Raw genomic sequence first — 52955 nt, forward strand, 5'->3', positions numbered from 1 at the left:
TCTTTATGCTCATTTTCTATAGTGCAATTCAATTTTGATCTTGTGTTCAATGACCATGCCAGAACGATGAGAACATGGACTATTTTCATAGGAATTGCAAGGAAAAGTATAATACTAACTTTTTTACAATGAAGTTAAGAGTTTTGTAACTTAACTAATTGATACCTTCTGGTATTTTCAACGGGGACACTAGAGTTCAAAAAAGATGAAAGCATGAATTAGAAGAAATTGTGTGTTTGGGCTAGAATTGTTAAAAAAAAGTTTTGTTTTTGTTTTTGTTTTTGTTTTTTTTTTTGTATGCGCAAATAATCTAGCTATTTAAAAAAAAAAACAAACTAGTTTTTAGCTTTTCGTAACACATTAACATAAAAGTTACTAAAAATCAATGTTATGAATACTGTTTCGAACCTTTGTTCGGTTTGTCTATTGGAATGAAATATTTCATTACCGACCTGTTTTCACATACACACACAGACACACACACAATATTTCCAAAAGATAATTACTAATTACTAAAGCATATACAAATAAGTAAATGATAGGGTCATTATTCCTTTAAAAAATATTATTTATCTATACTCTTATACTACCATTGATTGGGTGCCTTTTTTTTAATTTTATTCTTCAAGGTTTAGTACCATTTGAAAGTTTTTAACTGCTAGCTCATGTAATAGGTTGATTGGTGGATCACGGGGCACTATTTGCTATAAATACAAAAAACGTGGAACTCTTCCCTTGATAAAATAATGATGACACATTTATAGTTTCATCTACCCCGCTCTATTTGCTATAAATGCAAAAAACGTGGAACTGTTTTGATTACACATTTATATCTACCGCACCCAACTCCATTTCCTCTATCCGAATACAGCTACTGGTCTCCGCGTTTTAAAATTCTTATTACACTCTCCCTGCCTCTTTTTTGCTGCAAAAAGCAAATATGCGAAGGTTGAAGTTTCATGAGTAATTCACCTCAGACACAGAATCATCAAAGGTCACCTTCAGTTTTTACCCCCTCTCTCTTCATTGTCGTAGAATTTTTGGTTATAATTGATGCCGTGAGTTAGAATAGAATCAGTGTTACTCAGAAGAGTCAGTACACTGCTACATGTAATGCTAAAAAAGAACAAATTTCATTCCGGTATATGCTACCTTGTTGTGAGTCTTGTAGGAACGAACCCATGATTTCTTATTGTTACTCACCCACAGCGCAAAAAACATTGTTAGATCATAACAGGCGGAGAATTTATCTAAAAATGACTTATATTAGATTGTGTATAATTGTGTAAATTTAAATGTTTGTTACAATAATTGTGTAAATTTACACTGATACTATTTATTTCATATTTTTTATGGTTATTCTTTCTTTATCTCAAGATGTATATCGAGATAAAGAAAAAGAGTGGATGATAATTATCGTAAGTGAAAAAAGAGAATCAGCTAAAAAAAAAAAATTGATATTTTAATGAAATGTAATGTAAAATAGATAATCTGATGTGGAGTGTTTTGATAATTAAATATATAAATAGAAAAGGTAGGTTCTTATACTAAAATAAAAAAAAAAAAAAAAATTGTAAGAGTCGATTTGAATGTTCTTGCCTACCCATTACCAACATTCAGTAGTGGCTCTAGGATTTTTTATTTATTTTTTTTTTCTAGGGGGTCAATAAGAAAATAAATCTTAGATAGAAAATGAATCTTTTGGTCTACAATATTTCTTTATTACAATTTTGTTCATAGTATTAACAAGAAAATAAAATATAAACTATTAGTTCATTTGACATACAGTTTCTGTTATTACATTTTAAATTAAATATGTTGAAACTCAAAATAATTGAAGATGAGTAAAGAGATGAGTTATAATTTGTTAAAGAAAGAGTTACTTGTATTTAGATTAAATAAATTAAGAGAATTTTCTAAATTAATAAATAACATGTAGGTTATGTGAAGGGTTGGAAGACTATATATATGGCTATGCTATGGACTAATTTCATATCAAGAGTGAATAAAAAAAAATAGTTAAAAGCAAAGAATACTGTGTGAGAGAGTAAATTCAATAAAATTTCTAAATACTTGAGATATTTCAGGCCAAAGAAAAGTGTTCTTCTGGTGGAGTTTTGGGCTTGAACACTTTGTGCAGAAGCTGTTCTAGCCATACAATATTTGTTGGACTGTTGTATCCTGGGGGAGATAAGTCAGAGAAGGTCTGCACCGGTTACAAAGATTAGCCAACCAAGAGCTTGAATCTCCTTAAAGAGAGCGAGTGTCGCGTCTTAGTCCAAATAGTGTTGTGTTCATATCTTCAAATTAATAATATTCAACGTATTATTCAATTTGTCTTTGTGTTATTTCTATTATTATTGTGTTTACACCAATAGTTTTATAATACAATAAATATACTAATTATTATTGCTAAGGTGAAATCTTGAAAATCATTCATAGTTTTCAAATATAGTTTTCAAATACAATAAAAATATTAATTATTATTACTAAGTGAACTTTAATTATTATTGCTCAGAATTCTTCCATCTATTAGTTTGTTTTAACTCTTTACAATTCTTATATTTAACAATTCAACTCAAATTTGACAACTATTGTTCTTTGTAATTGTATTAAGTGTGTCTAGGTCTTGATTATAAGTCAACTTATTACTTCAACTTTTGTCCTATTATTTGCGGGTTTCATGTGAATTTCTACTTATTTTATACTTTAAGAAAAACAGTTAAATAAACTATTCCCCAATGGATCTTAAGAAAATTTTTGTTGTGTTAACATTTATTTTTATCTTCACTCAATCACTCTTGGCTTCTCCCACGCCCTAGTCACCACTCAACAAATAACAAATTAAAAGTACTTCAAATTTAGTAACTAATTTTTATTTTCAAGGTTTCAGATTAAATTGGCTTGTTGTTGAGTTCTTTTTTTGGTTTAAAAATGCCAAAATATTAATAAGAGGATTATATTGAAGATTATTTTAGTTGTGATTAAAAAAAATTAAGATTAAAGTGTTCAAATTTTTATTTTAGAGGGTCAAACAAAATAAGCATTTTATATATTATATATTATATACTCTTTTTTGCCAAGTTGTTCATTTGAACCCACGGAACGAGGCTAGCACCGCCCATGCTGACATTTTATGAATTTATAATGTACTACTAGCACACTTTTGTTTACCTTGCAAATTTTTTTCCCTGAATCATTGCGCTCTAGTCTGTCGTGCATGTTCCTTGTTGTTTCCCCACTTCCAACGAACAGTCAAAACAGATAAACACTATTTTATCAAACAGTCAAACAGATAAACAAAATTTTATCGAACTGTCAAACTAATAAAACTGTCTGTACACTCGAAGGCGTCCTGCCAATACTCCTGTAACTTTGGTTTGATAATGTTAATTTTCCTTTTAACAAAAAAAAAAAAAAAAAAAAAATAGTATTTTATATTCTTTACCGCACCAAAAAAAAAAAAAAAAAAAAAACTAGTATTTTATATTCTTTACCGCACCCTCCCGTTTATATATAATATAGCTTTACTCACGAGTCACAGTAAAAATAATTTAGCTAAAATGCAAAATTCACTTTTTAAGTTTCACAATTTTTCATTTCATTCCTTTAAGTTTGCATTTTGTCATTTCAGTCTTCTAAGTTTCAATCTTTCTCAATTTAGTCTTCCGTCAATATTCTGTCCATCACTACCGTTTATCACCTTATTTTATTTTTTCTTAAATTTAGAGAAAATCGTTAATTTAAAATTAAAAAAAAAAAATAGAGGAACCCAGTAAAGCTCTAATACCAGCAGAACTTGAGGAAGAAAGTGAGAGATTGACGCTCATTTAACCCCAGTAGAAAGACTCTTCCTCCAACCTAAAATAAACCAAAGAATCCACTGTGAAATCGAGTTAAAGAACCCATAAACCCAGACTAAACCCATGTACTCAACTCAGTGATGCTCAAGCACCCAAGGTTCTCTAGCCTCATGGTCTGTGACTCCAGTGGCTGAGAACACAGGCACTGCATTGAGAGACCGAGAGGGAGGGGAGGTATTTTGGCTGGAGTCAAGTACATCTCCAGGAGAGGAGCACCGAGGATTGGCCTGAGGCGAGCTGCCGAGTAGCTTCTCTCCCTCTCGATCTCTTGACCTCTCAGTCTGTCGATCTCTTTTTCTCCCTTTGGATCTCACTTTCTCCCTTTAGATCTCAATTATTGATGGGTTAGACAGTTAGGCAGGAGTGGGTAGTGGGGTTTCTCCTTATTCTTCAGATGGTTTGTGTTCTTTAGATGGGGGATGGATTGGGTTTTTTTGTTGTTGTTTTTTTTTTTGTTTTTTCATTAACATTTTTTAATTAAGAAATAAATAATTAAATATAAATTAAATATTCAATAAGGGAAAAATGAAATCGTTTTTGGAAAAATTAACGGTAGTGATGGACAGAATATTAACGGAAGACTAAATTAAGAATGACTGAAATTTAGAGGACTTAAGTGATAAAATGCAAACTTAGAGAACTGAAATGAAAAATGGTGAAACTTAGCGTGCGAACGCTTCCCAAATGCACGTTTTGTGTTTCAGGTATTTTTTTTTTTTTTTACTTTTTGAGCTGGAAAGTTTGACTTTTCTCATGAACAGTGCATAGTGTGCATTGTTCACAGACTCACAAATTTTATTTTTCAGCAACTTTTTCATTAAAAATAGGTTCTACGGTATTATTCATAAATTTAAAAATTATTTTGTTATAGTATTTTTTAGTTTTTAATTTTTAGCTATATTTAAACGGACTCTTAGAGGATGAATTTTTCATTTTAACCAAATAATTTTTATTCTTTGAGATAGGCTCATATACGCGGGGGAGTGTTGCATGTGGGGTCCATCGCTTGTGAGGGGAGGACGCTGAATTTTCTCTACAAACACAATCACATCTGTCAACTGACGGATCGATTATTCATATATTCCATTCGGTGTCTGTCAAGCTAATAGTGACGGAAGGAAAAGTCAACAAGCTTTTACAATGAGGATTTGAAGATGGCCAACGAGAGTGAATCTATATTTATTATTATAGAGAGAATTACAAAAGATCAACTCAAACACACAGTGCTTGAAATACTCCAAAGCGAAAAGGTTCAAATTTATTCTGATAATTAAGAAGGTTGGAACTAATTTGCCTGACAACCAAATTGGTCTGCATGTGTGAGATCTGGGTTAATCCATATTAAGGGTCCATATACTACCGTCGTTTAAACAACAATGGTTAGGGTACATTTTTTTTACACTTAGGCTGTGTTTGTTTTGGGTGAAAAGCATTTTCGGAAATGCTTTTCTGAATTTACGGGTGTTTGGTTGCACTGAAAAATCGATTTTCCGGAAATTAATTTCCGTTGACTGCCGGTCAAAGGTGAAAATGGATTCCGTTCCTATTTTCACTTCAAATCATATTTTCCACGGAAATGCTTTTCTGAATTTACGGGTGTTTGGTTGCACTGAAAAATCGATTTTCCGGAAATTAATTTCCGTTGACTGCCGGTCAAAGGTGAAAATGGATTCCGTTCCTATTTTCACTTCAAATCATATTTTCCGGAAAACAAAAAAACGGAGAGCACGAAGAGGGAGAGGGAGAAAGAAACAGAGAGCACGAAGAGGGAGAGGGAGAAAGAAAGAGAGAGCCCAGCGCTCATCGCCGGCGGCCACGAACCGCCGATCCAAGCCGAGAGACCATCACCGACGACCACGAACCCACGATCGCGCCTTCGATACAGTCGCACCTTCGATCGCGCCTTCGATCCAGTCGCACCTTCGATCGCGCCTTCGATCCAGTCGCACCTTCCATCGCGCCGCGCCGTCGCCGTCGATCGTCGATCCCAGCGCTCTTCGCACCGGCGAGTCGCACCGCGCCGTGCCGTCGATCGTCGTCTTCCTCGATCTCTCCGTTTTTTTTTTTTAAGTTTGATTGTTGTTTTTGTTTTTTTTTTTTATGAACTGATTGTTGTTGTGTTGTGGTTGTTGTGTTGTTGTTGCCGGAATTTGGTGTTGTTGTTGTTGTTATTGTTGCGTTGTTGCCGGAATTTGTTGTGTTGTTGAGAAAATGTGAAAAATTTTCCGGAAAATAGCATTTTTAGAATACATCCAAACACATGAAAATATTTTCCACAACAATTTTCATAATTCAACCAAACGCTTAAAAATATTTTTCTTTTTCGGAAAATAACATTTCCGGAAAATATGTATTTTCCGGAAAACGTTTTACACGAAACAAACACAGCCTTAATATTATTTAAATAACACCTATTTATTTTCAGACACCACCAATAAATTATTGGACTTCCCTAAATATTTTTTACTATTATTATTAACCATTCTTCATTCCATCACAAAATTGGACTACAAATATAAAACACTATAAGACCCAATATTTTTTGTAAAGCCTAATCCCAAATTATTTATTTTATTGAGCATAAAATCCCATTCTTTTCTAAAGCTCAAGAATTTTTATACTTAACAATATTTGAAAAGCCCATGATTCAAATACATGGCAAAACAATTTTATCAATGCATGGAATTCAAATCCATAATCAAAGCCTATGATTCAAACATATGGCAAAAAATTTTTATCAATGTAATTCAAATCCATGATCAAAGCCCATGATTCAATCTCATGGCAAATCAGTTATCAAAAAACCTAATTCTCACTAGTAATATTAGAAAAAAAAAAGCCCTGTTCTCACTGGCAATATTAGAAAAAAGCTTCGTTCTCACTGACAATATCAAAAAAGCCTAGTTCTTACTAGTAACATTTAAAAGCCCATTTCTCACTGGCAATATCAAAAGCTCAATTTACATTGGTACTATTTTATCAAAAGCCTAAGATTATTAACACTTGGCAAAAAATATTGTCATAATTAATTCACTTAAAAATCCAATGATGAACAATTTTTCAATTTCTTAAACATTACTATAATCTATGACAATCATCTTAAGAGCTCATGGAAAGTTATTTATCCTAAAACTATGATATTTATCTCATACCACATTATAAACCCATGGAATTTATATCAAGGAAGCTGATACCGTACCGTACCGGCCAGTATGGCCGGAATTTTTTGTACCGGTCGATGAACTGGTACCGAAACACCTTCAAAATATACCGCTCAAGATACCGGCCTATATCGGACAATACCGGCCGTACCGGAGTATACCGGATGTTTCGGCCGGAAAAGAGAAATTCGGCCAGTACAAAAACTAAAAGGAAAATTAAAAGAAATGCATGATTTGAACAAACCCTAGTGCAGCAAGTTGCCACCACATTGACATTGCCGATTAGATCTTCTTCTTCCTTTTTTTTTTTTTCTTCTTCTCATCTGTTTTCCTTCTCCGTTGCTCTGACTTCTTCTCTTTTTGGCTGAACAAAAATAATGCTATGTGGTTTCTCTTTCATTGTTTTGTGTCTTATTTGAAATTTCCTAAGTCCTTTCCTTTCTTTTCAATTTTGAGCCCCACGTTATGTGATGCATTAATTGCATCACATCAATAGAACTTTTTTTTTTTTTTTTTTAAGTGGCAACTTTTTAATTTTGTTTGTATGAATATGCAATGAGTAATTAAGTTTTTTGTTTTTTATATTGTGTTTTTCTTTTTATACAATGAACAATTGAACTGATATTTTATAGTAAATAGAGATTTTTGAAGTAATATTTTATGGTAAATAGAGATTTTGTGTGTGTGTGTGTATATATATATATGTTAAATATATAAAATAGCGGTAAATCCGAAACGGTACACCGGTATTGACCGGTATCCGAAATATATCGTACCGCTGGCCAAACCGGTACAGCCTCCGGTATGGTATTGACTTGCTTGATTTATATAGAATCCATGGTCACTATTTATATCACAACATTCATAAAATTTATTTTCAAAGCTCATGGTAACCATTCATCCTACAAGCTCATCATTTAAATTATGACGTGATTATCAGGAACCATAAACGTTACTTATGATATGAAATTCATCATTTCAAAAAATAGTAAGTGTTATTTACAAAAGTATTTTGAAATAATTAAGCTTATGTTGTTATTTTAAATGTTACAACTCATTGCCCAAAGTCTCACTACAAATATCTATCTAAACCAAAATATTTACTAATAATAAGAGTCCATGAAGGATGAAAACCCATGGCAATATGTGTCATTGATGTTTATTTTGTAGGTCCAAATATGCTATAAAAAAGAGAACAAGCCCAAGTAAGAAATGGGATGAACATAGCCCAGCCCAAAGGGTCCAGCCCACGTGAGCAAACTCGATCCAAAGAACTCTAGAAAAGGCAGATGACTAAAAATAGACAATCAACTTGGTTCATCCTTGATCAAGGTCCAGCTAGAGGCCTCTACAAGAGAACCAAGTCTTTGAGGATGAACTAGGGGCTGTCCCATCAACTTTTTGTCACCCTCTACCCAACGTGAACAATGCCTAGAGGTTGTAACAACAGCTGAAGTTTAATGGGTGATGGAACTTTATCATTTTCCTCAACGGCTATATCTCTAGCGAAAGGGGAGTTGTAACCAAGTTACCCAAATCTCAACAAATAAATGCTACGAATGTCAAAAACGTTTAAGAAATGGTTCATGTGCCAAGCCTATGAATCCTAAAAGGGAAAATTTGGGAACATGTAGTTTGGAGGGCGTGAAAGGATCTCTAGCAAAACTCTCTAAAATAGGCTTAAACTTTGACACCTGGCTTAAGGTGTTAAAATCTTACTTCATAGGGTCCAAATCTTAGTTGCAGCACTAGCATCATTCCTTAATGCCTATCTTAATCTCATTGGTTGAATATAACCTTAGAGATCCAAGCATTTAATGCAAGATTATGCTGATTTTACTAAAACATAAAAAATGAAGGAAAAAAAGTCGATCAATTACCACGATGAAGAATTGAAGATGGCCAACGAGAGTGAATCACATTTATTATTATTATTAAGAGAACTACAAAACATCAATTCAAAGAGAACTAGGCTGTTTTAGCATCAACTCAAACCTCAGTGCTTGGAATTCTCCAAAGCGAAAAAGTTCAAATTTATTCTGATAATTAAGAAGGTTGGAACTTGGAACTAAATGTCAGACAACCAAATTGGTCTGCATATGAGATCTGGGTTAATCCATATTAAGTTTAACGTCCCACAAAGGACTTGAGCCAGTTTGTAGACTTCTTAGGGATTCTGTTCAAGTTATTAAGGTAATCTGTGTAAGTAAGCCCAAATCTCACGTTGTAGCCTGACCCCATTTCCATGCAGTCCATTAATGCCCACATGAAGTATCCATTTACATTTACCCCCTTCCTGCAGTCAAACAACAAATAATCTTTATGATGACTTTGTTTTATGGAACAAACTTGTTTAATGGTCCTTTTTATGCATAATATTGCTATCATCGAAAGGTAATTGTTAGTACTTAGCACTTTGAACTTACTTCATGGCTTCTGAAATAGCAAAAAGATGGCTAAGAATATGTTGAATTTGCGCATTATCATCTAATGCAGTCTCAACTAGGATAGTATCATCTCATTTATCTGGATATCCTGTTTTAAAGTATATATAACTTGATTATATGTCAAGATAAATATAATATTTTGTAATGTGTCTTTTTTATTTAATACGGAAAAAAATTAAGGAACCATTTTAAGTTACTAACCATTTTCAGTAATGTAAAACTTGGGATTGTTGTATTCATGCTTCATATAAATCAATGCATCCCTTAACCCTTGTGGATAAACATAAATTTCACTGCTACCTGGTGTCTAGTTTAACAATGAAATAACATGTTCTTAGATGATGTCTTCAAGTCATTGAGTTTAATTAATGTGTAAACAATTTAAAACAAAACAATCTTACCGGATCACCAATGGGTTTCCCATTTCTATCAACTATGACAAATGCAACAAACAGGAAAGAAGAATTAGATAATACTAGCTATCAAAATCATATCTATGCCAAATTCAATTACAAGCTAAATTAAGTTGTTTTGCAAAGGAAACCACAAAGTTTACCTTTCAGCTCAGCATATTGCTATTGAGTATTGCTAGTATAGGTATCATCTTTATCAAATTGTTGGGAAATCGCGTATTTGGAAGTATAGTAATTGTACCAATAAAGTCAAAAGACCCTTTAATTAAATCCTTCTCCACTTCTGTGAATTTTAGAAGTCCATCTCTTATCAAAGCCTTCATGATGAATGGGTAATCTCCAAACACTAATGGTTCCATAAACCTATACATATAATGGGGAAAAAAAAGTAATTAGACATGATTTTTTTGTCAAAATGATTTGATTTTACATATGTGTGTGTTTTATTGACTGGTAAATGTTCTAACCATCCAACCAAGAAGTCAAATGCTCTCTCAGCTGCATCTTTATCATGACGTGTATCTCCATGTGGCTCAAACCATTGCGTCACTATCGAAATTCCAACTTCTCCTCCTTGGGTTTGCTATGAATAAACAAAACTTTATATTATATATATATATATATATATTTTTTTTTACAGAAATAAAAATGCGAAATTAGTCATTCTAAAACAAAATGGGTGTCAGCTTTTGACTGGCTTGGCGGAAATGCTGCAGAATGAAAGTGGAAAAAGAAAAAAAGGATTTAATTAGATATTAGCTGGTATTTTTCTTTGTAGAGCTTAGCAGCTGCGGCATGGGATAATAGAATGTTATGGGTAGCAAGGTATGGATCTGTTGCTGGTTTTGGATTTGGGTTAGTCATCCCAATTTTATAACCGTACTGCCCAAAGACTTGAGGCTCATTGATAGTAGTCCAGTGCTTCATTCGGTCACCAAAATATTGGTAACAAATGTCGGCATAGGCTTTAAAATCATCCCTATTATTAATAGTAAGGCAGCAACCATGTACATTGATTAATATCTTAGGAAATTTTGATAGTTGAAGCGATTAAATAAGAAGTCTGATCATCAACTAGAAGAACGTGAACCTACACAATCGGACTGCTGAAGAAGCCTTTGTATTTGTCTTGCAGTGCTTGAGGCAAGTCAAAGTGGAACAGTGTCACAAATGGGATTATCCCCGCATGGGGAATTCAGAGTCTCATTTTTTGAGCAGTTGGAATGGTAAAAACTGGTTTGAAAATTTAGGAACAAAAAATGGTCCTTGCATATATGAAACACAAGCGGCTACTAGCTAGGGTTGAAAAGTTAAATATTGGTTCATACCATTTTTTATCAGTTCATTAATGTTAGAGATATATTAACCCATTAGCATAAGTCCAAACTTAATTCTACTTTGTGTGCAAGACAAGTCTCCTACTTGTACTGGAAGTCTATTAGTTTAAGGTTTAGTCTACTATATATACACATGTTATGATTCATTGTAACACAAGATTTGTACTACACTATAATATATTATTGATGTAGCCCTTCTGAGTTTTCTTTGTGGATGTAGGCTGTTAGGTTTATGTTTTTGCTTCCACATCCATACTAGCATATTCAACATGGTGTATTAATGCTAATATTTAACAATTAATAAAACTGTTGTAGAAATTGATTCCCTCTTGGTTTACTCCACCAGCTACGGTCCCATCTGCATGCAAGTTGATTATATAAACAGAACATAGATTTTCTTTAATTTCTTTTCATCTCTTTTAATTTGAAATATTTGGTTGATTTGAGGGTGGCATATTTCGAAGAAGAAAGTACCAGGAAGGATTCTTGACCAAGAAATGGAGAATCTGTAAGTGTCTGCCCCCATTTTTTTCAGCAATTGCACGTCCTCCTGTGATGCCAACCAATTAGAGAAAGAAAAAAAAAATACACTATAAGCTACAAATTAGTGACTAGAAAATGAAAACATTTTACACAAGCTTATTTTCTGAATTTAGGTTAGTGCAAAAACTTGTTCTACTTATAAAGCTTTCATTATTGTTATAAAGCAGATAAAGAATCCGAGCTACATATTAGCAACATTTCCTAATTGGAACTTCATGATTCAATAATGTATGTGTATAGTGTGACATGTTATTTAAAATTTTAAATAATGTAACGATAATATTTTTTTAGATTTATAATATATCTAATTTGATTCATAAAATAGTTCCATTCTAAATAAGTATAATCATTTTTCATTCTGATAATAAACAACAAATATTTTCTTTTGGTCGAACTTAGGAAATGAGATGTGATGAGCATATAAGATCTAAAAAAGGTCAAACTTTTTTAGGTAAAAAAAAAGTCACTTTTGAAATACATGGGTAGTGCTTAAGTGCTTTAATTATATTCTATCTTTAGTTTTCTTGCTTTGATCATTTGTAGAGTAGACTTGTTTTTATCATTTATTGATAACTATGTAACAATATTCATGTATACTTTGTAACGATTGTATGAATCAACTGCAATGTCCTTATCGCCAACTCCATTTTGGATAAAACGATCCCAGGTGCTTGGTCCTCTCCCTCCTTCATCACCTGCTCCTTCTGTCTGCACCATGTCATTACATGTCAACTATATATGCAACACAAGAATTCTATAATATGGATGTATGTGTATTTCTAAGAGAGAGAGACACCTGAAGAGCAGAAGTGGAGCAACCAAACTTGAAATCAGCGGGGAAGTCCTTTCTTGTTACTTTCTTGGGTTTAGGAATTACTGTAGGCTGGACTGCTTGGACTCCATTGAGAACTTCATCAACAATTGTAGTTGGTGGAAAAACATGTCCTTTCCAACTTCTAATGGTAAACCTCAAATTCTTGTTCTCATTTCTCTGAGATGGGACTCTACGAGTTGCTCCAAAAATAGTAGTTTCTGATTTCTTTAGAGAACCCATATTGGCCATAGATAGCCTCATTGGCAATGCAAGGTTAAGTGCCATATTGAGAGAGAGAGAGAGGACTTTGAAGGATGGTTAAAGATGTAGAGCTGAGCGCTATTTATAGATTTGAAGTCATGAAAGAGTTCGAAAATTTTGCTTGTCTTCATTAGCTTTGTCTCATACACATAGTTATTGAGTGCATCTATGCAAGTTGAAAATTAAGAACTGCAAGGGATCAATGAGATTTGAAAGATTGATATAATTTTTTAAATAGATTTGGTCATAAAAAAAAAAAAGGGCAGATTATAGAGATGCTCAACCTGTAACATTCAATAATTAAAGATAATGATAAACTTAACATGTAAAATATCTAATAACTTTTTATTAACTTAATATTTTAAAATTTTAACTATTGAACTATATGTTTTTTATGTTCTTAATATGCATATCAAATTTTGCGTAGATATCATTTACTATTTGATTTAAATTTATCTTACGCATAATTTTAAGATAAAACCTTTTTTTTTTTTTTTTTTTTTTTTTTTTAAAAAAAAAACACCCTTCATATTTAAACATTTTATAGATAACAACTTCATGAAGTAATTATTGATTTTTGATCATATTGAAATTATGCAAATATGAAAGGTATTAGAAAAAAAGAAAGTTATCCAATTGTAAATTTATCAAAATACCCTTTTAATAAAAAAAACATTAAGTGATATAATATTGTTAAAAGTTATGGTATTATAACTTTATGTGATGTTATACAACTTTATAATTTGTCACTAGAAGAATATTTTGACCAATCAACCATTTGATTACATATTTTTATGCTTTTAATACCTTGCCTTGAATAAATACTCCCATTTTACATTACAATTCATTGCAAACCAAAGAAAAAAAAAGTATACATAATTACATTACACTTGACAAATGGGTGTGGGTAGGTTGTCAAAAAAGGAGAGAGATAACTTAGAAAAGAGACAAACTCATTGGAGAAATATTGATCAAGTTCCAATGAGTTACAGGGTTTTCAATATCGAATTGGTGATAATGAGTTGACCAAATCTGCAAAACGTATCTGGCTGGGGATAGCTCTGCCAATTCTAAAACGAGCTGTGTTCACATTTGGCATATACGCCATCTAGATATTCATATTTAAATTGTCTAATACATGACAATGTAGCATTTAAAAAATAGCATATTATATTCACATGATTCACATTGTACCCCTATAAGATTTGGTTGTGAGTTTTGTGACGTTACTTCTCAAGCTGTTTTGAAGGGCAAGAGAACTTGGTTACCATCATAATATTATTCTCAAAGGGAGAAGAAATTTGGAACTGGATTACAATGGCAAGAAAAGCCCAAATTGGCAGGCGAAGACAATGATAACAGACCTGTACTATCTCACCCAACAGGGGATGAGATTCACCACTATTTTGGTCCCTAGGGTTATCTTATAAAATGCCAATGATTTGGCCTCAGCGGCTGTTAAGGTGCCTCTCCATCATTACTGGGTTTTTTTCAGCATTTTTCTAATGATCTTCCAACAGCCCTTTGCTTTTTTAGACTCTTCTTTTGTTTATTAATGTTAACATCAGTAAATAAAAAAAAAAAAAAAATTTGCGGTGAATAAAACTTAAAAACAAGAAACTAATATAAAATTTTTCAAATTAACTTTGTCCAAATAATACATATATTATATATAAGCTTTCATATTACTGGTGCTAAGATGATTCCCTCAAGATCGCCAATATGATTAAATCAAAGGGAAACAACATTTTAACTCATATAGTATCATACCGTATACTACTATAATAAAATTTAGATCTTAAAAAAATTGTAATCTTATTAGTATCTAATGTGGGACTTCACTACTTAATTATCAACACCACTCACATGTAAATATCACAAAAAAGCTTCCCCTTCACGTGTGAGCCTTCCATCAAGTATCAAGTCATTTGTAGCACCTTAGTTAGATTCTCCCTTGAATGGAAGCACATTTTCTATATAATTCAAGTGTCATGCATCACTATCATCAATAGTGTGCCCTTTACCAAGTCATGCATCACCATTAGCAGCATGCACCTAGTAGAATCTTTACCATGGATCAGGTGACCATGAGAGACTTCCTTGCACAACTTTCTTGTCACTAATTTTTAACAAATACTGCTTTTTTTTTTTTTTCTTTCTTTCTTTAACTGGTTGGCATCATAGGAGGACGTGCAACTACTAAAAAAGATGGAGGTAGACACTCACGGATTCTCCATTTCCTGGTCAAGAATTCTCGCTGAGTCTCTAGTATTTTCTTCTTCAACATAACCCAACCTCAAACAAGCCAAATATTTCAAAATATATATAATTTATGTACATTTTAAATACTTTTTTTTTTATAAATACTCTGCAATTAAATAAACTACAAAAAATCAACAATTTCCGAACGTACACACGATAACACTTCTCAAATAATATGCTATAGCTTTATTGATAAAATTAAAAACAATGTTTACATACATAAACATTTAAAGAGCAATGCATGGGGAAGTTTGTGACCCCTCAAACAAATAGTTATCGATTATAAAACATAAAAAGTGAAGGAAAAAAAGTCGATAATTTTTACAATGAAGAATTGAAGATGGCCAGCGAGAGTGAATCACACTAATTTATTATTATTATTATTATTATTATTAAGAGAATTACAAAAGATCGATCCAAAGAGAACTAGGCTGTTTTAGCCTCAACTCAAACCTCAGTGTTTGGAATACTCCAAAGGGAAAATGTTCAAATTTATTTTGATAATTAAGAAGGTTGGAACTAAGCGTGCGTTTGGATTAGGATTATAAATGAAAATTATTTCACTATTCAGCTTATTTTTGTTACTATTCATGGGTCTCACTGCACTTTTTGGCGCTATTCATGAGCCCTACTATACTATTTCAAATAACTTTTACCTTTATCTAGAGTACTTTCAACAATAATTTTTTAATTTCAGCAAAATAAATAATATCCAAACACACCTTAATTGTCAGACAACCAATTGATGCATATGAGATCTGGGCTGATCCATATTAAGGTCAACGTCCCACAAAGGACTTGAGCCATTTTGCAGACTTCTTGGGGATTCTGTTCAAGTTGTTAAGGTAATCTGTGTAAGCAAGCCCAAATCGAGCAGTGTAGCCTGACCCCATTTCCATACAGTCCATTAAAGCCCACATGAAGTATCCATTGACATTTACCCCCTTCCTGCACTCAAACATTAACAAATAATCTTTATGATGACTTTGTTTCATGGGACAAACTTATTTTATGGTCCTATTTATGAATAATATTGCTATCATTGAAAGATAGTTGTTAGCACTTAGCACTTTGAACTTACTTCATCGCTTCTGAAATAGCAAAAAGGTGGCTAATAATATATTTAATTCGCGCATTATCTTTCAATGCAGTCTTTATTGGGATAGTATCGTTTCGTTTCTCTGGATATCCTATTTCAAAAAGCATGTATAACTTAATTATATATCAAGATAATAAAAAAAAAATTTGTGATTTTTTTTTTCTCTTGATTAATGTGGAAAAAAAAAATTAAGGAACTATTTTAAGTTAATTACTAACCATTTTCAGTAACGTAGAACTTGGGATTGTTGTACTCTTGCTTCATATAAATCAATGCATCCCTTAACCCTTGTGGATAGATATACATTTGAGTGCTACCTGGTGTCTGGTTTAACAAATGAAATAACATGTTCTTAGATGATGTCTTCAAGTCATTGAGTTTAATCAATGTGTAAACAATTTAAAATGAAACAATCTTACCCGAGCACCAATGGGTTTCCCATTTCTATCAACTATGACAAATGCAACAAACAGGAAAGATGGATTAGATAATACTAGCTAACAAAATCATATCTATGCCAAATTCAATTACAAGCTAAATTAAGATGTTTTGCAAAGGAAACCACAAAGTTTACCTTTGAGCTCAGCATACTGGTATTGACTAAAGGTAGAATAGTTATCATCTTTATTAAATTGTTGGGAAAGTGCGTATCTGGATGTATAATAATTGACTCCAATGAAATCAAAGGAACCTTTAACTAAATCCTTCTCTGCTTCTGTGAATTCTGGAAGTCCATCCCTTATCAAAGCCTTCATGATGAATGGGTAATCTCCAAACACTAATGGTTCCATAAACCTATACATATAATAGGGGGAAAAAATTTAGACATGATTTTTTTATATAAAGGATTTGATTATATGTGTGTGTGTTTTATTGACTGTGACAAATGTTCTTACCATCCAACCGAGAAGTCAAATGCTCTCTTGGCTGCATCTTTATCATGAAGTGTATCTCCATATGGCTCAAACCATTGTACCGTTGGCGAAACTCCGATTTCTCCCACTTGAGTTGGCTATGAATAATTTAAAACAAAAAAAAACTTAAATTATATAAATAACGTTGTATAGAAACAAAATTGGTTTCAGCTTAAGATTGTCCTAGTGGAAATTAATTCTGCGAAACGAAAAAAGAAGAAGATTTATATAGATTTTACCTGGTATTTTTCTCTGTAGAGTTTTACAGCTGCGGCATGGGCTAATATAATGTTATGGGTAGCAAGGTATGGATCTGTTGCAGGTTTTGGATTTGGGTTCCTGGTTTCATAACCGTACGGCCCAAAGATTTGTGGCTCATTGATAGTAGTCCAGTACTTCACTCGATCACCAAAATTGTGGTAACAAATATCGGCATAGGCTTTAAAATCATCCCTATTATTAATAGTAAGGTAGCATCCAAGTACACATACACTGATTAATAATTATCATCTTAGGAAATATTGATAGTTGAAACAAGAAGTTTGATCAACTGGATCGCATGAACCTACACAATCTGCCTGCTCAAGAATCCCTCGTATTTGTCTTGCAGTGCTTGAGGTAAGTCAAAGTGGAAGAGTGTCACAAATGGGGTTATCCCTGCATGGGGAATTAGTCTCATTTTTTGAGCAGTTGAAAAGTAAACAGGTTTGAAAATTTAGGAACAAAAACTGATCCTTGCATATATGAAGCATGGGCAGCTACTAGGGTTGTAAAGTCAAATATTGGTTCATACCATTTTTTATCAGTTCATTAATAAAACTGTTGTAGAAATTGATTCCCTCTTGGTTTACTCCACCAGCCACGGTCCCATCTGCATGGAAGTTGATTATATAAATAGAACATAAATTTTCGTTTTCTTTTCTTTTGAAATATTTGGTTGGTTTGAGGGTGGCATATTTCGAAGAAGAAAGTACCAGGGAGGATTCTTGACCAAGAAATGGAGAATCTGTACGTGTCTGCTCCCATATTTTTCAGCAGTTGCACGTCCTCCTGTGATGCCAACTGATTAGAGAAAGAAAGAAAAACGCACTACAAGCCACAAATTGGTGACTAGAAAATGACTATTTTACACAAGCTTATTTTCTGAATTTAGGTTAGTGCAAAAACTTGATCTACTAATAAAGCTTTTATTATGGTCATAAAGTAGATTAAGAATCCGGGCTACACATTAGCGACATTTCCTAATTGGAACTTCATGATTCAATAATGTATGTGTTTAGTGTGACGTGTTATTTAAAATTTTAAATAATGTGATAATAGATATATTTTTAGATTTATAATATATCTAATTTGATTCATAAAGTAGATCCATTCTAAATAAGTATGATCATTTTTCATTCTGATAATAAACAACAAATATTTTCTTTTGGTCGAACTTAGGAAATGAGATGTGATGACTGATGAGCATGAAATCTAAAAAAGGTCAAAATTTTGAAATACATGGGTAGTGCTTAAGTGCTTTAATTTTCTATCTTTATTTTTCTTGTTTTGATCATTTGTAGAGTAGAGTTGTTTTTATAATTTATTGATAACTATGTAACAATATTCATATATACTTTATGATGATTGTATGAATCAACTGCAATGTCCTTATCTCCAACTCCATCTTGGATAAAACGGTCCCAGGTGCTTGGTCCTCTCCCTCCTTCATCACCTGCTCCTTCTGTCTGCACCATGTCATTACATGTCAACTATTTATACAACACAAGTACTATATTTATATTTATAGATCCTGATTTATAGAATTAACTAGTTTTAAAGTCAAGTTGTTAGTTAGATCTATTATGAATATTACTTGGTTAAACCAACAAACATCAATATCATGTACAACGAAATAGTAAATAACACAAGATATGATGTCTTAGGAAAACCAATTAAACAAACTAGTTTTACAATAAATAAATAAAAACCTAGGGAGAAACCTTGCCAAAAGGCAATCAACTATAGTAAAGAAAAGTTTAAGATCTAATACAAAACCTTTGTCTCAAGGCTCAACAATCTCAGTAGATGATCTTACAATAAAAACCTTCTATTGCATTGTATTACATCAAAACCTCTTAATTTTTCAATATATTAATATTCTACGAATGACGCACTCACAATCACAATTGGAACCTTCGACCGACCCCAAAAACTTCTTGAAGGTTTTTTTCACAGCAATAAGTCTATAGTGGTTGCTGTGGCTTCAGATTCCTCACCAAACAAACTTCAAATTTATTTTGAATCTCTTCAGTATGGTGAAATTGAGAAAACTTAGTTGCAAAAACCCTAGCCGCACAAACAGAATGTTTTTTTCTCTAAAAAAAAAAAAAAAAACCTTCTTATATATGGACTTATAACGTACTTTAATTACCGGTTCACATGGATCTCGAATCTAGCTTCAAACGGACAAGTTATTGGTTTTTTTGTGTTGCTGATTTTTGCTGAAACTCAAATCTTAATAGATTGAGAGATATTGAGACAACTATTGAGAAGTATCAAGCCAGTGATCAAGGAGGCAGAAGGTGACCTAGAAGGGCTAGATAGATCGAGATGTATCGAGGAGGTATTGAGAGGTATTAAGCCAGCCATTGTGGTTCATTCTGAAATTCACTTTGCTTGAGCTTTTCTTTAGCAAACTTTGTGTCTTCAACTTAATTAATCTTCAATTACAACTTTAAAACATATAAAAACTCAATAGAAGGACATAATTTGACAATACCAAAACACATAAACCTTAGAATCTCCCCCTTTGTGAATCCATGACAAAACCCCAGTTACAAAAATAACCCAATTACAAGGAATGAATCCATATTCAACTAAACTAGCCTAATCTAACAACCTGTCACCAGAAATCATAGCATGAATTAAGATTGATTGTTTTGATTGGCTTCATATCTGTCTTTTCTTAAAGCACTTAACAAACACATTATGCGCACAATGTGGAAAACAATGATAGATAATACACAAGTAAAGCTCAAGAATATGTATACCAATAAAAAATTGGCACAACACCCCAAAGTACATAATGCTCCCCCTAAGTAAATAAAACACATCTTCCCCTTACAAAAACATGTATTGTTGCCATTAACATGTACACTCCAAATACCAATTTTCTCCCCCTTCTTGTCATGATTAGTAGAAAGCTACAAAGTTTTACTCAGGAAATATAAATGGGATCAAAGGGGCACAAAGAATCCATAAACAAACATGGATATAATGAAAACACGGATGCTATGGATACTAAGGGGACAACATATTGAAAATAAGAATGACACACTCATGGAATGCTAACAGATAAAACTCCCACTATAAAGAGCAAGGGTGGTAAGAACAACTTTTTCCCATTTAAAAAAAAAATATATAGAACAACTGTTAGAGAAAAAAAAAATTGAGAAGAAAAATGAATCACAAAAAAAATGAGATAGCACATAGAATACCAATATTCCCTCTTTCATTTTATGCAAATCTTGACACTATGTGACCCATGAACAAAGGTATGCAGAAACTTCTAAGCATAATCACTTAAGACGATACCGTATTTCTTAATGAAATAAAAATTCACGCATGCAAGGGTTTTCATGTGCTCAAGTGTCTTGTAAACTCATATCAACCTCAAAAGTAGAGAAAAGGTTATGAAAATAAGCATTTAAAAATTTCCAAGGATTTCAAATCAATCAAATAGTATTGACCTAGGAAAACCAATAAAACAAACTAGTTTCACAAAAAAAACCTGGGAAAACCTTCCCAAAAAGCAATCTGCTAGTAAAGATAAGTTTAATATTTAGTACAAAACTTTTATCCCTAAACTTTATAATCCCAATAGATGAACTTACAATAGAAATCTTCTACAGCATCAAAACCTCTAAACTCTTCAATATATTAACCATTAATGGATGATGCGCCCAACAGTCACAATCGGAACCTTTGACTGACTCCAAGAATTTCTTGAGGGTTTTCTTCATAGCAGTAAGTCTGTGATGGTTGCTATACCTTTAGCTTCTTCACCAAACAAACTTCAAATTTACTTTGAAACTTCGGTATGGTGAAATTGAGAAAACTCGGTTACAAAAACCTAGCCATAAAAACAAAGTGTTTCTCTCTCTCTCTCTCTCTAAAAACCCTTCTAATAGATAACTTAAAACGTCCTTTAAATAACAGTTCAAATAAATCTCAAATCAAGTTTCAAACAAACAAGTTATGGACTTTTTTGCATTGATAATTTTTGCTAAAACATGAATCTTGATAGATTGATGAGGTATCGAGATAGCTATCGAGAGATATCATGCTAGATATTGAGGAGGCATCATGTTGGCCATCGAGGAGGCAGAAGGTGGCTTAAAAGGGCTCGATAGATCAAGAGGTATCGAGAAGGTGTTGAGATAGTTATTGAGAGATATTAGGCCAACTATTGAGGTACATGCTGAAAATAGTTTTTTTTTTTTTTTTTTTTTTGGAGCTTTTTTTTAGCAAAAAAAAAAAAAAAAAAAAATTACAGCTTTAATAAGACACATCAAAACTCGATAAAAGAATATAGGGTAAAATGCAAAATATACTTTGAAATTTGATGGTGATTGGATTTTACAACTTGAAATTTCAGAATTTTGATTTTACACCCTAAAATTTCATACTATTTGTATCAATAGCCACTTCACTAGTTTTTTTTTGCTGATGTTTGACACATCAACTTGACATGTATGCCAATTGATCAAATAAAAATATGACATGTGTATAACACTATTCCAAGTAATTAAAAAAAAATTGAAAATATTAAAACAATTCTTTAAAATGTGTTATTATTATTATTTTCCTTTTTAGCATTTTTTCGATGAACAGTAGAAACCCAAATGTTGGAAGTCAAAAATATCAGATCAAGAATTAGACAAAACCTAAACAACGTCAACGACCAAAGTTACAAAAACCGAGTATCTCACCCAAAAACTCAACCTTTCAAGCCCAGAAAACCTCTTTATCAACTCACAGCCTCTCACCTAGATCCATACCAACAAAATCTCTCAAATCTCTCAGACAAAGTCACCCTGTGCTCCTTAAGCTACTCGGCTGCGGTCATTAGAGAAACAACAAAATGAAACTTTGATGGAGAATAGCGTGGAGTTTTTGAGCTGGTAGTTTGGAAGACGATGAGTCACTGGAGAATCAAAATCTACAATGGGCTTAAGGGAAAGCAGGGGAGGATAGAGTACTCTTCATCGTTTCAGAGGAGCATGGGTGGATTTTTGTTGGGATTTACGATGGGTTCAACGGTGCACAAAGAGCTCAGGGGTTTGTTGTGGGATTATGGGTTTGAATCAGCTACACCTATCAATAGTTCAATGCTAGTACCGGATTTGATGGGTTTGTTCTATGAGTTTGCTTTGATGGGTTGGTGGGTTTGAAGGATTTTGGGTTTGATGGTGTTTACTGTTTACGGAGTTAACAGTTCCAATTGCATTGCCTTGATGATTCGGTTTTTTGGGTTCGATTTTTTTTTTTTTTGGGAAAATCGATATGTTGCTAGTTCGAAATTTTAAATTTTTTGGGTCTAATTAATGATTTAATTCTTTGTATGAGTTTTCAAATCTACTTTTGGGTTCCAATTCATTGGAACACAATTTTGCTGGATTGATAATGGAATTTTTTCACATAGAACAATCAGGGGTTTTGTAACTTTTGTTGCTAGTTTTTTCTAATTCTTGATCTGATATTTTGATATTTTTGTGTTCTATCAGTTGGGTTTTGAATGTTCAAATGTTGATCCAAGGGAAACAATTTTTAGCATGTTTTGACCATACCAAAAAACATGAACTTACATATGTGTGTATTTAAGAGAGAGAGAGAGAGCATCACATCCAAAGAAAAAAAAAAAAAAAAAGAAAAGAAAAGAAAGAGAGATAGAGACCTGAAGAGCAGAAGTGGCGCAACCAAACTTGAAATCAGCAGGGAAGTCCTTTCTATGTACTTTCTTGGGTTTAGGATTTACTGTAGGTTGGACTACTTGGACTCCGTTGAGAACTCCATCAAGAATTGTAGTTGCTGGAACATGTCCTTCCCAACTTCTAACGGTAGTTTCTGATTTCTTTAAAGAACCCACATCAGCCATAGATCGCCTCGTGGGCATTGCAAGGTAAAGTGCGATATAAAGAAACAGATAGAGAGAGAGATCAAGCAATGCAATGTTAAGTGCCATATTGAGAGAAATAGAGGGAAAGATTGGACTTTGAAGGGTGGTTAGGAATCTAGAGCTGAGGGCCATTTATAGATTTGAGGTTGAAAGAGTTCGGAAAATTTGTTTGGCGTCGTAAGCTTTGTCTCATGTGTGCGTGTGTATATATATATATATATATAAAATATGAAACTATTTATTATTGTTATCCTTCTATTGAACTACATTAAGAGCCGCGTCATCCAGCAACGGCTCTAAGAATTTTTTTAGGATAGTCACTAAAAAATTTAAATCATACAAAATTTAATAAAGTGATAACTTGAATATTTGCTACAATTACAAGTCAAGTCACTAAGAAGAGCAAAATTGTTGCATTGCAAAGCCAAAAAAAGTATAATTATCGTCACAATCAAAGAGAACTCATAACCACAATATTTTTCTTAATACTATTTTTTAAGGAAAAATGAAATTAGAGATTATTTTATTGAATAAATTGAACAATCTATAAATTTAAATGATTAGCTATTTTTATCTTTTTGTTTTATAATAGGCTTCTTGTTGAACAATTTGTTCACTTGTTATTGTTTGGTCTTGTCTTATTTTTGTTTAGTTTATATTTGTTGTTATTTGGACTAATATTTATTATTGTTATTTAAGATTTTTTTTTAATTTATAAAAGGGATTAAGGATTATTTTGGGGAGGGTTAATTTTGGAGTAATGCCATGTCCACAACATTTTTACAATAAATATTATGCAAAAATCTATTATTGGTGGGTAAAAAAATAATATCAATATTTGGGTCAAATTAGAATTAGTTACAGCTTATTACATTGAATTTATTGTAAAACTATTGTAAAAATGTTGTGAATTTAACATTACTCTTATTTTTGTTAAACTCAAATTTTTGTAATTTTCAAGTCAGGGTGTTCAAAATTTTTATTAGGGTAGTCACAATAGGATAGTTTAGCATATAATATTTTTTTTGCAAGTCAAGTGCAAGTCAGGGTGGTCTTGTGACCACCTTGCCTTGCATGTGGAGCCGCTAGTGACATCATCCACCTATTTTTTTTTTTACTCTCTTTCTTATTTTTAACTCTCAACTTCTTGTTACCCTTTCTCTAACATTTCTCCTCCTTTTTACTTTTTCAACTTCCCAACACTATCTACCTTAATATCACTATTCATCTATAATTTTATCCTCCTTTATTTTTTACTCTTTTTATTCACATCCTTTTACCATAAATTTGCAATTCTCTCTCCCATTCTACGCATATATTTCCCATACAAAAATGTTATCTCTCTCTCTCTCTCTCTCTCAATTTTATTTATTTTTTTATTTTTTTAATATTGCATCTCTACTTTAGGTTAATTAATTTTAGTGTTCTTTAAAACTCTACTTTAGGTTGATGTGGTTAATTTAGTTTTGTGTTTTTAAGTTTTTTTTTTTTTTTTCCTTTTTTTGATTTCATAGATGTTATCATATTGCATTATAAATGTAAAGTTGAAATTATTCAACTATGTGTTGACTTTATTCCGTGTATTTCTCTCCCTAACATGTAGAATCTTAAAAAGAAACCACATGTCTCATCACATTTTCTCCCCTTTTTGTCATGATTGACAAAAGGTACAAGAAACTAAAAAGTTTCACCCAAGAAACATAAAGATGATCAAGGATGATCAAGGGGTTACCAAAATCCATAAAAATGAATGAATGTAATGAAACAAGATGCTATGGATGACAAGATAAAAGAAAGATGCAAAACATGTGAAAAATAAATCTCTCAATAAGAAAAATGTTAAGCACATAGATCCCAAAACACACACACACACACACACACACACTAAACAAGTCTAACTAATTTTTATATTTCAAAAACAAGTTAAGACAGTTTAGTGAGCATACGTGAACATATGTAAATCTTGTGATGGTCAAATCACATTGTACTTGCACATGTATCAAGAGTAGCAAAAGATATTGCGTGTTGTATGTGAAAAATATCGCAAGATTGCATAAGTGTATACATGTTATGACGATTTGAGATATGAGAAAATCACTTTAACTCACACACAATCATAACTGTTTGATAGGAACTATCACCTTCGAGGTACATCCTATAACTCTCACATCTCCTAAAATACACGCTTACAATCATATATAAATCATTTTTATTCTTTTTGCTTTTTATTTTTCTTTGCATATTTTTCTTTTTAAGCAAATCATGCATAGGCATATAAGAGCTAGAAAAGAAATACCCGATTATGTTAAGTATTTGACATTCCAATTTTGCTATGCTGAAGCACACAAATGTCATTGACATTGCACTTTTGCTATGCCAAAGCATACAAATTTCATTCATGATTGGCGGGCAATAGTGGTAAGATGGTTATTTATGCCTTTCTCTTAGGATTTTCTAGTTATTCCCATAAAAAAGAGTGATATGAGTGTTAAGTATAAGAGATAACTTAATCTTACTCATTACAAACAAGAGCCACAAAGCTCACTTGCTTAGTTGTGCATAGAGGTACTCATCTAAGCTACAAAAGATACAAAGTTTAGAAAATTTTGTTTCAATGGTCATCCAAGGTACACAAGTACCAATGTACACAAAACACACACTGTTTTTGTATTTTTCTAATTTTTCCTTTTTATTTTTATTTTGAAAAAAAAAACAAAATAAAAACTAAACAACCAAACAAAAACAGACAAACAACATAAAAGCATGAAAGAAAGATGCATATGCATGAAAGCATGATAGAAAGGTGCATATGCAAGAAGGCATGATAGAAAGGTGCAAATGTATGAAAGCATGATTTCAAAAATAGATAAGAAATCAAGCAAAGAGATTCCTTCTTTAGATAGAAAGAATTAAAGCAGAGGACAAACAGAAAAGACAATTAAGTTTTCGGCTCCTTTCTCACCCACACAGCATGGGTCTTTGGCTGTGGAGATGAAAAAGCACGTATCTTAGTCTGTCTACTAAAGGACATAGAAGAATTAAAATTCTCCTGAAATTGAGTTAAAAAGCTCAAGACTTTTAATAACTCTCCAAACAAAGGTGTAGATCCTTGAAAGGAAACCTGTGACTATTTGGATAATTGCTTATAAGGATACAACTTAAAGCAATTAGGACGAATGTGTCCAGAAACACTACAATGGTGGCAAACATGATGTCTAACAAAGGATTTAGAATTAGTCAGATCAGTTTTGGATTTCATACATTTATTACCTTTTTCAGATTGGGGCACAAAGACAGTCCTTGATCTAGAAGCCGTGGAAGGGGAGGGGCCGGAGGAAAAAGCATATCCTAAGCCAGTCTTATCAGAACTAGGTTTTTGAGCACTCAATACCTCATCAAAATTTGCACTAGACATCATTTCTATTTGAGTTCTAGCTTGACTAAGCTCAACCTCAAGATTCTTGACATTCTCTTCTAATGAGGTGTTTTCCACAATAAGAGTCTTAACTAACCTTGTAGTCTCATCCAGTTTAACTAATAGATTAGTTTTTTCAGTTTTTACCTCATTAAGCTCTTTTCTACAAAGATGAGAAGTCTTTTCAGATTTTATAAATTCAGTACATAACTTATCATAGGCTTCCTAAATGGTCAACTTCTTGGGTACTTCATTATTAGAAGAATCCTCATTGTCACTAGTACTCTCCACAATCACCTTATCAATTGAGGCGGAAAAGGCCATAACATGACTATATTCATCTGCATACTCATCAGAAGAGTCATTCTTAGTATCACTTAAAGTAGCAACCAACCATCTTTTGACTCCTTGGTCTTTTCCTTCATGAGATAGTTTGGACACTCTATCCTCATATGACCAAAACCTTTGCACTCATGGCACTGGATAAAAGGTTTCTCATTCTTGCCCTTATCCTTTTTCCTAAATTGAAGAAGCTTGATAATTTCATCAGTTATGAATGTTAGATCCTCATCCTCATCTTCATCTTTATCATCATCTTCACTTTCATCTTCATCTTTAGAGTCCTCAATCTCTTCCTCTATACCCTTGAGAGCCAAGTTTTTACTCTTTCCACCTTTTTCCATTGAGCCTAATCCCATCTCATAGGTTTGAAGGTTCCTTACAAGCTTAATCAAAGGAAGTTGATCAATGTCCTTTACTTTTTCCATGGAAATGATCTTAGCATGGAATCTTTCAGGTAAGGACCTAAGGATTTTCCTAACAATTTTGGATTCTACTATAAATTCTCCAAGGTTGAAAGCAAAGTTCACAATATTCTTGAGTTTAGCATAGAACTCATCAAAGGTCTCATCCTTCTCCATCCTTATTTCTTCAAAACTACTAGTGAGTCTTTGAAGTTTCACAGTCTTTACTGCCTTGGTACCTTTATTGGTGGTCTCAAGAATGGTCCATGCTTTCTTGGCAACTTCCGTGGATGATATTTTCTTGAATTTCCCATTGGTCACCCCACAAAACAAAGCATTCAAGGCCCTACTATTGAAATTTGTCGTTATGATTATTGTATCATCCTAATCCACCGATGCTTCCTTTGGCTTAATCTAGCCAACTTCAACAGTTTGCCATACCTGTTCACCTAGAGCTTGCAAAAAAACTCTCATACGAACTTTCTAGTATGCATAATTAGTTTCATCAAATAAAGGAGGAATCAAAAGAGAATGTCCACGATCTATGACAATGGAGGTCAAGGATCACACTCAGGAAATTAATCCAATCAGAGAAAACCCGCTCTGATACCACTTGGTGGTCTCAAGAATGATCCATTCTTCCTTGGCAACTTCCGTGGATAATATTTTCTTAAATTTCTCATTGGTCACCCCACAAAACAAAGCATTTAAGGCCCTACTATTGAAATTTGCCGTTATGATTATTGCATCATCCCAATCCATCGGCGCTTCCTTTGGCTTAATCCAGCCAACTTCAACAGCTTGCCACACCGTTCACCTAGAGCCTGCAAAAAAACTCTCACACGAGCTTTCCAATACGCATAATTAGTTTCATCAAATAAAGGAGAAATCAAAAGAGATTTTCCATGATCCATGACAATGGGGGTCAAGGATCACACTCAAAAAATTAATCCAATCAGAGAAAACCCATTCTGATACCACTTGTTGAAAAATTTAGACTTCGGTTGATAGAATTAACAAGTTTTAAATCTAAGTTGTTAATTATGTTTATTATAAATAAAATTTGTTCAAACAAACAAACATCAATATCATGTCAAAATCATGCAACAGAAAAATAAATAATATGAGATATGATGACCCAGGAAAACCAATGAAACACACTAGTTTCACAGTAAAAACCCTGGGGGGAAACCTTCCTGAAAAGCAATCCATTATAGTAAAGAAAAGTTTCAGATCTAGTACAAAACTTTTGTCCTTAGACTTTACAATCCCTGTAGATGAACTTACAGCAGAAACCTTCTACCGCTTTAGAACCTCTGAACTCTTCAATATATGAATGCTACCCTTTTGATGCACGAATCCCAATACGTGACTAACTGAAGATGCACGGCTCCCAGTACGTGACTAACACACCAACTTGAAGAAGATTGTTGGCTGTAAGGTTTTTTACTTCATCAACAATGAAGATCAAGAAGCACTTGGTTACAAAACCCTAATACGCAAAGACGAAGTAGATTCTTTTAGAGAGAATAAGACATCGGTCACCTTTTACATATGTTCTTCTTGTATTCTCTTATGTGACGGCCTCTAAAATAAGCCTTATACAGGTCTAGGGTTGTGAGAAAAAAAACCTACACATACATGTCAGCATAGGTCGAAAATCAGATCTGAAAATCTGAATTTCATAATGCTCAGTAATTCTCGATCGATCGAGGAGATGTCAAGCCTATTTGTTGCGAGCTATCGAGAGCTATCAAGGAGCTATCGAGGGGACAAAAAATTGCTCAATCGATCGACCTAGCTATCAAGAGGTGTCGAGATTGTGATAACAATCAACTGAAGAGCTCAATAGATAGCCTAACTGTCGAGAGGTGTCGAGCAGCTATCGAGTTTTAAAAATCAACACTTTCTCACTTAATTCTTGGACAGACTTGCATGGCTTTAACACTTGATCTTAAAACAAAATTTCTTGAAGTATTAAACACATCCTAGATCTACCCAAATATAAATAAAGTGCATTTTGTCAAAAGATTAGCTAATTACATAAAGTAGTGACATATGTTCCTAACAAGTGAATCGCATATGTCTTAACAATTTGGGTATTGCTTATAATTCATATTCTGTACATACATTATTTGAATATAAGCTTGTATTGGAAAATTTGTATTTGAGGGTCTAAACATTCACAAGTGTTTTATACACTAAGTGAGATTTCACTTGGTATTAGAGCGAGTACACTTTGATGGATTTCTGTATCCTTAATGTGATCCTTGACCCCTAGGATTGATAGGTCTCAATCCCTCAATGCAAATATACAAATATAATGTTAGTCTATTACATAACATGACTTAGAGATAATTTGGTATTTATTACTATAACTTTTATTTTTACTTTTTTTCTTCTCATCTTATTTGCAATAAATTTGTTAGGACAAAATTTAGTTACAAAATTTGTTGTAACCTAAGACTACAACCTTACTCAATAAAATAAATATAACTATATATTTTGAAAATCTAACCGTTAAATTGCATGTTTTTTACATTCTTTATATATATGTCAAATTTTGTGTTAATCAAATATTATTTACTATATGATCTATAAGCTTATTGTAGGGACTGGATCTGAGCGGTTCTTTTGCTGGAAGAGTGGACTTAGATCCAACTGGCCCAATATAATGAATTTGTAGAGAATAGGTTTAAGAACTAGGCCTTAATGCGCGGACAATGCCCAATATGATGTTCACCCCCATCGAACGTAGACGAATTGAGGTTATCTTAGAAAGTCTGTCCTCAGCTCAATCCGAGGAGCTTGGTAGTAGTTATCTCCTGAGCATGGTTCTCCCTTCTCTTTTGATCTGTTTCTTCCCATTATATAGTCCTCCTCCAACGATCCTTTTCTTCCACTTGTTGATCATCCATGCCTCCCTCTGACAACCCGTCCCATCAGCAACTTTACCAAACCTCTTGTGAGTTGCAGCAACCGACGCAGCATTGCTCAGAGGTCATTTCTCCATTAATGCTGCTAGAACATTAGTTGTGCACATTTAATGTGGAGGTGATAGCTCCTCCTTAAATTACTCCTCCACTATGCTTCCACAGATGGCCCCTCCTACTTGTCTTTTTCCTGTAGTGCTTAGGGAGGCCGCTTTTGGAGGCCTGCTACCCTTCCTTTCTGTGGTCTCGAATGTCCGAGAACAGGATCGTCCTCGACGATATCCCTCGGCCACTTGGGCTTTTTACTCTCATTCTTGGGCGATTCTTTATCCTCGGCGTGGGCCTTGGGCTTACTATGAAGTGGGCTGGGATCGTCGAATTCTCAGGCCCCATAATAGCCCCTAAAAATCCTGCTGTCTGGTTCCTTGGATGGGGATGAGGATTTTGATGTCCTCGGGCCTTTACCATGGCTTGTCCAGTCCGGTCCTAAGTTAATGCTTAGAGTCTTTTCACCTGTCTAATGCACGTTTTTGGCGCTTCGATATACGGTACATACCCATATTAAATTTTGGCGGCTCCATGCTCCCTACGTTCAACGGTGTAATGGTAATCCAACGGTAGGGATCTTTCGCCATTATGGGCAGGAAGCCTTGCATAGTTGTCTTTAGTGAAGGGGTAAATACCATTTGAACCGATTTGCCTCTTCACTTTTGCATTCAAGAGTTCTTATGCACACACCCCGAATCCAGTCAAGTCTCCAACCCAACTCACGTCTCTTTGCAGCCTAAAAAGCCGGTCCTGAGTGCTTTCCCTCATTTCTGTAAGTTTTCTTCTTAACCTATCTTGTGCTTTTCCCTTTCTGATTTTCTTCTCCCTTTATTCCTCTCTTCCTTTCGCTTTTCCCTGAGTCTCTTAGCCTTTCTTTAGGATGGGTAGGTTTAAGAAGTTGATTGAGTTTGAGGAGGCGATGGAGGAATTCATCGCCACTCATAGTATACCCAGCAACGTAGGTCTAAGGTACTGTGAAGAAGGGGATTGGTATATTAGGAGGGAGGTTAGTGAGGTAGTGATTCCCATAATCGCCTTCCTTGAAGGTGGTATGAGGATCCCTATGGGGCCAGTGATGAGGGGCTACCTTAGGCACTTTCGATTAGCCCCTACCCAGTGTGTCATTAATGTGTTCAGGATCTTGAGTTGTATGGATGCCTTGAACGAGAAGATGGGGTTGAGGTTAACCTATCACGACATGAATTGGTGCTACAACCTCCAGCACCTAACGGGTAAGTCCTACTACATGAAGACAAGGGATGATAGAGTTAGACTCATCCAGTGTCTTCGCGAGTCTAGCAAGGGGTTGAAAAAGGATTTTCTCAATGTGTCCGGGGAATGGTACGACGGCCTTCACTGTCCGACAGAAGAGGGGAGCCAGGTAGGGTACTCGGAATATGGGAGGGTTGATCTGCTATGTTTTCACGGTTTGCATTGTTTGGTTGTTAACAAGAACTAGCTTTTCTTTTGTAGATTCACACGCCTTTGAACGACACTTTCATTTGGTCAACAAGAAAGACTTGGAAACTGTACTTAGGGCAGAAGTCTTTGTGAACGAGGCTGACAACTAGGTTAGAGCCACATACAAGATTCTCAGGTACAAATCGATCTAGAAGTCTTTCTCGGCTCCCAGATACGTGATCAGAGTCAGGGACCCTAGGCTTCACCAAATCACTGTGGTAGAGCACAGGTTCTCGTTTTCTGAAGGATCTTCCATCCCAGAGGGCGTCCCACTGGCAGGCTCTTCCTCGTCCCACCAAGCTGCGGAGGCTGAGGGAGGAAGTTTGGAAAGAGAGGAAGAAGTAGCTGATCTAGGTCCATCCGAGGACGAATTTGGTGCATTCGACCAAGTCCATCTATCCGAGGATCCTTCTGGTGACTTAGGTGACCCCCATTAATTTGAAGCAGACCTTCTGTCATCAGGGACTAGTACTCAAGCTGAGATGGGTTTCAAGAGACAACCTCAAACCAGCCTATTTGACTTGATCGAGGGCCAGCCGGGGAAGGATGCACTGCAAAAGCAGCAATCCAAGCTTCCTTCTCCTCCACCCAAGCTTCCTCCTTCCCCACCTAAGTCTTTGCCTGCGCAGACTAGGTCGTCTTCCACTCTGCCGACCTCGGACCCTCAGCTCGAGTCCATCGATTCGAAAAGGAAGAGGCTCTCTAAGGGCAAAAACCCAATGGATGAGGGGAGATCTTGTTCCTCTAAAGAGGAAGATGAAGCCCACCGACCTTCCAAGCAACTGAGGATTGGTGGTCAGGGTAAGGAAAAGGAGGTCACCCAGCAGTCTGAGCCCCAGGCTTGGCTGCCTGCCTCCATGCTTTGTGGGAAGCCTTTGATGGATGACGCCACCCTTAGGGACTTTCGAGGGGGCGAGGGTGCTTACGTGGCCGATGCCCTGGAGAGGTCCCTACTTCTCCCCACTGACATGGCTGAGCTGGGTGGCTTGAGGAGGCAGTAAGTTGCCCTTAACCTTAAGAGGTACTTGGGTATGGTAAGACTTCTGATACTTGTGCCTATGTTGAATTTTATTTCTTAGTTCTCAACTTACGGTGTACTTGTTTTGATTGGCAGGCTGTCTATACCACTTTTAAGTTGGAAGAGGAGGCCAATAACCAGAGTAGGGCCCTGGATCAGGAGTGTGACAAGTACTTGGATGCCACGAATACCCTCAAGAAATCCGAGGCTGATCTCAAGAAGGCAAGGGAGGAACTGAAGGAGATAATGAGGGCTAGAGACAGCGCGGTATCTGGCCTAGCTGGCGCTAAAAAACAGGCGGAGGACCAGACAAGGCGTCTACTAGAGGTTGAGGGTCAGCTGCAGATTGCCAATGAGCATATCGCTAACCTAAAAAAGAAATTGGCTGAGCCAGAGGGAGCCAGAGGTGTTGCCAAGTATGCCAGGGACGAGGTCTTGAGGGCTAAAGTAGAGGCTAAGTTTGCCAGGACAGAGGTTGAGACTCTAAAGAGCAAGCGGAGGAAGAGGCCTTTGCTGAGGGAGTGGCTAAGACCGAGGCTAGTCTCAAGGCTCAAGTACCCGAGGTATGCAGACGCTACTACTCTCAGACTTGGAATGAGGCCCTCAACCAAGCTTGGGTTGAGGCTTCGTCTGAGCTTAGGAAGGCTGAGAGGGTGTATTATCCACTCGCCATTCGTGAGGCTGCCTCCACTAACCCCGAAGCTGGCACCGCCTCTAAAGCAACAGACGAAGGCCAGGCCAGTGCTGCCAGCAATCCAATTTCAACTGATAAGCCTGCTGAGGAGACTGAGCACCAAGGGACATTGGAGAAAGAAGAAATCAGTAACCCAGCAACACCCCAAGACGTGGTGAAGCCTCCTGCTGACTCTCAAGCCACCCTTGTTGACTCCCAGACTCCTCCTGCCGAAAAGGAGTCCTCTGAAGTTGCCCCTCCAAGCCAGGATCCCGAGGCATCAGATGAAGCTTCTCGACAAACCCCCAAGGACAAGCTGCCTATCAAGTTGAAGAAATAGGCCATCTTGACGGGCTATCTTATTTTGTCGACTAGGTCCATTATGGTCTCTTTTTCTTTCCGTTCCATTTTTTTTGTCTTGGTGATATTGTAATGAAACTTTTTTTTTGGTGTAATATATCCAATCGTCTGTGTTTATTTCTTTGAATGACGCATCCCTTTATTTATCTTCCTTTAATGCTTTGCTCAATAATCGGTTGATCCTAGCGGCGTGCCAGTAGTGCTTGGATAATTGAAAACGATGGACCCGCGACGTAAATTTTGTCTCAGGCTTTAACTGAAAATTGAACTGTCTCAGTAATGCAACTTGTTTCCCCTTTGGATGAGTCACAAAGGATTCTGGTCCACGATGTATACGTTATACAATCATACGTCCTTCGTAAGCTTGCCGAGCCTAAGAGAGCGTTTTAGCACTTAAAGTGCTTTAAGTGATGCTCATGGGCTTGCTTTCGTTTTGCATCTTTATCGAAGTAGGCAAGGGCAAGTGATCCAAGGCACTAGACTCCCCTCTAGCTACGTTCGCTGAAAGCTCTCGCTCCGTTTTGTTGAAGGTAGCTAGTTTAGCATTTAGTCTTGTGAAGTAACTAATTTCCCTATAGGTTTGAGTCCGAGGACCATGCATGATCTTGGTTATGTCTAATACTTAGTCTTGTGAAGTAACTAGTTTCCCCATAGGTTTGAGTCCGAGAACCATGCAAGACCTTGGTTCTGTCTAGTACTTCATTGTTATTGTTCGGAGTGAAGGAACTTGTCCTCAATGTTGGGATATTTGCCTCTAGAGCAATAACGGCCTTGGCCTTGCCTTGCCAAGGAGAGTTTCCTTCTCCTTTACGCGTAATTAGCCCAACATTGACATGGACGAGTTCAGCTTGCCCCCTTGCCCTTAAATGCGATAGTAGCCCCATTGTGCCAATCTTTTGCCACTTCTAATTACGAGGCGTCTTTTGGCTGATCGAGTTGTGTGCCTGACGTTTCGGTGCGCGAGGCGCGCCTTCATTAATATCTTCATGGGTTAATGCAGATCCAGCGGTTGGTGGCCTTTTTGGAAATTAGTCAAGATTAGTGTCGCTGGTAATTCTTTCTTCGAGTTCCGTGCGGATTAATTCCCACCAACCCTCACCTTCTATATAAGGCCTTCTAAGGGAATAGTCCTTCTATATTTCACGAATCTTTGAGTTCAACAGGAGCTCTGAGTTCCCAATCCTCTAGGCATTTCCAAGAATTTTTCCAGGATCGCGGTCAAGGTTTAGAGGAATGGGATGGCCCTAGATGAGGGCAAGGGCAAGGAGGCCAAGCCTCTTTCGGAAACCAAAGATGCCGCCTAGACCCTAGATGACGCAGTTGAGGCGAAGGGGGCGGGGGTCAAAGATGTCCTTACCTTTCAACTGAGCAAGAAGGAAGGTCCTCCCTCTTCAATCGAGAGCTGTAGCGGTCATAGATCGTGTCAGATTTTCGGTGCGGCAAAGTTTGGGTGCCATCCTGATGGTAATGCGTCTGGCAATTAGGAGGGAGGTCCGTGAGGAACATAATATTTTTCTCCAGTATACGTCCATGCCTACCCTTCAAGCTGGTAGTGATCCACGCCCAACTTACTCGCCGATGGAGGTTTGCAAGATTACGTTATGATCGGTGCTCGGGTGTTGCTGCCTCCAATGCTTAATTATCCTGAAGCTGGGAAAGCGTCAAGGGAACACCCTGGGATGGGGCCAACAAGCGCTTCCGTTTCCTCTCCTTTCCTGTCGCTGGTTCCATCTATACGGGCTCGGGAGTTGTTGGTGGCCTTAAAACAAGCCTGCCTCAGCCTTCCTTTTCTATGGTTAGCTTTAGAACAAGCTTGTCTAAGCCTCCGTTTTCTATGATTAGCTTTAGAACAAGCCTATCTAAGCCTCCGTTTGTATATTTAGCTTTAGAACAAGCCTGTCTAAGCCATTGGGTGTATGATGTACTTTTCCTTCATTTAATAAAAAGGTTGTACTGTTTACTTGCTTCATTCTTTGAATCTTCATTTTTCTGCAATAACTGTTTCTTAAGCGAGTACGTTGTTGTTGTTGTTGTTGTTGAAAAAAAAAAAAAAATTTTTTTTTTTTTTTTTTTTTTTTTTTTTTTTTTTTTTTTTTTTTTTTTTTTTTTTTTTTTTTTAACGGGACTCGGAATCGGTGTCAGCGGCGGCGACGAAAAATTGCCTAACTTTGCGTAAGCTAGCAATGTAGGAACAATTGACCATTGCGCTCGCTAACGCACAAGTCCTTCCCACAGACAGCACCAATTGTAGGGATTGGATCTGAGCGGTTCTTCTACTGGGAGAGTGGACTCAGATCCAACTGGCCCAATACAATGAATTTGTAGAGAATGAGTTTAAGAACTAGGCCTTAGCGCGCGGACAATGCCTAATATGATGTTCACCCCCAACGAACGTAGACGAACTGAGGTTATCTTAAAAAGTCTGTCCTCGGCTCAATCCGAGGAGCTTGGTAGTAGTTATCTCCTGAGCATGGTTCTCCCCTCTCTTTTGATATGTTTTTTCCCATTATATAGTCCTCCTCCAACAATTCCTTTCTTCCACTTGTTAATCATCCATGCCTCCCTCTGATAACCCGTCCCATCAGCCACTTTACCAAACTTCCTGTGAGTTGTAGCAATCGAGGTAGCACTGCTCAGGGGTCATTTCTCCATTAATACTGTTAGAACATTAGTTGTGCGCATTTAATATGGAGATGACAGCTCCTCCTTAAATTACTCCTCCACCATGCTTCCACGGATGGCCCCTCCTACTTGTCTTTTTCCTGGAGTGCTCAGGGAGGCCGCTTTTGGAGGCGTGCTGCCCTTCCTCTCTGTGGTCTCAAATTTCCGAGAACAAGATCGTCCTCGGCAATATCCCTTGGCCACTTGGGCTTTCTACGCTCATTCTCGGGCGATTCTTCATCCTCGGCGTGGGCCTGGGGCTTAATATGAAGTGGGCTGGGATCATTGGATTCTCAGGCCCCACACTTATATTTTATATATAATTTTAAACTGCAAAAATATGCAATTTAAACAATTTATTGATGATATAGCTATTAACTTTAAGTTTTTAGAAATTTGGCAAGTATGGAGAATAGAAAAGGGAGATGTAATCCAACAGTGGATTTGTCAAAATTCACTTCCAATAAAAAGATATTGAGTAAAGTTGTAACCTTATGCTACAACCAATTTTGTAGCTAAACTTTATCCAATATGTTAATATCTCTCACATTCTCTAATGAAAAAAAATTATTATTCTCTTTCTCTCTATGCGTGTAGCCTAACCTCATCTTCATGCAATCCATCAAAGCTCCACATGAAGTACCCCTTCACGTTTACTCCCTTTCTGCACTACTCAAAGAATTAGAAAATCTTTTTGACTTTGTTTTATGAAGAAATTTTCTAGTCTTATCTACGCCTATTATAGGTGCTATCAAAATGTAGTATTGTTCATATATCATATATGTAATGTAACACTTATGAGCATACTCTTTGGCTTCTGAAATAGCAAAAAGATGACCAAGAATCTGATGTATTTGTCCATTATCATATAATGCAATCTTTTTTTTTTCTTTTTTTTTTGGAGTGTGTTTCAACTTATGGCGTCCGCTATTGATGATATATAACTCATTATTATCAAATCAAGATACTAATCAGTTTTTGGTATAGACGGAGACTAAACCCTAGACCTCTTATTCAACCATTAAAGGTTTTACTAGTTGAGCTAACTGGAACCCACATCATCTAATGCAATCTCTATGGGAATAGTGTCATATTGTTTATCTGAATATCCTGTTGCAAGGCATAAAGAAGAGGGGAAAAAATATATACTTTGAACTTAAACCAACCAACCAATTGTTCTCGGTAACATAGAATATGATATTATGGTACTCTTGCTTCATATAAATCAATGCATTCCTTAATACTTGTAAATAGACACAAATTTGACTGCAACCTGGTATCTAGATTAACAATGAAATAATATATTTTTACTGTAAGTCCTTGATTTAATTCTACTTTAACATGTCAATTTAAAAGAAAATAATCTTACTAGATTATCAATGAGTGCCCCATTTCTATCGACTGTGACAAATACAACAAAGAGTAAAGATGGATTAGATAATCCTAGCCATCAAATCAGATCTAATTCAAATATAATTGCATGCATTACATACTTGAAAGCTCATTAGTGCAAAATACTATAACTTGTTTTGACATCCAATTTTAAGCTTATGGCTAAATTGCTTTTAAACTACTCAACTAAATGCGGAATAAGAGTAATTAATGCACAACTAACTAGAATTACTACCTAGTGCATATGCATACATAATCAACAAGTAATTATAAAGCACAAGTGGTAAGAGAAGAGAGATGCAAACACAAGATAATACCGAGACGTGTTATCGAAGAATAAAACCAAAATACTCGTCGTAAAAATCTCTCCACAGCCCTCCAAACCAAAATGATCTACTAGTGAATAAAGTTGGAATACAAAGATATCAAAAAGATCATCCAAGCCTAATCTACCCATTGTATTTGAACCCTCCAAGTTCTAGCTCCCAATAGACTTCACCGAATCTTGTCTTCACTAATTATCAAAATCCCATAATTAGCTCCAAATTGCATCCACCAAAGAATGGCTTCATCCAATGCTTCCTACATGCACCAAAACAACTCTCAACACTTAGATCAGGTGAGGTATGTGTTTGGGTTTAGAACCTCTCGAGGATTTGTAATTAGAGAGTAGATGAAAACTAAGAGAAATGTGTAGATGATTGTGGATTTATAATCTCTAACTCTTAAGTGTATTTCTAGGGTTTTCTCTTTGAAAGTCTCCTTACAATTTCGTGGGTAATGTGGACTTTTATAGTGTGGGTAAAGAAATAAAGAAGGCACACTTAAACAGCTTGGCAGTCCATCTTGCAGGCCATCTCGCGAGTTGGCCTAGTCGTGAGATGAGTCGCAACATACCTCCTAACACTTAACTCTTTAGCTTTCAACATGTGCTCCTCATGTGACCTTTCGCAAGTTGTCTACTCACGAGCCAATTGCGAGATGCCCTGATTTTCACAATTCTTTACCAAATTTGACACGAAATTAATGCCAACAATACATAATTAAAAATTACAACTGTACAATACTAATTATAAATAATATAAATCCTCTAGAAGTTGTGTACAAAAAGTTTACCTGTCAAGTTAACGTACTGGTATAGTGGCACTGAATAAAGCTAGTAGAGGTATCGTCTTTATCAAATTGAATGGAACCAGCATAATTGGATGTATAATAATTGACACCAATAAGGACGAATGCCCCGTTAGCTAATTCCTTCTATAAATTCAGGAAGTTCATCCCTTACCAAAGCCTTCATAATGAATGGGTAATCTTCAACTAGTGGGGGCTCTACATGCAAGTCAGGATGGTGACTTGCAAAAAAATGTATATATACACTTGCCAAAAAAATATTATATGCTAAACTAACCTATTATAACTACCTTAATAAAAACTTTGATCACCTTGACTTAAGAATTACAAAATTTTGGGTTCAAAAAAAAAAAATAGTGTTACTATATTCACAACATTTTCACAATAATTTTACAATAAATCTAATGTGGTAAGCTATTATTGATTTTTATTTGAGCCAAATACTAATATTATTTTTTTACCTACTAATAGCAACTTTTGGCATAAGATTTATTGTAAAAATGTTATAGATATAGCATTACTCTAAAATTAATTCTGCCCCCAAACATAATTCTTAATCCCTTTTTTTAAGCTTAAATAACAGCAATAAATATTATCCCAAATAACAACAAACATAAACCAAACAAAAAAATACAAGACCAAACAACAACAAGTGAAAAAATTATTCAACAAAAAACCTATTATAAAATAAAAAGATAAAATTTGTAGCTCGTTCAACCTATTCAATAAAAATAATTTCTAATTTCATTTTTCCTTAAAAAATAGTACCAAGAAAAATATTGCGATAATTTAAATTTCTTAGTGACCACCCTAAATAAAATTCCTAGAGCCGCCACTGTCTTCAACGTTAATAGCTCCATAAACTTATTTTTAAGAGAGTGTTTAATGGCTTAAAAAAATAATTAAAAAAAGAAGAAGAAGAAGAAGAAGAAGAAGAAGAGGAGGAAACTGATTTATATATATATATATATATATAATTACAAAGATCATGTGTATGTATTTCACTCAGAGTGACCAAGTTAAGCCATGCAACAAACGAACTGCTATAATCCTATCTAATGTACAGCAAGCAACTTGGCCTAGGATTTCATTTCTCCCTGTTTCTGCTCTCTCCTCTCTCAACGTCTTTTATTTTTCTTCCTTCTAACTTTTAACTTTTTTGAAATAAACTAATTTTTATCTTTTTGAAATACATTTAACATAAAAATTACTAAAAATTATATTTTTTTTTATAAATACTATGCAAATAAGTTACCAAAAATCAACAATTTTCAAATGGACACAAGTAACACTTTTTAAATAATATGCTATAGCTTTATTGATAAAATTAAAAACAATGTTTACACACGTAAACATTTAATGAGCAATGCACGGGGGAGTTTGTGACCCTTAAAGCTAATAATAGTTATCGATTTTAAAATGTAAAAAGTGAAGGAAAAAAATTGATAAGTTTTTACAATGAAGAATTCAAGATGGCCAACGAGAGTGAATCACAATATTTATTATTATTATTATTATTATTATCAAAAGAATTACAAAAAATCAATTCAAAGAAAACTGGGCTGTTTATGCTTAACTCAGACCCACAGTGCTTGGAATACTCCAAAGCGAAAAGGTTCAAATTTGTTATGATAATTAAGAAGGTTGGAACTAATTGTCACTCAAGAAAATTGGTCCTTCTTAAGTTTAACGTTTCACAAAGGACTTGAGCCATTTTGCAGACTTCTTGGGGATTCTGTTTAAGTTGTTAAGGTAATCTGTGTAAGCAAGCCCAAATCGAGCAGTGTAGCCTGACCCCATTTCCATGCAGTCCATTAAAGCCCACATGAAGTATCCATTTACGTTTACCCCCTTCCTGCACTCAAGCAACAAATAACCTTTATGATGACTTTGTTTTATGGGACAAACTTGTTTTATAGTCCTATTTATGAATAATATTGCTATCATCGAAAGGTAGTTGTTAGTACTTAGCACTTAATTTGAACTTACTTCATGGCTTCTGAAATAGCAGAAAGATGGCTTTTAATGTATTTAATTCGTGCATTATCTTTCAGTGCAGTCTTTATTGGGATAGTATCGTTTCGTTTCTCTGGATATCCTGTTCCAAAGCATGTATAACTTGATTATATATCAAGATAAAAAACATATATATTTTGTGATGTTTTTTTTCTTCTCTTGATTAATGTGGAAAAAAAATTAAGGAACTATTTTAACTTAATTACTAACCATTTTCAGTAACGTAGAATTTGGGATTGTTGTATTCTTTCTTCATATAAATCAATGCATCCCTTAACCCTTGTGGATAGATATACATTTGAGTGCTACCTGGTGTCTGGTTTGACAATGAAATAACATGTTCTTAGATGATGTCTTCAAGTTATTGAGTTTAATCTATGTGTAAACAATTTAAAATGAAATAATCTTACCCGATCACCAATGGGTTTCCCATTTCTATCAACTATAACAAATGCAACAAACAGGGAAGATGGATTAGATAATACTAGCTACCAAAATGATATCTATGCCAAATTCAATTACAAGCTAAATTAAGATGTTTTGTAAAGGAAACCACAAAGTTTACCTTTGAGCTCAGCATACTGGTATTGACTAAAGGTAGAATAGTTATCATCTTTATCAAATTGTTGGGAAAGCGCGTATCTGGATGTATAATAATTGACTCCAACAAAATCAAAGGACCCTTTAACTAAATTCTTCTCGGTTTCTGTGAATTCTGGAAGTCCATCCCTTATCAAAGCCTTCATTATGAATGGATAATCTCCAAACACTAATGGTTCCATAAACCTATACATATAATAGGGAGGAAAAATTAGACATGATTTTTTTTTTTATCAAAAGGATTTGATTATATGTGTGTGTGTGTGTTTTATTGACTGTACTGATAAATATTCCTACCATCCAACCAGGAAGTCAAATGCTCTCTTGGCTGCATCTTTATCATGAAGTGTATTTCCATATGGCTCAAACCATTGTACCACTTGCGAAACACCGATTTCTCCCCCTTGAGTTGTCTAAGAATAAAAAAAATTTAAAAAAAAAACTTAAATTATATAAATGACGTTGTATAGAAACAAAATGGGTTTCAGCTTGTGATTGTCCTATTGGAAATTAATTCTACAAAACGAGAAAGGAAGAAGATGATTTATATAGTTTTTACCTGGTATTTTTCTTTGTAGTGTTTTGCAGCTGCGGCATGGGCTAATATAATGTTATGGCTAGAAAGATATGGATCTGTTGCAGGTTTTGGATTTGGGTTCCTAGTTTCATAACCGTACGGCCCAAAGATTTGTGGCTCATTGATAGTGGTCCAGTACTTCACTCGGTCACCAAAATTTTGGAAACAAATATCGGCATAGGCTTTAAAATCATCCCTATTATTAACAGTACGGTAACATCCAAGTACACAGACAGTCAGACACTGATTAATAATTATTATCTTTGGAAATATTGATAGTTGAAATAAGAAGTTTAATCAACTGGATCACATGAACCTACACAATCTGTCTGCTCAAGAAGCCCTCGTATTTGTCTTGCAGTGCTTGAGGTAAGTCAAAGTGGAAGAGTGTCACAAATGGGGTTATCCCTGCATGGGGAATTCAGAGTCTCATTTTTTGAGCAGTTGAAAAGGAAACTGGTCTGAATATTTAGGAACAAAAACTGGTCCTTGCATATATGAAGCACAAGCAGCTACTAGGGTTGTAAAGGCAAATATTGGTTCATACCATTTTTTATCAGTTCATTAATAAAACTGTTGTAGAAATTGATGCCCTCTTGGTTTACTCCACCAGCAACGGTCCCATCTGCACGCAAGTTGATTATATAAATAGAACATAAATTTTCTTTTCTTTTCTTTTGAAATATTTTGTTGATTTGAGGGTGGCATATTTTGAAGAAAAAAGTACCAGGGAGGATTCTTGACCAGGAAATGGAAAATCTGTAAGTGTCTGCCCCCATATATTTCAGTAGTTGCACGTCCTCCTGTGACACCAACCAATTAGAGAAAGAAAAAGAAAAACACACTATAAGGTACAAATTGGTGACCAGAAAATGACAACAATTTAAACAAGCTTATTTTCTGAAATTAGGTTAGTGCAAAAACTTATTCTACTTAAAAAGCTTTCATTACTATAATTATAAAGAAGATTAAGAATCTGTGCTACACGTTAGCAACATTTCCTAATCGGAACTTCATGATTCAATAATGCATGTGTATAGTGTGACATGTTATTTAAAATTTTAAATAATGTAACGATAGATATATTTTTAGATTTATAATATATCTAAATTGATTTATAAAATAAATCCATTCTAAATAAGTATGATCTTTTTCATTCTGATAATAAACAACAAATAATTCCTTTCGGTCAAACTTAAGAAATGATATGTGATGAGCATGAGATCTTAAAAAGGTCAAACTTTTGAAATACATGGGTAGTGCTTAAGTACTTTAATTATATTCTATCTTTAGTTGTGTATCAAAAAAATATATATATAGTTTTCTTGCTTTGACCATTTGTAGAGTAGAGTTGTTTTTATCATTTATTAATAATTATGTAGCAATATTCATATATACTTTGTAACGATGGTATGAATCAACTGCCCTGTCCTTGTCTCCAATTCCATCTTGGATAAAACGGTCCCAGGTGCTTGGTCCTCTCCCTCCTTCATCACCTGCTCCTTCTGTCTGCACCATGTCAATACATGTCAACTACTTATGCAACACAAGTATTCTATATTAAATCCAAGTTGTTAATTAGATCTATTATGAATAGTACTTGGTTAAAACATCAATATGATGCACAATAGAATAGTAAATAACACAAGATATGATGGCCTATGAAAACAAATTAAACAAACTAGTTTCACAATATAAAAAAACCTAAAGAAAAATCTTCCCAAAAAGTAATCCACTATAGTAAAGAAAAGTTTAAGATCTAATAAAAAACCTTTGTCTTAGATTCTACAATCCCAAAAAGATGAACTTATAGTAAAAACCTTCTACTGCGTACTACTACATCAGAGCCTCTGAACTCTTCAATATATGAATGTTTCACGAATGATCCACTTACAATCACAATCGGAACCTCTGACTAACTCCAAGAACTTCTTGAAGATTTTTTGCACAATAGTAAGTTTGTGGTGGTTGCTAAGACTTCTACTTCTTCACCAAACAAATTTCAAATTTATTTTGAAACTCCTCGTATGGTGAAATTGAGAGAACTTGGTTACAAAAACCCTAGCATCACAAATGAATTGTTTCTTTCTCTAAAAAACCTTATAATATTTGGCTCATAATGTCCTTTAAATACCAGTTCAAATGAATCTTAAATCAGGCTTCAAATGGACAAGTTATGAGCTTTTTTCGTGTCGCTGATTTTTGTTGAAACTTAAATCTTGATAGATTGAAAGGTATCGATCTAGCTATCAAGGAGGTAGAAGGTGACTTAGAAGGGCTAGAGTGATTGAGATGTATCGAGGAGGTATCAAGATAGCTATCAGAGGTATCAAGAGGTATTGAGCCAACTATCGAGGTATATGCTGAAATTTATTTTTCTTGAGCTTTTCTTGAGCAAACTTTGTGTTTTCAACTTAATCTTCAATTACAACTTTAAAACACATCAAAACTCAATAAAAGAACACAATTTGGATTTTCTTGACAATACTAAAACACATGAACCTCAGAATCTTCCCTTTTGTTAATCCATGACAAAACCTCAATTACAAAAATATCACAATAATAAAGAATGAATCCATATTCAACTAAACTAGCCTAATCTAACAACATGTCCCAAGAAATCATAGCACAAACTAGGATTGATAGTTTTGATTGGCTTCATATTTGTCTTTTCTTAAAGCACTTAACAAACACATTATGCGCATTATGTGGAAAATAATGATAGATAATACACAAGTAAAGCTCTAGTTATGTATACCAATAAAAATTGGCACAAAACCCCCAAAGTACATAATGCTCCTCCTAAGTAAATAAAACACATCTGCCCCTTAGAAAAACATGTATTGCTCCCCTAACATGTAGAAACTCCAAATACCAATTTTCTCCCCCTTTTTGTCATGATTGACTGAAAGCTACAAAGTGTTACCAAGGAAACATAAAAGGGATCAAAGGGGCACAAAGAATCCATAAACAAACATTAATAGAATGAAAACAAGATGCTATGGATACTAAGGGGACAACATATGGTAAATAAGAATGACACACTCATGGAATGCAAACAAATAAAACTCCCACTATAAAGAGCAAGGGTATAAGAACAACATTCTTCCATTTAAAAAAAATTATAGAAAAATTGTTAGAGAAAAAACATTTTGAGGAGAAAACTGAATCACCAAAAAAAAAAAAAAAAAAAGAGATTGCACATAGAATACCAATATTCTCTCTTTCATTTTATGCAAATCTTGACACTATGTGACCCATGAACAAAGGTATACAAACACTTCTAAGCATGATCACTTAAGACTATTTTGTATGAAATAAAAATTCATGCATACAAGGGGTTTTCATGTGCTCAAGTGTCTTTAAAATCATATCAACATCAAAAATAGAGAAAAAGTTATGAAAAGAAACATTATAAAGAATTCCAAGGAATTCAAATCAATCAAAGGGTATTGACCAAGGAAAACCAATAAAACAAAATAGTTTCACCAAAAAAAAAAAACACCTAGGGGAACCTTCCCAAAAAGCAATCCACTATCGTAAAGATAAGTTTAAGATCTAGTACGAAACCCTTATCCCTAAACTTTACAATCCTAATAGATAAACTTACCATAGAAACCTTCTACTGCATTAAAACCCCTGATCTCTCAATATATGAATCCTCCACGGATAACGCACCCACAAACACAATCAGAACCTTTAACTGACTCCAATAACTTCTTAAGGGTTTTCTTCATAGCAATAAGTATGTGGTGGTTGATATAGCTTCAGCTTATTCACCAAACAAACTTTAGATTTACTTTTTATCTTTGGTATGGTGAAATTGGGAGAACTTGGTTACAAAAAACCTAGTCGTAAAAATGGTGTGTTTCTCTCTCTATAAAAATCCTTCTAATAGATGGCTTATAACATTCTTTAAAAATCAGTCTCGAGCTTCAAATAGACAAGTTATGAGCTTTTTTGTGTCACTAATTTTTGCTAAAATGCGAATCTCAATAGATCGAGGGGTATTGAGGAGGTTTCAAGATACCTATCAAGAAGTATTGAGCTAGCTAAGGAGGCAGAAGGGGGGCCTAGAAGAGCTCAATAGATCGAGAGGTATTAGGAGGTATTGAGATAGTTATAGAAAGGTATTAAGTCAGCTATTGAGGTACATGCTGAAAATAGACATTTTATGAGTTTTTCTTAAGCTGACTTTGTGTCTTGAACTTGATTTTCAATTACAACTTTAAGACACATCAAAACTCAATAAAAGAACAAAATTTGGCATAGTTTGACAATACCAAAACACATGAACCTTACATATATATATATATATTATTTGTTTGTTTTTTTAAACCCTTTAAAGCAGATTGTTTAACCTACTATATTAGTCAAGTAATTACTTAGTTTAATTATCCAGATCTAGATTAAATGATAATCAATCTTATCATACAAAACAGCAAAAAATAAATAACACCACGATATGATGACTCAGAAAAACCAATGAAACCAATAGTTTCAAGGTAAAAACCTGGAGAGGATTTGACTTTGCTATCCTCAAAGTAAAACAAATCCACTAATAGAAAATTGAAGTTTTTACAAAAGATTTAACCCTAAATATATTGCTATCTCTAGTAGTAACTTACTGACATGATCACGTGCAAGTTTTGAACCCATGGACTCCTTATCTCTTGGATTTACAGCACACAAGCACCCACGCTTGTGACTTTGAGATCCCACTTAAAGGTTTCAAATCACGACTTGTTGATCCATGCAGCAACTAGATTCCACCAGCACTTGATTGTAGATCTTGTTCCGGTAGACGCTTGTAGAGTTAAAAGGTACAAAACCTCTCATATCTCACAGGAGTAACTCACAAGTCTTCAAAGAGTCTTCAAAACGTGGCTAGGGTTTTCCTTTTATATGTAGGAGTGTTGAACTGAAACCCTAAACGTTTTCACGAGCTTGTGCCTATTTAAAAATTCTACAGAAATTATTTTTCTGCAATTCTCAATCAGTCGAGCCTCATCCTTCGATCGGTCGAGCTTCACAGAAAATTAATTCTTTTTCCTGCAGCTTGTACATTGTTGAGTTTTGACCTGTACAGCTTTGACCAATGTCTAACACCTATCCTAGACATGTTTTTGGTCTCGCTTTGCCAACACTTACAAGTCGAAATTTTAAATATTTAATCCTAAATCTTTAGAACCTAATAATCTCCCCATTTGGCAATCCTTGACAAAACACACTTAAAAAAAAGAATTGCTCAACTCAAGAATTAGCCCAACTTACACATTATTGCCCAAATACAATTCCATCACAATCCACTAACTATTAGTTGCTAGAATAGACAGCAGATGAGAAAGAATTAACCTATAAATTCCTAAAACACTCAAAACAAAACCATAAACGTATGTGTGGAAATTACAGTATAAATCTAGTAAATAAAAACTGAATTTGAATTCACAAAACATAAGAGATAGACAAAATATCAAATGAATAAACATCAAATAAACTAGCATAGTTAATGAACCAGCAATGTTTGTGAAAAAGAACAATAAATTAAAACAAATATACATCAAAACAATGAGAAGAAAAAAAATATAACAAAATCTCTCATTGACAAAACACTAAACAACTCCCCATAAATACAAAATCTCTCTACCCTACCCCTAAATACAAGAGCCCTAACCTAAACCTACTCCCCCTTTTTGTTATATATTGCCAAAGGCGACCATCAAGGGTCAAAGGGTGGTGGAAGTGGAAAAGCACTCTTATACATGGCAAAATATGCTCTCAAGGCAACAACCTCAGTGAGTAGCTCATCAATAAGTTGTCCACGAGCCACCTGAGTAGTCATAAAGGACTCCATCATGGCACGGAGTGAGAAAGGAGGAGTAATAGTAGGGTCAGCAATATCATCATCACCAGCAGGATCCAAAGTTGTAGTAGGATCCACATGAACCTCCTCAGCAGCAAGCTGATTACCAGAGGCAGGAGCTGCAGTAGAAGCTTCACCTCTTGGTCTCTTTGAAGTCCTAGTGCTTGGTTCAACACTCTTCATCTGAGCCTGTCACTGTTTGAGAAATGTGGTTCCTATAGGGGCAATGATATGAACTAATTCTAGAGTAGGAAAGTCTTCTAACCCTAGAAAGTTCAACACCCTATATATAAACACAGGAAAGAACATCTTTTATGCTTTGGATTTACTCCTATAAATTTTAACTATGGTCAGAATGAATAAGGAAGGAAAACACATGGACCTGTTTGTGATGAAGGCATAAAGGAAAGCACATCTGTCTAAAGGAATGGTGTGAACATGAGAGATAGGGAAGATGTTATGACTGGCTATCCTTAAGTAAAGATAGTTAAGCTCAGTAAACTCACATGAGTTTATCCTTGGTTCAAATCCCTAAGTTACTGGTCTTCCACAGAGTAAAGACATCACATCATCTATATGAGGAGACTCAGTGTATGGATATGTGGGTCTACGAACCAAAGGTACACCTAGAGTTTCAGAAACTACACGTTTAGTTATCCTAATGACCACCGATATCCTTAGAATAAACATAGATGGTTCGAGTAGAACTCTCTAATCGAGGCAGCAGGAGGAGGATCAAAAACATCGCATAAGGATACCTAGTTCCTAGACACTAGACTCCTACGAATGGAAGGATCTAACTCATCTAAGTTAATCTATCTTTCCCCCCAAATAGACCTAAACTTGGTTAAGGTCTTAAAAATTTCCTCAGGCCTAGCTGTAAGAAACCTAACCCTATCAACCTGAGTAGAAAAGGATGCTATGGTTCTATTGGCTTTGGTCTTATACTTTTTACCAACCTTAGGAGACATGACTAAGGGTAAAGAAAAGGAAAAAACCAAAACAAAACAAAAACCAAGGACAGACAGCATCAGATAGAGTTAAAGCACAGGATAACATGAAATTTTAAAAAACTATAGATGCATGATGTATATACACATATGATGCAAGATCTAATGCTCTAAAATAATTCAATTTTATCTTAATTTTGAAAATTGACCAAGAAAATTAGAAATTTTGCCAAATCCCCAATTTTGAAAACCCTAATTTTCCAAAAATCCTTATATTGATCAATTGAACAACATGACAAGTATAAAAACATGATATAATCACTCAATTAAACAAAATCCCCAACTTCCTCAAGAACAAATAAACCCTAATTTTGAAATTTTGAAGAAATCATGAAATTTTTTAAATTAAAGTATGTGAATCATGTTTATATGATGCATGAACAAAACCCCACCAACAAATTGGACAATCAAAATCATCAAAACCCCTAAAATCTCTTTAGTTTGAAAATTTTGAAAAATTCATGAAAAATTCATGAACGCATGTAATAGAAGCAAAAAGAAGGGTCAAAATAGTCTTACTAGATGTTTAGGAGAAAAACATTTGAAGCTTTGACTAAAAAAAAATAATAATAATAATAAAATAAAATAAAATTTTGACTAAAAGGAATTGAGAGAGGGATCGAAGAAGATGACCCAAAAAAAAAATGAAGAACAAGGTTTAGATTCCTCTTATTTCTTTTTAAAAAATTATTTTCAATCGATCGGAAGGAAACGAGCCAGGAATCAAAAATATTTTAAAAATAGGTTTGACTGATAGAAAGGAATCGAAGGAGAAATTGAGTCAACCCGAGAGTTTTAACCTTAAAATTTTGGTTTTTTTTTTTTTTTTTTTTTTGAGAGAGAAATAATATTTTTATGTGGGAAAGCCATACATAGAACGGGAGAGAGAATTGCAAATTTATAGTAAAATGATGTGAATAAGAAAAGTCAAAAATAAAGGAGGATAAAGGGTAAGTTGTGAATTAATAAAAAGAAAAAGAGTTAAAAATAAGACAGGGAGAGTTTAAAAATGTGTGGATGATGTGGTTTAACAGCAGCATAACAATAATAAATTATATGTTTCAGCTCATATATATATATATATATATAGAAATAGATAGATAGATGAGACAAAGCTAATGGTGTTAAACAAATTTTCCGAACTCTTTCATGATCACCTTAAATCTAAAGATAGCCCTCAGATCTAGATCCCTAACCATCCTTCAAAGTTTCATATATATATATATATATATATCTCTCTCTCTCTCTCTCTCTCTCTCTCTCTCTCTCTCTCTCTCTCTCTCTCAATATGGCACTTAACCTTGCATTGCTTGATCTCTCTCTTTATCTATTTCTTTATATGGCACTTAACCTTGCATTGACAATGAGGCCATCTATGGCTGATTTTGGTTCTTTAAAGAAATCAAAAACTACCATTAAAAGTTGGAAAGGACATGTTGTTCCCCAGCTACAACTCTTGATGAAGTTCTCACTGGAGTCCAAGTAGTCCAACCTACAGTAATTTCTAATCCCAAGAAAGTAAAAAGAAAGGACTTCCCTGTTGATTTCAAGTTTGGTTGCTCCACTTCTGCTCTTCAGGTCTCTCTCTCTCTCTCTCTCTCTCTCTTATATAAATACACATACATTTGTGTGTATATATATATATGTTAGGTTCTAAAGATTTAGGATTAATTGTTTAGAATTTCAAATTGTAAGCATTGGCAAACCGAGAAAAAAACATGTCTAGGATAGGTGTTAGACATTGCTCAAAGCTGTACAGGTTAGTACTCAAGAATGTACAAGCTGTAGGAAAAAGAATTAATTTTCTGTGAAGCTTGACTGATCGAAGGATGAGGCTCGACCGATCAAGAATTGCAGAAAAATAATTTCTGCAGAATTTTTAAATAGGCCCAAGCTCGCGAAAATGTTTAGGGTTTTAGTCCAACACTCCTACATATAAAAGGAAAACCCTAGCCACGTTTTGAAGACTCTTGAAAGATTTGTGAGTTACTCCAGTGAGATTTGAGAAGTTCTGTACTTTCTAACTCTACAAGCGTCTATCGGAACAAGATCTACAATTAAGTGCTGGTGCAATCTATCTAATGCATAGATCATCAAGCTGTGATCTGAAACCTTTGAGTAAGATCTCAATGTCACAAGAATGGGTGCTTGTGTGCTACAAATCCAAGAGAGAAGGAGTTCGTGGATTCCTAGTTTGCACATGGTTGTGTTATAAGGTACTACTGGAGAGATAGAATAGATTTAGGGTTAAATCTTTTGTAAAAACTTCAATTCTCTATTAGTGGATTTGTTTTACCTTAAGAATAGCTAGGTCAATTCTTCCCCAGGTTTTTACCTTGAAACTATTGGTTTTTATTGGTTTTTCTAGGTCATCATATCATAGTGTTATTTATTTTTCGCTGCTTTGCATGATATGATTGATTATCGTTTAACCTAGACCTGGATAATTAACCTAAATATCACTTTGTTAATATATTAGGTTAAACAATTTGCTTTAAGGGGTCTAAACAAACAAACAGGTGGTACTAGAGCAGGTTAGCTTTTGTTCAGGTGTGTCTCTCTGTTAAGAATGGCTAGGAGGGACCTACCACTCCTGTTAGTGAATGGAACACTACTCAAAAGGAAGCAGTAAGCTTTAATAGCAAGGTTATGAATGCTATATTCAATGTTGTTTCTATGGAAGAGTTTAAAAGAATCTCTAATGTAGAGGTTGCTCATACTGCTTGGAATATTTTTCAAACTATGCATGAAGGCCCTAAGGCAGTAAAAATTAATAAATTGTAGCAGTTGACCTCTAGGTTTGAAAGCATTAGGATGTTTGGTAATGAAACTTTTGATGAGTTCTATGCCAAACTAAATGACACAGTGAACTTTTCTTTTAATTTGGATGAAGTATATGATCAACCTAAAGTAGTTAAGAAGATTCTTAGATCTTTAACAGAGGATTTTAGACCAAAGTCACTGCTATAACAGAAGGCAAAAATATGGACACCATCCCTGTTGATGAACTTGCAGGATCTCTACAATCCTATGAGTCTAACCTACCTAAAACTAACAAATCCAAATCTATGTCTCTTAAATCTGTTGATGATGTAGATGATGGTGGATTTGATGATGAAATCTCTTCTACAGAGATAGCTTATATTGCCAAGAAGTTTAGAAATTTTTGAGGAACAATAATAGAAGGGCAATAAATCGAAACAATGCTGACACTAAGAATGTGAAGAAGAATGAAACAACCAAAATAACAATTCTGATAAATCAAAAGATAAGGTTGTTTAATCCTCTAACAATTCTTTAGGTCAACAATGTTTTGGTTGTCAAGGTTATGGTCACCTTAGGTCAGAATGTCCTACTTACTTGAGATCTAAGGGAAATGCTATGGCTGTTACCCTTAGTGATGATGAAGTTTCTGATCAGAGTCTAAAAGTGACCAAGAAGGAAATTTCATGGCTGTCACTGCTATTGTTGAAGTAAGTGAGCTTGAAATTGTTAAGGAGAGCCCTTTTGATGGGAACTCTCTAAGAATGCTGACTTGCAATAGGCTTATAATAAGGTTTGCAAAATTGTAGCAAAGGATGCCATGAAAATTGACATAGGTTTAAAGAAGATAAACACTCTTAAACATGAAAAGAAAAATCTATTGGTCAAACTATTTGATGCTAATGAATTCATAAACCTCTGTTAAGATTGAAAACTTGTCTTTGATTGAGAAAATTAAAAATTTAGAATTTGAATTATCTATTGCTAGAGAAAAACTTGTAGGACTTCTACTTCTAA

The 52955-nt window shown here is 34.6% G+C and overlaps 2 protein-coding genes and 1 pseudogene across 3 annotated transcripts; all 3 read right to left on the minus strand.

The window, feature by feature from the left end:
- Window positions 1–9005: 9005 nt before the first annotated feature.
- LOC111992524 (beta-glucosidase 24-like) lies at window positions 9006–13017 on the minus strand (annotated as a pseudogene).
- Window positions 13018–15769: 2752 nt separating this feature from the next.
- On the minus strand, window positions 15770–23452 carry LOC111992504 (beta-glucosidase 13). Of its 2 annotated transcripts, XM_024024367.2 has the most exons (12): window positions 23053–23451; window positions 18731–18841; window positions 18089–18164; window positions 17908–17985; window positions 17684–17771; window positions 17354–17567; window positions 17097–17212; window positions 16775–16995; window positions 16620–16651; window positions 16419–16524; window positions 16183–16291; window positions 15770–16049 (listed from the first exon to the last, which is right to left on the minus strand). In XM_024024367.2, the coding sequence occupies exons 1-12, from the start codon at window positions 23404–23406 to the stop codon at window positions 15881–15883; spliced, it is 1674 nt and encodes a 557-aa protein (XP_023880135.2). In that variant the 5' UTR covers window positions 23407–23451; the 3' UTR covers window positions 15770–15880. The 2 variants fall into 2 exon arrangements, with proteins under 2 accessions (XP_023880135.2, XP_023880137.2); XM_024024369.2 differs by lacking the exon at window positions 16183–16291 and having other exon boundaries at window positions 15938–16049; window positions 23053–23452.
- A 17319-nt stretch (window positions 23453–40771) lies between these two features.
- On the minus strand, window positions 40772–48348 carry LOC111992466 (beta-glucosidase 13-like). The gene is made up of 12 exons (XM_065775605.1): window positions 48094–48348; window positions 43701–43811; window positions 43030–43105; window positions 42850–42927; window positions 42623–42710; window positions 42285–42498; window positions 42023–42138; window positions 41691–41911; window positions 41536–41567; window positions 41336–41441; window positions 41099–41207; window positions 40772–40964 (listed from the first exon to the last, which is right to left on the minus strand). Exons 1-12 carry the CDS (start codon window positions 48346–48348, stop codon window positions 40796–40798), a joined length of 1575 nt encoding a protein of 524 aa, XP_065631677.1. The 3' UTR covers window positions 40772–40795.
- Between the last annotated feature and the right edge of the window lie 4607 nt (window positions 48349–52955).

Source organism: Quercus suber, unplaced genomic scaffold (assembly GCF_002906115.3).
Source record: "Quercus suber isolate HL8 unplaced genomic scaffold, Cork oak 2.0 scaffold_115, whole genome shotgun sequence".
Lineage (NCBI taxonomy): Eukaryota > Viridiplantae > Streptophyta > Magnoliopsida > Fagales > Fagaceae > Quercus > Quercus suber.

Excerpts from the sequence above, each read along its gene's own strand:
- LOC111992504 (XM_024024367.2), bottom strand. The coding sequence starts at position 23,406 with ATGGCCCTCAGCTCTAGATTCCTAACCACCCTTCAAAGTCCAATCTTT. Across the intron at positions 16,525-16,619 it reads GGAAACCCATTGGTGCTCGG|ACACCAGGTAGCACTCAAAT; the intron begins GTAAGATTGTTT and ends TTGTTAAACCAG. Across the intron at positions 16,292-16,418 it reads GTTCTACGTTACTGAAAATG|GATATCCAGAGAAACGAAAC; the intron begins GTTAGTAATTAA and ends TTTTTGAAATAG.
- LOC111992466 (XM_065775605.1), bottom strand. The coding sequence starts at position 48,348 with ATGAAGAGTGTTGAACCAAGCACTAGGACTTCAAAGAGACCAAGAGGT. Across the intron at positions 42,928-43,029 it reads CTGGTCAAGAATCCTCCCTG|ATGGGACCGTTGCTGGTGGA; the intron begins GTACTTTTTTCT and ends ACTTGCGTGCAG. Across the intron at positions 41,912-42,022 it reads TTTGACTTCCTGGTTGGATG|GTTTATGGAACCATTAGTGT; the intron begins GTAGGAATATTT and ends TTATATGTATAG.